Source organism: Equus quagga, chromosome 5 (genome assembly GCF_021613505.1).
Source record: "Equus quagga isolate Etosha38 chromosome 5, UCLA_HA_Equagga_1.0, whole genome shotgun sequence".
NCBI lineage: Eukaryota > Metazoa > Chordata > Mammalia > Perissodactyla > Equidae > Equus > Equus quagga.
The window spans coordinates 29814128-29883228 of NC_060271.1; the positions used below are offsets into that span (position 1 = coordinate 29814128).

General features: G+C 55.3%; 3 protein-coding genes across 10 annotated transcripts in view; 1 reads left to right on the plus strand and 2 right to left on the minus strand.

Moving 5' to 3' along the window:
• Positions 1–8705: 8705 nt before the first annotated feature.
• On the minus strand, positions 8706–32885 carry LDLRAP1 (low density lipoprotein receptor adaptor protein 1). 5 transcript variants are annotated; one of them, XM_046661515.1, is made up of 9 exons: positions 32707–32885; positions 23455–23597; positions 22526–22638; positions 20362–20476; positions 15115–15187; positions 14641–14727; positions 13969–14099; positions 12239–12273; positions 8706–10709 (listed from the first exon to the last, which is right to left on the minus strand). In XM_046661515.1, exons 1-9 carry the CDS (start codon positions 32792–32794, stop codon positions 10565–10567), a joined length of 930 nt encoding a protein of 309 aa, XP_046517471.1. In that variant the 5' UTR covers positions 32795–32885; the 3' UTR covers positions 8706–10564. The 5 variants fall into 5 exon arrangements, with proteins under 5 accessions (XP_046517471.1, XP_046517475.1, XP_046517472.1 ...); XM_046661519.1 differs by lacking the exon at positions 32707–32885 and adding an exon at positions 27882–28083; XM_046661516.1 differs by lacking the exon at positions 32707–32885 and adding an exon at positions 26395–26538.
• On the plus strand, positions 29752–38874 carry LOC124239486 (uncharacterized). Of its 4 annotated transcripts, XM_046661520.1 has the most exons (4): positions 29752–32168; positions 33121–33196; positions 37000–37359; positions 38680–38874. In XM_046661520.1, the coding sequence occupies exons 1-4, from the start codon at positions 32068–32070 to the stop codon at positions 38788–38790; spliced, it is 648 nt and encodes a 215-aa protein (XP_046517476.1). In that variant the 5' UTR covers positions 29752–32067; the 3' UTR covers positions 38791–38874. The 4 variants fall into 4 exon arrangements, 2 of the variants coding, with proteins under 2 accessions (XP_046517476.1, XP_046517477.1); XR_006888641.1 differs by lacking the exon at positions 38680–38874 and having other exon boundaries at positions 29752–32211; positions 37000–37887; XR_006888642.1 differs by lacking the exons at positions 37000–37359; positions 38680–38874 and adding an exon at positions 34953–35099 and having other exon boundaries at positions 29752–32211.
• A 27375-nt stretch (positions 38875–66249) lies between these two features.
• Positions 66250–69101, minus strand: part of MACO1 (macoilin 1) — a gene marked incomplete at its 5' end in the record, with an annotated part of 53739 nt that continues 50887 nt past the window's right edge. The window contains one exon of the mRNA XM_046661766.1: positions 66250–66711. Within this exon, the coding sequence (XP_046517722.1) occupies positions 66509–66711 (203 nt within the window). The remainder of the gene's footprint in view (positions 66712–69101) is intronic.

Sequence of the window (69101 nt, forward strand, 5' to 3'; positions counted from 1 at the left end):
TGAAATTGGCCATGGACGGGATATTTACACCATGGAAATCAGCATCCGCTACAAATCAGTGCTCTTTTTTTTTTTTGGAGAAGTATACTACCAGCACACTATTGGCTTCATCCTAGGTCTGGTTCCCTGAGGGGTGGCAATGGGGCTACCTGCTTCTTTGTGTGTGTGCCCAGGAGGGAGAGGGGAGCGAGAGAAGGAGGCGGAAGAGAGTCTCTCTCCCCTGACCGTGGAACCAGGTTGGCTCTCCAGCCTCACTGAGAACGAGCACCAGGGGAATGCCAGGACCCCACGGGCCAAGTCTCACCAGATCCCTCTCTGGAGCTGCACTGTGGGGTCAGCTGCCCTGGAGAGTGAGGGCTCTGTTGGGGGCAGATCTCAGAAAAAAACAGATCCTTCAGGGAAGGAGGAAAGAGGAAATGGAGGTGCTGGGGGCAGCAGTGTCCGTCATTCTCTCTTGTGGTGCCCACCCACACCCGCGGCTCCACTGATGACTACCAGAGCTATGTCCCCACCCAGATTTGTGTAACGCACCACTCAGTGGACATCCGCACTCGGATGATAAGAACAACCATCCTAGGAGTAATGCACACGGCATTGACCAAGAACTGGCTGCTGTTCCAAGCACTTTACATGTATGGGGTCATCTAACCACACAGAAGCCCTGTGAGGTGGGTCCATTGCTGGCCCCATGCTCAGGTGAGTAAATGAGGCTCAGAGGGGGCATAACTTGCCAGGGTCCACCGTGGTGGCACCGGGACTGGGAACCCACCTCCTGGCTCCAGGGCCTTGCTCTGAACCTCCCCTCCACCCTACCCCCCAAAAGGTGCCTCAGACTCATCGCCTTCCCTCCAAACTGCTTGAAGCCCTTCCTCTCCTCAGCCAACTCCAACTCAAGGCTCAGATGTAACCGAAGGCATCCGTGTTCTAGAGAGCCTTTCTAACCCTGAGGCGGCCCCGTCGATGGCGGGCATGGTGACCTCTGCCTCCACCATCAGAGCCCTGCCACCGGGTGTTGTGGCTATCTGGCTTCTTGTCTGCTTCCCTTGAGGGCAGGAAGTGGGTTCTGCTCACCTCCACATGCCCAGTGTCCTCAGCGCAGGACCCAGCACGCAGGCGCCACTCAGTAAAGTGGTAAGAGCCCAGCATGCTCCCCTCTCCCCACTGCCAGGTCCCTGGGCCCTGGTGGTCCGGAAGGTGCAGACCCCTTTCCCCAACCTTCCAGGCAAGCATCCTGGCAGCCCCTCCCGACTCCACGCCCAGCTGGGTCTACTTCTTACGCTCAGCACAATTTCCTTCCCTCCGCTTCTCAGCCTCCTTCCTGCCTTACTCTTTTATTAAGATTCTAATTAAATAATTCTAATTAAATGTAATGAGCTGAATCGACAAACTTATTGCAATAAAGCAGCATTCAAGACGTTCTCTCTCCTGATCTTTCTTGGGCAGTGGAAGCGAGATGGCACAGGGCCTTTGCCGCCCGGGGTGACTCAGCAGGGCTGGGACTGAACGCCATGCTTGCGGGACGTCACCACGGGCCAGAACCACTGGCAGGGCATCCACAGCCCAGCTGAGGACTCCCCTGCCCGAGCTGCCCTGTGGCTCCTTGCTTTAGGCAGAGGTCTGTCTGTTCTTAGAGACCGAGCACCAGCCTGGACCACACTGTCTGGCCCTCTTTGGTCCGTGCCGCAGGCCAGTCCCATTTCCTCCTCCTGACAGCACCACACTGCCTCCTCCACACCAGGAAGGGCTGGCGAAAGCTCCAGACCTATAACTGGGGTTCGCTAACCGCGTGGGCGTCTGCCCTTGAGCCCCACTTTCTGAAGACGAAGAAAGGCGTGGACCTGAGGTCTGGTCCCTGCCCTTCTGCGTGGTCTCAGTCAAGTTCCATCCCCTCTCTGGGCCCCACCTGGCTTTCCACCAAATGTCAGGCTCAATACGACATGAAGGAGCCTCTGTGAAAGGGAAAAGGCACTGGTGTGTGGAGTTAGGCCTGGCCTCAAATCCTGGCCCTGTCCCTTCCTGGCTGTGTGATCTGAGGCAAATTACTTTGTCTCTCTGAGCCTCACTTTCCTCATCTATAAAATGGGCCCAACATCACCCACTTTGCAGAGCTGTTATGAAAATTACATTAAAACAAAAATGCATGGGCTAAGTGCTTGATCTGTTTCTACCATGAATTATCCTACTCCATCTTCCCTTGCCCGCAGCAACCCTGGGGGCCGAGAGATGGCTGGGTGGGGGGCGCTAGGGAGGGGAGTTGGAGCTTTCAGAATCTTCCCAAACCTGACCCCTCTTCCTTCCCACTCTGGGTTAGACCCGACCAATCAGCCAGTGCTGGGGACACGGTGTCCTGGTGGCCCCAGGCAGGACTTTATATCCTCTACCCACAGGCCCCCAGTTATACCACCCTCTGAGCTTCATCCCTTACCTGACCTCACTGGACCCTCACAGCCGCCCTGCAGGGAAGGCAGAGCTCCGTTCATAGTCCCATTTCACAGACAAAGAAACTGAGGCTCCGAGAGGCAGGTGGTGACTTGCTCAAGTCATACAACCAGGCAGCAGTGAACCTGAACCCAAACCTCTGGCTCTGAGACCAGTGAGCCACTAACCGCCACCTCCCCCTGCCATGTGGGAAATGCCATGTAGTTGGGGATACTCTGTGGGTCCCAATGACCCAGGCTGTGACGCCCAACAGCCCTGGAGGCCAGCAGGGCAGGGCGACTGCCTGGCTTACAGAGGAGGACGGGGAGAGGCCAAGAGCAAGTTGAAGAGGTGGGCCCTGGTTCCTGGGCTGCTCCAGGCTCACTGGCCACCTGGCCACCTGGCCTCCAGCCGCACGCCCTGCTCCTGGGCAGAGCAGCGTTGACCTTGGAGTCGGGCAGACCCGGTTTGAGTCCTGGCACTGTGCTCACTTGATGTGTGATGGGGTTAGTGACCGCACCTCTCTGAGCCTCCGTCTCTTCACAGGGTCAATGGGGGCATGAGTTTGTCTCTGCCACCCCAGAAGGAAGGTGGGCATATGGCTATCACGTCACGGGCTGTGGATGAGGCTCCTGGAGCTGCCGCAACAAGCAGGGCACAAGCTGGGTTTATTGTCTCACAGCTCTGGGGGCCAGAAGACCAAAAAGTCAAGTGTCAGCAGCCTGCTCCCTCTGTCACCTGGGGGGAGGGTCCTACTGTGCCTCTCCTAGCTTGCGAGGGCCCCAGGTGTCCCAGGCTGGTGGCAGCATACCTCCAGCCTTCGCCCAGCGTTCTCTGTGTCTCTTCACAGTGTCTTCCTGCTGTGCATGTCTGTCCCATGTCCAAATTCCCCTTTTATAAGGACACTAGTTACACTGGATCAGGGCCCACCCTGATGACCTCGTTTTAACTTGATTACCTCTGTAGAGACCCTGTTTCCAAATTAGGTCACAGGCTGAGGTACTGAGGTGAGGACGTCAACGCATCTCCCTTGCCATGCGGCCTCTGCGTAATCGGGTCTCTTCCCGCCCAGAACCTTACCAAGACTCCATTGTACTCAAGAAGCAAGTCGAGGGTCCTTGCCTGGCCCCAAGGTCCCCCACGGCCCCGACCTCTCTCTGACCTCATTTCCCAGCTCTCTCCTCTCCAGCCACACGATCTCCTTGCTCCGCTGGTCTTTGCACATTCCACGCTTCCGTCTGCCTCTGGCGGTTTGGCTTGCTGTCTCTGTCTCCACTGCCTCCGCTGCCCTTTCCTCGAATAACCACGTGTTTGCCTCCTCCTTCCGTTAGGTCCCTGGCCCGCCTGCATGGAGCAGCACTGCCCCACCGTGTCGCCCTCTAACCCCTCCCTCTGCTTTGTTCCTTCACAGCGCTGAGCGCCACACAGATTGTTTATACATATTTGTGGGGGGGAGGGGGTCAGTACCCACCCCCTCAGTGGAATGTCAGCTCCGTGAGGACTTTTGTTGTTTGGTTTGCTGCCATGTCCCAAACACCTAGGACCCAGACTGGCATGTGGTGGGGGCTCCATCAATGGGTGTGGAATGAGTGGCTCGACCCCTGGCCTGGCTCAGAGAGCATCCGGGGCAGGGCCCAAGCGCATGTGCACACAGACCTGGGGTTCTGTCCTGGTTCTGTCACTGCTTTATCAGGTCACCTCACCTCTCAGAGTCTCGGCTCTCACATGGCTGTCGTGAGGACTAAAGAAAACATGTGTGAGGCTCAGGCCAGCACGGCGCACAGTCGGTACTGCAGGGAGGTTTTCTCTGGACTAACCACCCGGTTTCTCCCCCAGGAGTGTGAGGGTGGGAGGGGTTGACAGGTTGTCGGACGGCATCTCAGCACACCTCCCTTTTCCTATGTGCCCTCCCACAGCTCAGGGGCCGGACGCCTGCACACCACCTTTCTCCCTCCCCGTGCCAGCTGCTGCCCCTGTGACCCGTCACAGAGAGCCGCAGGGCAGCAGGCCGCCGCCGGGACCACCAGCATCAAGTCCCCCAATCCCACCCTTCCTGACCTGCTGCAGGGGCCTCCTTCGCACCCCTAGCCTTTCCAGCGGTTTTGTGAACTGAACCTTGTTATTAAGAGATTTATTTCCTTCTTGAAACAGCTAGGGTGGAATGTTTTCTTGACTGAATCCTGACTGGACAAGGAAGTTTCTAGAGTTTCCTGAGGGCACACTTTGAGGGTGGGGAGCGTGCCCTTGGGTGGCATCAGCGTGGAAGCTGGTGGGACACGACTTGTCTCCTTCCCAACTTGGCCACCTTGGAGGGGCCTTACCCCTGGGTGTGACTGGTCTTCCCCAGCCCCTGTCCTGCCCCACCCATAGCGCGGCCCTCACAGCCACAGTGGACGGTGTTCTCAGCACCATGCAAGGACTAACGCATTCATTAACTCATTTACTCCTCACGACATCCCAGTTCGGACAAGACTGTTATCCTCTTTCACACACGAGTAAACTGAGGCCCAGGCCATGAAGCCATTTGCTGTAAGTCATTTACACGGCTGGTAAGTGGCAAATCTGACATTCCAAGCCAGTCTGGCTCTGGAGGCCGAGCTCATAATCACAGCTCCCTGGTCTTTCTTCCAGGCGCCTGCCAGCAGCTGAGCCTCAGAAGAGACCTCGGGACCTCGAGGACAATGGAGATGGATGACGAGCTGATGCTCATTACGCGCTTGAGAATTCACCAAGGTCCTTTCTCCGGCCTCTGCTTATCACAACCATTTCCGCTTGCCCACAAGCGCTGCTGACCTCGGGCACCAGCACCCTTCCAGCCAGCGTGGGGAACGGAGCTCTCTCTCCTGTTGGGATGGAAGGAGGCCTGGGCGTGGGGTCCGTGGAAAAGAACATGGCTCAGATCTCAGCTCTGCCTAACCACCCCCGGCCTGGGGAAGTCCAGTCCCTCTGTGGCCTCAGTTCCCCAACTATAAACAAAGTGGGTGGGCTGGAGGACCATTAGGGGCTCTTCCAGCAATAACATTCTAGAATCCTGCTTTAAAGACATTTTGAAAACCAAGATCCTTGGCCAGGGCAGAGGAGGGGACCACACAACATTTTACCAGACCAGGCTGGGCTGGGTGCACCAGGCCACTGGCTGTGTGTGACAGACGCAGCACACCGAGGCCCAGGGTGCGTAAGGGAGTTCGCCGCAGGATGAGTTTGCCTCCAGACCGGATAACCTGCAGAGGGGCCACTGGGCTGCAGAGGCTCCAGTCTGCCTACGGACCCAGGGCTGTCTCTTCTCTCAGCAGGTTTCTACAGGAAGCCGGGCTGGTTGTCCCCCTTTTGAGGAGCTCACTGGAGTCACTGACAGCCATTCTGTGCCAGATGCTATGGTGGGCACTGGGGCCACAGGCCCTGACCTCGCGGAGCTCCTAGGCTAGCGAAGGCAGGCTCCAACCTTTCTACCGTCTTTCAAGGCCTGGCTGGAACACTCCCCTCTCCCAGGAGCCCCCCTTGGCTTCCTCAGCTCTGACTTCCAATGTCTCACCCAGCTTTCCAGGGCACCACGACCCACAACCCGTGGACTGTGAAGAGGCCAGGACAGACCCTGGCAGCCCTGCTGCATGCTGGGGCTCAGCAGGTGGTCAGAATTGTTGCTTGGCAACAAGGACTTATGACACAACTCACATCTGTCCTGGCAGGACGCAAGGGCACCAACCTGACCCAGCATCCGTGTGCCAGGCACTTAACTGAGGTTACTCTCTGTGGGGCTCAGAAGCTCCTGAACAAGGTCATCATGTTGTTCAAATGTTCCAAGGGATTTGCAGAGAGGCGGGGCCACCACAGGACAGTGAACATGTGGGCTTTGAACCCCAGGCCTGCCCCTCGCCAGCTGTGTGAGGCTGGCAGGTCACATAAGCTCCGTGGGCCTCAGTTTTGCTGTCTCGAAAATAGGCTAATAATGCTTATAGCATCGTCACTGTGCAGCAGCTTAGACTAGCTGACCTGTGTAGACGCTGCCTGTTTCAGAGACGTGTGCCTTCCTTCCCGGCCCCTCCGAGGCTGGCATTCACTGCCAGCAACGCACTGAGTCTGCTCCAGAGGAAGCCCTCCTCCCTGCAGGGACCCCACGCTCATTCTACACCCTCACCCCTCACAGACAGGGCAATGCCTGCTGGGGGCAAGAAGGGTCCTGATGTGAAGAGACACGGCCTGCCGAGTCCCAAACTGGGCAAATGCAGAGAAGTGCCCCAAAGGGCTGCCCCCCGGGAAGAGGTGGGAAGGGTCTGTTCTGACCTGTCTGTGAAGGAGGCCCCGCCTTAGGGACCCAGCCCAGCCTGGGCCTTGCCACTCTGCCTGTGGAGACAACCGCTGGCCGTGGAGAAGCTCCCCATTGCTGGGCTGCTGGCAGGCAGAGCAGGGCCTGGGCAGCTTGGCTTGGATTGGCCCTCCACTCCCCGGGGTGGGTGGTGCCGTGGGAATAAACAAGCTCTGGAGTCAGACAGACGGGGTTCGAATCCCAGGCCCACTGCTTACTCGCTGTTGAGACGTTGGCCAACTCACTTGTCCTCCCTGGCCCTCAGTTGTCCTATCTTGAAAATGGGACTAGGACCACCCACCTCATAGGTTGTTAGGACTGGCGTCACTGACCTTAGGTGTAAAGGACCTAACAGGGCCTGGCACGTAGCAGGCACTGGAGAAAGGTTTGCTTCCTAATAAATAAATGGGCCCCCTGCCGCGGTCCATACGCATGGAGTGGCCGGAGGAAGACCAGACCCCACGCCAGCACCAAGGGCATGAATCCGCCGATCCCCCATCCCGGTTTGTTGAGAAGGCCTTGCAAAGATTTAATTGGGATGGTGGCTCCTGGGAGAGAAGATGCCAACATCTTCCAGTGCAGGTGAAGGTCACACCACATCTGCAAGGCGACTCTGTTCTTCCTGGCTTCATCCGTTATGCATGAAAGGGGAGATGGTGGGTGCTCAGGATTCATAATCTGAGACATCCGGAGACTAAAGATATTGGCCAAATTTAAACCGAAAGATGAACTTGTTGGGTGTCTTTTCAGATTATGGGAGAAGAAAGGAGAGAATTTCTTAGTCATCTACGATGCTCTCAGAATTCACAGCGCGTCTGCCTGACGGCTGACATCAGACGCATCTGCCTCTGGGTTCCAGACATTTTAAATATCACTGTTTGAAAGGGACAAAGAGATAGATGTCTGAGGAGACCCCCACTGGAGCCTGAAGAGAGCAGCCTTTCTGTGGTGCGCACTGTGCGGCTCGACAGGCCACGGGCAGCATGACTGCAGATGTGGCTGGTGGGAGGCCAGGATGTGGGAGGGTCAAGGGTCACACAGATCTGAGTCTGGGCTGTGGCTCCACCAAGTGCCAGAGGCATGTCGGCCTTCCTCCCCGCAGCAGGAAGGGAGCTAACACCCTCTGGGCTCAACAGGACCCTTGTGATGAGAAGGGAGCTGAGCTCCGGGCACAGAGCTGTCTAAGAGCTCGGTCAACAGCAGCAGCGTTATTATCAATTTTCTTTCAACTTCCTTGTTTTTGACCCAAATTGCCTTTTGCTCTGAGATAAACTTTGAACCGTCTAGGGACACCACCAGCAATATAACGGTTACCTCTGGGTGCCACAAAACCCAGGGAGGTAGGAAGGGTAGAGCTTGTTGTGCCCTTGTCCCAGATGGGGAAACTGAGGCTCAAGGAAAGAAGTGACTGATGCAATGTCACAGCCCCCAAGTGGAGGAGCCAGAGCTAGACCCTGGGTCTCCCAAGTCACTGAAACACACTTTCTGCCATCTCCCATGCCAGTCCCCAGTCACAGCCAAGCCTTACATCCTGAGTCCATATGGACCCTGTCTGGACTGCCATCCCCTGTAGAGCCCAGGCGCAGTTTGTGTTGGGCACAAAGTCTGTCAAATAAATAAATGTTGTTGATCCCCTTGAAAACGTGATGGAAATGATGGACACCCTCTCCAAGAAAAATTTACATGTGGAGACAAACACATAATCACAAGCACATAATCATAACCAGCCCCCTGGCCAGGAAGCCCTGACTGAGGTTTTCAGAGACTTCTTCAGCGCCAACACACTGGCTCACTGGGGTGGCCTCGCTGGGCTACCCAGAGACAACCTCATCAACTGCTGGGCTTCAACCAGGGGACCACAGACCACTATCCCCCACGTCCGGGCCTGTCATCACTGCTGCTCCAACCATCAAAGGGCAGGAGCTGCTGGATGCCGGCACTGCCCCCATGGCTGCCAGGCCGCTCCACGCACGTGCTCCTCGTATTTCAAAAAGAGAATGTTTATTACTTATTTTCCTCATTAGAAACTCCTTTACAGCAACAGAAAGGAAAGCACAAGACTTCTCAGCAGACATGCAGCCAGCACACCCACCGCCACTGGCCAGAGGCTGAGATGAAGGCCACGGTCCGACCCACACAAACACAGCACAGACTTTCACAGGAGCTCCTGGATCCTCGTGCCAAGGACAGCTCGTGTCAGGCCCACAACAAACACAGGGGCCGATACCAAGGAGGTCTGGGGGCCAGGCCACGGTGTGCAGGAGCTGGGCAGGGAAAGGAAGCCCTCCCCACATTCTGGTGGAGACCCTACACATCCACCCCACCCCTCACCCAGGCACTTGTGTCTTTGTGTTTGATTCAAACGCTCGGTTAGGTAAGTAGATCTGAAACAATGGGGTGTGTTTCCTGGGCTGGTGAAACCTGCTCCATCCATCACCAGTGAGTGACAAGCTCAGCAAAGCCAGGCCTGGGAGGCACCTCAGGCTGGCAGAGGTGCCGGCAGCTCTGCTGGGTTCAGGAGGCTGGGGGTCCCGGGTGGAAGGGAGACTCTGAAGACAGGCCACCGCTGGCCTGTCCCGACCGGGATCGGGGTGTCAGGGAAGGGCAGCGGGGCGCTGCGGACTTTGGTTTTGTTTCACCCCATGAACCAGCAGACTTCGAGAACTTGTACTTCCACGGAACTCGGCAGCGAGATGGCTCGCAGGGCATGGAGGCGCATGCCAGCTCCGCGTGGAAAGCCACCAGATGGCTTGTTATGAAACACATTTTGGTCAGAAAATAGCTGGGGTTTTTGGTTCCTGGGAAGACAATAAAGCTAGAAAAAAAGGTGTGAGTTCTGAGGGGCCCAGGGAGAAGGCAGCTTTGGCATCAGATCTGGGCTCCACCCCTTCCAGCTTACCCCTCAGGTCCTCATCTGTAAAATGGCAACAAAATATCCTTAGACGAGTCGATGGGTTAGGTTTCACACATTATCCCAGGAGGTACGGGAGCCGGGGCTCAGGGACACTCACACACAGACACACAGACGGATGAATGGGCACAACCTCGTCCGTATAGGGGAGGAAGGGAGTGGTAGGGGATCTGAAGGAGGGCAGTCACACAGAGATGATCCCCACCATCCCAGGGAGACTCTGGGAGTCTGTGGGCAGCCAGTTTCATGGCTCTGAGCACTGACGGGGACCATCTAGTGGGACTCTGGGCCCCTTCCCGCAGAGGAAGGGCAGAAAGAAAGCTCTGAGCAGGGCAGTGCCGTCGCGGGCCCGGGGGCCACAATGCTGTGAGTGTGTTAAAGTGCCAGCTACGTGTTGTCTTTGGTCAGGGGCTGCTCCTCTATTGCTGACAGCCCCCAGGTCCAGGGGCTCCAGCCTGGGCCTGCGGGGTCCCTGCCCGAGGACGTGGTCCTCTCCTGAGGCTGCGGTGCCCTCCCACACTCAAAGATGACAGAAGAGAATGGTCTGACTATGTTCAGTCAGCAGCAGGGGCACCTCCAGGGAAATCCAGGTCCTTGGAGAGAGAAGGAACAAGGAATGCTTTGGTCACTGTCCTGACACCCATAGCAGAGCGCAGCCTGCTCAAGAGATGGGAGGAAGCTGGTTATGACACTGTGCTCGTGCCTGACACAAAACCAGCTTCCAAGTTGAACCAGGAGTCACTGAATAAATACTCAAGGCATCTTTCAGTCCTTAGAGAAAGAGTGGGCTTGAAACAAATGTCTCCTTCCCCTGCTGGATCGGCCTCAGCTTTGGTCTACAGGCTGACGCTGCAGCTGACGGACTGAAGACGGTGCCTGGGGGGCCTGGAGCGGCCCCCCACCACAGGTGGCTTTGGTCTGTCACCGGGCCCTCAGAAGCTGAAGAGGTCGTCCTGTTCAGCGCCGCTGCTGTCAGGCTTGTCCCAGTCGACAGGTGAGAGGCACTGTGTGTAATGGATGTCCTGTGCTGTCAGTCCAGTGTCCAGGACCTGAGGGTTCGTCCGAGACTGGGCAAGCCTGGAAAGCAGAGTTGTGTGAGCCAAGGCCCCAAGCCAGGAGCTGGCAGGGGCCTGAGGACACAGGCCAGCCTGGCCAGCCCCAGGGTCAGAAGCAAGAGGGCACGGGTGGGGAAATGCCAGGACACAGGGCCAGAGAAGAAGGTCCCGGATGTCAGGAGACGCAGAGCCTCTGACCAGGGAGCCCACCCTGGAGGGTCAACCAGCTCAGAAAACTGTGGCGCAGACAGTGGCACTCCCACCACAGAGAGAGGCCAGGGCACCACCCCGTCCACGGCCCCACCAGGAACGAGGAGGAAAGGCAGCGCTGGCCAGGGCAGGGAGGGGGCAGTGAGGGAGGGAGACAGCGCAGCCACGGGGAGGCTGCCGGCTGCAACCAGGTTCACCGCAGTACTGCTCAAAAAATAAACTCACTGAGCGAGGCAACCTAAATGCCCCAAGACGAGGGGAAGAGTGAAGGAAGTCACAGCCCACGCCCTTAGGAGAAAGTGAGGCAGTCGATGCACGAGCTGCTCACATGGGGATTTTCAGAGAGAGACACTCCTGCTAAGTCAGTGTTAAGTGAAAATCAGGAGCCCAGGTGCAAATACGACGAGCTGATCAACCCACAACAACGTACATGCATAGGATCAGCCTGAGTGAAGCCCCAGAGTCTGGGCCGGGGGACTGTGGGGAGGTGTTATTTCCTGTTTAACGCTTTGCTGATTTTCGAAGTTGTTAAAACCAAGCGCACTCGCTCCTTGAGTCTCTGCAGACAGGAGCTTGTCTTCAAACACGGGAGCTGGAGGCCGCCGGGGAAGCAGGGAAGATGGTACAAAGCATGTCTCTGCTGCCGTGAAGGGGCCACGCGTGCGGCCCCCACCTCCCGGGGCTGACCGATGGGCTTCTACCAGGACCCGGCGGGAAGGGGTCGGGGAGACGAGAGGGGGCTGTAGGGGGCTGCTGAGGGTCCCAGGGAGAAAGGAGGCCTGACTGACCGGGGCCCAGCACTCGGACCCCTGAGCTGCCCAGGCCTCCACTCAGCTGCAGCCTTCTTGGTGGCACGTCCCCAAGGTGGAGGTGGCCATGGTTACAGGGAAAATAGGGAAATGCCACCACCCTCAGACTAGATCAAGAGCTCTCCTCACTGTGGCCTGACATTCCTCCCCCGTGGGCTTAATTAAGCACTGCCTTCTCCCTGCCCCTTTCCAGAAATGCAAAACCTCTGGAGGGAACAAAGCCTGTGAAAAAGCCAGTTTGTGAAGACTCCACTAAGTGTAGGCAGAGGAAACCAACCTGAGCTGCCGTGTGTTTAGTTTGGCTCAGGCTGCTCCGGCAGCCAGAAGAACTGTTTCTGATTCCACAGCAAGAAATTTTCAGCAGACCCGGCCAACCCCAGATAGTGAGCTCCCCATCCCTGGAAGTATTCGAGTTGAGATTTTTGCTCTGGAGAAGGTCAGAGTTCATGTTCTCAGGCATGGCAAAGGGCCCGGGAGACCAGCCCACGAAGGCCAGGCCTCCTTCCCCAGCACAAGGAGCTCGGCTCATTACCTTGAAAATGCTTCGTCCAGGCCATCATCCAGCTCCTTGGGAAAAAGAAAGCGGGAGATGTGAACCCTCGGGGGCCCGTGCTCACAGCCGGCCTGTCCCAGCTCCGGGGAAGCTACAAGGACTCAGGTGACAAGCGTAGGAGTCTGGCGGGTGCCTGGAGGAATGGGCACAGGTAGGCCTCCCGCCTGGCCACTGCCACCAGCATATCACCACCCACGGACCCAAACCTGGGATGTGGGGCGGGAGAGAGGGCACTTCACAGGGAGTCTGGAGACTGGGGTGGGTTCAGTCCCCAGCTCTGCCACCACTCAAGTGACATCTCGGGCAAGTCACTGCTCCTCTTTAAGACTCAGCTTTTCCTTTTGTAAAATGAGGGGGTTGGACCTGGATGATTTCTATAGCTTTCAAATTCCAAGAGGAAGAGGGCGAGGAAGGAAGTGTCTCGCTTTCAGACGCTTCCAAAATCCTAGCCAAAATTCTAAGCTCAAGAGGGATAACCGATGGCAGGGACCCACAGCCTAGGTGGGGGAAAAAATTGGCAAGACTCTAACAGGCCAGCCCGGTGGCATGATGGTTAGGTTCACAGGCTCTGCTTTGGTGGTCTGAGGTTTGTGGGTTCGGATCCCGGGTGTAGACCTACACACCGCTCATCAAACCATGCTGTGGCAGCGCCCAACATACAAAGCGGAGGAAGACTGGAACAGATGTTAGCTCAGGGACAATCTTCCTCACCAGAAAAAAAAAAAAAAAAGGGGGCAAGACTCTTTCCACAGCCTTCCTGGGAGGATGGACAGGGGGCAAGAGTGCTTCCTAGACAGCAGAGAACAGGCTCTTGGCCCCTGCTCGGCGGACACTGGCTGGCCCCTAACAGGCAGCAGGATCTGACAGTTTTTCAAGTCCCTCGACATTCCAGATTTTTTAAAATTAAAGAGACATGACAAGGAAAGTAATGTGTGATTCTGTAATGGATCCTGGACCAGAAAAAGGACATTGGAGGGACAAGTGGAGAAATGAGAATAAGGTCTGGAGATTACATAATAGTGTCATATCAATGTTAACGATTTTAATCATTGTAATGTGGTTATGTAAGACGTAAACATTTGGGGAATCTGGATGAAAGGCGAACAGGAAATTTTTGCACTGTTTTTGTAACTTTTTTATAAGTCTGAAATTATTTCCAAGTGAAAAATTAAAAGAAATTTTTAATAGAAAAAAATCAGGTTCCTCTGGGAGATTCTGCAGGTAAGGGTCCTCCTCCTCCCTGAGAAGATGAAAAAGCTGAGACACAGAGAGGTCAGGGGGCTTGCCCTGAGTCACAGAGCGAGTCAGGGGCCTATGGCCGAGCCGACTGCTTGAGTCTCAGGCTCCAAATTCAGAGGGTGGAGGGGGGAGGGCCAGCAGGAGCAAACTGCCTGCCCCGAGAACAAAGGAGCCTTTGGCTGGTCCTGCGCTGGGCAGAGCTGCGGATGCTCAGGCAAGAGGCCGGGCATTGTGAGGAGACAGCTGTGCTGGGAGCCAAGCCTGCTGGGGACACAGACCTGGGTTCAAAGGGGACATTGTTCATCCCTCTACCATGGGCCTGAGCGCTGCTGGACGGGGTCTGGCCTTCCCAGAGGCCTGCGAGTCACGGGCCCCAGGGCTTGAATGCCGAGCAGCCTCAGGCCTCATCCAGGGATCAGGCGGAGGCTCGCTGGATCCCCGTGGGGTCCCCAGGCCACATGACCACTCACCCAGACCACACTGCTGCTGTTCAAGGCCTGAGGTCGAGGTGTCTCGTCCATGTTAGTGGTGTTAGCGCTGACTGTGGACAGCGGGGCCTTGGCTGTCTCTTCCAAGTCCAGCAGGTTCCCAGTGGCAACCACTGTGAGGGGTTGGGTCAGGTGTGTCAGGGGGAGAGGAGCCCACTGGCTCCCGGTCTCACCTCCCAGCCCCACCCTGGAGCCTTCTGGGCTGTCGGGGTCCTGACTCCCTCCTGGGGCGTGGCCTTTTCCAGGCCCATCAGCCAGCCCATCCAGATCCCCACTCGGGCCCCTCCCAAAGCAGCTGGACAGCTGCCCACAGGGTGAGACTCTCTTCCCCACTAAGGGTTTGGGTGGGAACTCTCAAATTCACAACAGGTGTTAAGTTTTTTAAGCGCTCACAAGAGCGGATGTAAAGTGTACAGAGAGATGTATACACATAGGGACATATCCGGAAGAACACGCACCAAAATGAGTAATCTTTTCCCTTTATCTACATTTTCTAATTTATCTATGACCAACATGTATCATTCATTTAGCAACAAAACAAACACAAAAAACCAAGAGGTTGCCCCAGCCGAGGAGGGAGTGGGGCCCTCTGGAGGAAAGGCAGACCCCACACCACGCAGCTGAATCCAGCCCCGCCCCCTGCCCAAGACTCACGGCTCTTCAACGACGGGGTGCTGTCGCAGCGGCCCCCACCCAGGACGTCCCCGCCCTCTTGGCTGGCTTTCTCCCTCTTCTCCTTCTCTGTGGGACCAAGCACAGCACATTGGAGCCCCCGACCCCAGCGCTCGGTCCACAGCAATCACTGGGCAGGGGGAGGCTGTGGCCAAGCGCAGGGGGCAGGTGCTAGGCCGCCAGCGGGGGGAGGAACTCTGAGATTCATTTAATCCTCACAAGCACCCTGCAGGGCAAAGCTGTTCCCATTTCTTCAGAGGGGGCAACTGAGAGTCAGAGGGGTGAGGGGACCTGCCCAAAGTCATAAACCAAGCAGGTGATGGAGCTGGGGGTCAGTCCAGCCTGACTCCAGGGCCTTCACCATCCACTCCCCACCCCGCCCCACCCTGCTCTGCCAGCCTTCCGCGGCCCCCTCTACACCTCCACCCGCCCACAGTGTCCGGGAACAAGACTCGCCTTCCTTGGACACCTGCCAAAACTCGAAGGCGACTTTGAAGGCTTGGGCTACGGTGAGGGTGACAGCCTGGGCCTGAAAAACAGGAAACGGAGTTGGGGGGGTGTGTACAGTGCCAGGCAGGTAACAGCAAGTCTCAACTGGAGGCCGGGGCTCCAGGCCAGGCCCGCCCCGGCGCAGCCCAAGGCTGTGGAATGCCTGATGCACGCAGGCAGAGGCCTGGTCCCTCCCAGGTCCCCGAAGCAGCCTGGGGTGTAATGAGGCCGCACCCTCCTCAGGCAGCTGGGGCTCCATCTTTACTACCTGTAGCCCAGCCAGGGTTCCCCACCCTCATTCCAGCCCCCACCTTCGCAATGACTGTTCACCTCCACTGTTTTTCCTTCCCTTTGGGCCTCCCTAAATTCAATAACTGTGAGGCTTACTTCCTCCAAGAAGCCCTCCCTGATTACCTGAGGACTCCACACAGTAATTTAGCCCTTGGAATTAGAGATCGGAAAAGCCTGCCCACTGCCTGAATGAGCCCCAGGCAGAGGCAAAGGTTAGACTCTTAGTACTATGCAGGGTTGGAGGGCTTATAACTGGGTCCCAAAAGGGAGTAGGAGGCATACACCTTTCCTGGCAGGAGCAAGACGTCAACGAGTACCCATGGCAGAGGACCAAAACCACTTAGTGCCGTAACCCACCTGTAAGGAGGGGCCACCCCTTGGCCCTTCATCCCCGGGGAACTCCCATCCACCCCTTCAAACCCAATTCCAATGTCACGACCTCTCATGTCACCAGCTCTGGGCTCCTACAGCCACACCTCCCTCTCTCTGGCATCATGCATATGAAAGTGTCATCAGCTCACATGCCCATGGCACCCCATCTGGGTGCTCCCTGAAGGCAGGAATCGAGTCTAAACACCCCTGATTCGCAGAGCAGGCCGAAGCCCGCCACAGGGGCAACCGCCAGGCTGAACTGCATCTGCCCAAGGTGGTCCTCACGCTCCAGCCAGGACCTACCCCAGCCCGCACTCAACCCACCCCTTCCTCTCTCGGACTCCAGCTCAGGGTTCATCGGCCAGGAACTGGAGTGGAAGTCCCAGAGCTCAGGGCTGTAGCCCGAAGCGACGTCTAGTTTCCTCCTGACAGTCCAGCCAGGGAGAAAGCACCAGACTCTCTCAAGAGCCCAAGTTCAGGCCTAACCAGCCTCCGCCGCACCCACTTCCACTCCACCAGACAACTTGACTTAATTGAGAAATGAATTCGTGGCTACTGCCTTTAAAACTCTTTTTATTTTTTAAATGTAAAAATCCCTAAACAAGCTGACTGATCTGTGCCAATTAAACTTCACAAAGTATAAAATCTCATTTGAATGTCTCCATCATTTACATTTTTGATGGAAGTACGGGCGCTTTATGGCAAAACTTAAATATGGTAATTAAGTATGAAACTCTTCACAGCTGTTTACAATTTCAGCTGTCACGTCTGAATCAGGTTTAATAGACCCAGTTACCATTGAGAATTGTCCATGAACTAAAAATACGGGCTAATTACCAGCTGGAGTCAGATCACTATACACCCAAGCAAGGGCTGGTCACCCAACGTGGCAGGGAGATGGAAACACCATTATTTTTGCCTCCAGAAAATCGGGGGGGGGGGGGGGGGCCCAAGCCTGATACCGTTTTTGCATAAATCTGCTTGTTCATTTGCATACATTCCCATCGTCTCGCCCTGAAGTCCCGAGCCGCAAGTTAAACCAAATAACCAAATATAACCCAAGATGTGGATGTGCAGGTGGCTGCAAGCCCGGGCTGGGCAGGGCCTGGGGGGGCGGGCCGCTCTCTGGGACGGCTGCAGGAATCCGGGCAGCCCTAGACGGAAGGGCTGCTTGGGCCTGCTCCCCGGGAAGTCTTCCTTCCTTCAGTCCACAGGCCGGATGCCTCCCTCTCCTCTGACCGCCTCTGGCCTCTGGATCTGTCTTATTACCAGGACCAGGTTCGACGTCGCTCAGTTTTTTGTGTCCCTGTCTTGTTCCCAGTAACCAGGCCATTAGCTCCTCAAAGGGAGCAGGTCTAGCTTAGGGCTCCAGACCTGGACGAGGACTCCCAGACCCCAGATCGCAGCTCGGTACTCAGACCAAGTCGGGCCACATGTCTCCTACGGCCCCACTGCCTGAGAAGCATAAATCCTTGCCCAGGAGGATTACCCGAGGAATGCCAATGGCCGCGTGAGGGAGAACAGCTCGGCCCCACCCTGCAGTTCACCTGCACGGCAACCCCAGCTCCCTGTCAACGCAGCCACAGCACCTTCACTTCAGAGCCCAGAGGCAGGAGGCGCTGAGGCCTCCCAGGAGCGCAGGCGGAAACGGTTCTTTGTAGAGAAGCTTCTCCTGGCTGTGCCAGCGGGAGCCACTGGGGAGCGGAGGCCTGGTGGATGTGCTGCCCGAGCTGAGCAGAACTGGTGGGTGACCCAGAAAGGGCCCCCTTCACCCCCCACCCTGGGTGGCTCACAGGCTTCTTGCTCATTCAGGCAGCCAGGCAAGGATGGGTGAAGACATGGAGACGTGGGTCCCTGGCTGAAAGGAGGGAGGGCTCTGCCAACACCCAGATGCAGGCTCTCCTGCAGGCCGACTGCGCCACCCAGGCTCCAGTGACATCCGCGTCCTCCACCACCATCATACCATTTAATCTGGCACCTCTGCGTCCTCGCACGCGCTAACTCCTGGGCAGCACTGCTCTCACCACCCACCCCCTTTCTCTCAGCCTGGCAAACTCCTCCTACTCATCCCGCAAAGCAGTTCACAACGGCTCCTTCTCTGGGAAGTCTTGCTGACCTCCAGCGAGACTTAATAACCTCCACCCTAGAACCGAGCCCCTTGCATTCCAGCTGTTGAATCCCGACCGCCACCGTCTCTGTGTCTCCACGGCTGATCCCAGGGGCCCAGTGTCCAACACAGGGCCCAGCCCAGGACAGGCAGCAGCAAACACCTGTGGCAGGACCGGCCAGCAGGTGAGCTGCAGGACCAGGGGCGTTCCGCCTTCTGCCTCCTCCTCAGGAATGTCCACCAAGCCTGAGAATCTTGGGTCTCTACCATGGCCAGGCCACAAGGCCATCAACACACTGCCAGCCTGGGCTTGCCTGAGGCCTCAGGGGACACAAGAACAGGACCCTCGCATCGGCTGGTCTATTTACACGGCCCTGGGCCGGGCTCTCTCCAAGGGGCTTCGCCAGGGCTCCCTGAAGTGGGGAGGCCAGGTGGGAAAGGGTGGAGAAGGATAGGCCGCGATCCGGCCAGCCAGCCCCTGACCGCAGAAGAGAATGTGACAAGAAAAGTGGCCCACGAGTGAGCCTACGTGTCCAGCAGGAGCCCTGCCCTCTGCCCGATCGGGGCTCAGCTGGCAGTGACAGGGCTGGCTTCCTCAGCAACCGACCTCTTGTTCAAGCCTGTCTGAAGTCTGCTGGCCCCGGGCCAGGCCTCCCTTAGGCGCGGGGTCAGCATCTGCTCTCTCTTACCCCAACCTCCCCACCCCAGAGGAAGCCTCTGTGCCTTGGGAGCCCTCCCAGCCGGGGCCCCCTCGGCAGCAATGGCCCTGGGCCAGCTGCCCTGCCAGCGCCTGCTCTGGCCAGTGGGTAGGAAGAGACCAACAATAGGGACACAATGAACTTGTATTTTTAAGTCTGTGTGGCCTCATATGAGACAAAGCCAACAGTCACCATCTGTGGGAACAAGGCTGTTACGGGAGAGAAGCCACCACAGCTCAGAGACCTAGGGCATCATGAAGCCCTGAGTGAGTGGCCAGTGACACTGCCTCTGCAGGAAAGAAGCAAGGTGCACAGAAGCAACCAGGGCTTTTCAGAACAGTCCTGGAGGTCACTGAGCTGACCTCCTCACTCTGCTGATGGGCACGCAGCCCAGAGAAGGAGAGGGTCTTATCCACAGTCACACAGCTTCTAGAGCCCGAGACGGTCTCCTCCTCTAAGACTTGTGGTAGGCTGAACCGTGGCTAAGATGCCCACAACCTAACCCCTGGAACCTATGAGCACTACCTTACGTGGCAAAAGGGACTTTGCAGACGTGATTAAGTCAAGGACTATGAGATGGGGGATTATCCTGGCTTACCCAGGGACCCAGTCACAAGGGGCCTTATGAGAGGGAGGCCGGAGGGGGAGAGTCAGAAATAGCAACGTGACGAAGCAGAGAAGGGGATGGGAAGAGGCTGGCTCTGAAGTTGGAGAGGGGGCCCTGAGGGGTAGCAGGAAGCCTGGGGGCCACGTACAGACTGTGAGGTCCCTGATGTGTCCTTGTGATGGGGGAAGGGAGAGGATCCTGTCTCCTTGGCCCCAAGGACCACAGGGCACGGGGACTGGGGCTCTGAGCTCCACATACAGAGGTTAACGGAGGCCAATACCAAATCAATAAACGTCAGGAAGCTCCTCGCAGCAGGATGCTCAGACCGCGGGGGCCTCACAAACGAAAGCTCCCACACCAAAGGTGGACTCACTCCACCGCCCGCCCCAGAGGCCACTGAGGTGCCCGCTTGTCAGCCAGATGTGGTCGGGGGTGGCCTGGAAACGGGGCAAGGAGCTTCTGGCCCCTCACAGTCACGCAGGGAGGGGAGGCAACCTGCATGTAAACCCTCACCCTGCCTGGCTGGCTGTGCCATCTTCAGGAGACAGCTGAGCTCCGTGAGGCTGGTTCCTCATTAAACATAAGAATAAAAACAACGAAGAGAGTACCAGCCCCGCCTTGGCAGAGCTGTTGTGAGGGTTAAAGGAAAAGCTACCTTATAAGCCTACCACTGAAACCGGCACATAGTAGGGACCCAAAAATGGCCACTCCTCTCCTGCCTGGCCACAGCAAGCCAGGGCCTCGGAGGGCTCTCACCCTTGTCTTCCACCTGGGACCCCCAAACACCAGTCCCAAAGACTAGTCCCTACAAGGCCCTGCACCCCCAGATCATACTATTGACAGGAGACTCCCCAAAATCACAAATACAACTAATCACTTTACAGAAAGGAAGGCGCCCAAGGCACTGACTGGGGACATGGGCTCTTCACTGCCCACAGGCCAGGCAGACAGCCCACTCTGACTGTGGCCCTACTTGGAGCCCTCAGTTCCCAGCACCCACTTCGGGTTCCCAGGGATTTCACACTTTTCTTTAAGTGACTGTCACCTTTGGGTCCTGCCTCCCCGATGAGAGAGGGCCCCCAAAGGCAGGGCTGCCAAGGCAGGGCTCAAGCCACTCCAGCCCCAGCCTCCCCACTGACCATTTTCCGTTTGGTGCAGAGGAAGGCGTGGCACTCAAGGTTCTCGCTGTGCTGGCTCTGGGCGATGTATGCAAACACTTTATCATGCATCTTGTCCGCTGTGCAGTAGGAGATCCTGCAGGCAAGTGGGAAGTGTCACCAGACCCAGGCACAGGGGCCTGATTATATCCAGGATGGCCCATAGGGCATCTCCCCTGAGATCTAGAGAGCCTGCTATCGCCCCCACCAGGGCGAGACTCGGCAGAGACAGCCTTGGCCTCTGGGCTGGTGTCCCGGGCGCTCTACGGGGGCGCCCAGGTGAGACTGGAAGGAGTGGAGGTAAAGGCTGGAGGAAGGACACCGTCCCCCTCTACTGAGCCACCCCAAAATAGTAATATAGCTGAGTCCTGACTGTATACCGGGTGATGCGCCAAGAGCTTTCTAGACATCACCTCATTTAATTCTCCAAGCTGCCCTCTGAGAGAGGTCCGATTGTTATCCCCACTTTTCTGATGAGAAAACTGAGGTTAACTATCTCAGACCACCAAGTGAGCAGCAGAGCTGAGACCTGAACTCACCTGCAGACTCCAGGGGCTGTAACCACCGCCGCACTGCCTCTTAAAGGACCAGCTGGAAGGGGACACAGGACACTGCCCCCACTGCTGCCCTTCCCCCGGCCTCCCTCTCCCCTACCTGCCATCTGATCAGGCCTCTTTCCAGAAGTCAGAGAAGTGCCAGTCCCATCTCTCCCAGGGTGACTGGGAGAGACAAGTTCTCCTGGGGCTGCCGCCAGCGGTGGCGGAGCTGGGAGGAGGGTGGGGGGTATGTGAAGATGGCCAGACCGGGAACCCCAGTGGATGCAGGAGGGAGACACAGCGGCTCCCTCCTCTTGGAATGCCTGCCTCCGCTTGTCTGATCCCTCCCCACTACCTCCAGTCATCCTGAGAACCTCAATCAGGAGAGGGGCTGGCAGCCTGGAGGTGGGACAGGAGCTCAGCAGCCTCCCTTACCCTGCGTGGGCCCACCATCAATCACAGGCATTGACATAGGGATCGGCACCACTTAAGACCCCCAGGTGGGCAGAGGGCGGGAGTGCTGGCTCCCCAGCTGCCTCTTCTCCACCTCAGGGGATCCAGCCTCCTGCCACCTCCCCTGGGAGGCCTTCCCAGGTTTCCCCAGGCAGGCCCCTCCTTCTCTGCCCTCTTGGGAAATGCTTGAACTTGATCTCCTATTTCTCTCCTCCACTCCATCCTAGACAGGAAGCTCCTTAAGGGCAGGGGCTGGGTCTGATCCCTCACCTAACACAGACCCCAGCAGAGTAGGTACTCAGAAAACGCTGGTTAAAGGAGGCAGGTGGAATCACAAGGTGACAGGAAGACACCAGCCAGAAACTCTAAAACCATCCCCAACACACATCCACCCAGCCCCAGTACTGGCCAGTGCTCCAGACGGCTGAGCCCCCCTGCCTGTAGACAAAGTAAGTGGGTGAAGGGATGCTTGACAGCCTGGGGCCCACTGCACAGAACTCCGGCCTCAGTGTCCTGGTCCCAGCTACTACTTTACCATAAGGCCTTACACAATTCCCTCTCTAGGCCTCAGCTTCTCCATCTGTGAAACGGACCTGGGCCGTCCCCTCCAGCTCTGAAATCCTACAACGGACCAGCCAAGTGAGAGGTGGGGATAGCCTGACACTCCAGGGTTGGCCCCTGCCTCCCTGTGGAAGGGTCCCCCAACCCCTGCTACAGAGCATAGATACTATAGATACCGTCTGGCCGCAGACTTTGCCTGAGGCCTCCCTGGACGCCTGGCCAGATGTCCAGGGCTGAGCTGCTGCATTGACAGCGGAAGGAAAAGGCAGTGACTCTGCAGCTCTCTGCTCCAAGTCTGACTCAGCAGCAGGCTGGGGGGCAGGGGGTTCCCCAGTTGATCAGGCCTCAGCTGCCAGCTGCAATTAGTGATGAGGACAGTGGCAACTGCCACCTAACCAAGTGTTCCCTGTGAGCCAGGCACCGTGCACCCAATGCTTCGTAACAGCACACCAAGGCAGGATCTGCTCCCATCCCATTTACAGATGAGGACAGAGGTTCCCAGGGTGCCCCGACAGGAAGTGGTGGAACCTAGATTCAGACAGGGCATGCCCCCACTGCCCCAGTGGCAGAGTGGATGTGGGCGATGCTGGGCCTACCTGTAGATGGACACGTTCTCAATGAGCTGTTTGGTGGTGTTGTCAGTCAGGATAATCCCCCGTGGAGACACCTTGAGAGTCACCTTCTGCAGCTTCTTTCCGCTGGCCTTGGCCTTGGGGCAGACATGGGTCAGAGGGGCCTGCCTGCCTCACCTGGGACCCACCTGCGTGGGCTACACCTAACTGTCTACGCCCAATGGGAGGCCCACGTGAGGTCTCAGCGCAGGTTCCTGGCAGGCGCAGTGGGAAGACAATTCGGCCAGCGGCCTCCGCTAATAAAGGCACAGACAGCTGCTGCTCCCAGAGCACCTGCTCTCCGCCAAGCACTGGACCTCGAGCCATCCTCACAGCAGAACGGCTTCTCCCCAGGAGGAGACGGACTCAGAGAGGTTGAGGGACTTGCCCAAGGACACACAGCTAGGAGGGACCTCAGACTCTGAGCACAAGCCAGCAGGATGGGGACTCTCTGCTCCACCCACTGCCCCTGCCAGGGCCTGAGCTGAGGGGTCTAAGGCCACCACAGGAGATGGATTTATAGGGCCCATGCTCCCTCGCAGCAGGGGAGGGGGAACAGTCTCTGGTGGGCTACCTTGTCCCTCAAGCCACAGGGCGAGTGGTTGGGTAACAGCAACCTCCCATTACCCCTCCCTGGCACCGATAAGTGACCCACACTTAGGCAGGGGCCTGAGTTAGAAGAGGAGAGGCTGGGAGAGGCCATGGATACAACAGCTGGAGAGGACAGTGACCCTGAGCCTGCAAGCCCAACGGCCCCCTCTCCCAGAATCCCTAAGCTGGATGCAAGGGATCCCAAGCAGAGGCGGCTCAGACACACCCAATAGGGGCAATAAGCAGGGGACAAGAGGCACCCTGGGAAGAAGCCGGTCTTGTCACACGCTCCCCACCCCCGCCCCATCCTGACTGGGGCTCACCGTGGCCACGATCCTCTTGACAGCGGCAGCCGACAGCTCCTCGCCCTTGGGCTGCTCCACCAGCGTCATGCCCAGGTACTTGAGGGTGAATAGCATCCCCTCGAGCAGTGTCTCCCGGGTGTCCGTCCAGTTCTCAGGCAGCTCTGGGCAGGACGACAGGCCCTCAGACCCTGCTGGGCAGGCCCGCCACAGCAACAGCTCTCACCAGCCCCCTGCCTAGGAAGACCCAGCAAGGGGCACTGGGGTCCCACCCATCTACTGTTATTATTTTTTTTTCCTGAAGAAGATTCGCCCTGAGCTAACATCTGTGCCAATCTTCCTCTATTTTGTATGTGGGTCACGGCCACGGCATGGCCACCAACAAGTCATATAGGTCTGTGCCCGGGAACCAAACCCAGGCCACTGAAGCGGAGCACACTGAACTTAACCACTAGGCCACGGGGCCAGCCACCATTATTTTTATTTTTAATAAGAGGCTAACATTTTCCAGTACACGCCAAGCACTGTGCTAAGAAGCTTTACATAAAACATTCTCATTAATCCTCACGAGAACCTATGAGGCAGACACTTCTACTATACCCACTTACAAAGACACTCAGGTACATAGAGGCACAATGACATAATCAAGTCCTCAGGGCCAGCAAGTTCAAGAGCCAAGATCGAACTCATATTTTCAAATCCAAAGCCCAAACTTTTCACTTCAATGCTAACACTTGCTGGGGGAGAACCATGCCATTTTCGTACTGAATCTTCAGTGCAATCCTGTGAGGTGGATATTATCCCCACTTTACAGATTAGGAAACTGAGGCTCAGAGAGGTGAAGTCATCAGACAAAGGCCACATACAATGAGTGAAGGGTTGGAGTCAGAATTCAAACCCGGGTGGTTCGCACAGCCCCAGCCTGCTCTGCTTTCCTCCATCTGTATAGTGACAGAGGCCAAGAGGTAAGGAGGAGGGCGACCCAGAAACAGCCAGCAGCCTAAGGAGAGTCGGGGTGGGGTAAAGGCCAGTGGCGAAGGGGGGAGTTGATTTCTCAAATAGTATCACACAAAGGCAATCTGAATCCAGCAGACCCAGGTTTGAATCCTAGCTCTGCCTCCCACCACCTGCACGGTCTCAGGGAAGTCCCCTCCCCACTTTGAGACTAATAGTGCCTGGGCTGCAGCAATGACACAGAGCAGGGCCCATGGGAAGGGTCCTCTGGAAACTCTGACCACAACTGAGGTCAGGAAGGTTGGGAAAGGAGGGGATGAGCCAGCTCTATGGTGGGGAAACAGATCAGGAGGGAGAGTTGGAATGAGGCCCCCACTCACCCCAACCACGTGAGAGGGCCCCGAGCAGGCAGAGGGACGGGAGGGGAAGCGTGGTTTTCACCAGTGGCGGTGGTTTTAACCATCCCCAGGGCTCCTCCCCAGGAGCAGAGGCCCAGGGGCACCAGATCACTCAGCTGGGAAGCAGTGAGGCCAGAGCGAGAAGGAAGGTCTCCAGAGATCCCTCCAAGGCCCATCACCAGGACGAATAAGCTCCCCACACTCGTGTGTTAGGAGCCTCTGCCCGTCCCTCATGATCCTCTCTCAGATGTTATGGACTTATCTGTCCAATGGAAACTGCTCTTCAGCCTCACATACAATCTTGGATACAGCAGGATCCAGACAAGCCAGGGCCAGCCTCCCTAGACCATTTCCTGGGAGCGGAGATGGGAGAAGTCTGGTGCCTGCCCTGCCTCCTTCACTGGCTCTGAGGGAAGAGCCACAGGAGGACAGTCTAGGACCGGGCATCGCTGGTCCCAGGGCAGGAGAGGCCCTGGCAGGGCTATGGGCTCCCCCTCCCAGGCACGGCCTGACTCAGGGGCTCCTGCGCTGTGGGGAGCGGGAACCAGGGCCCAGGGGACAGCACCACGTCCTCTACCCACTCGGGGCCTGTGCTGCTCCCTCCCAGATTCTGTCCTACAGCCCTCGGCCTCCAGTGGCTCTGCCGCCTCCTCCACGAGCCAGGAGGAGTCTCAGACACCGACTTCTCTCTCTCTGGATTGGACTCGAGCAAGTCACTGTCCCTCTCCGAGCCGTTTCCTCTTCTGAAAAAGAATGGGGTGTGTGTTTGAGAGGGATGAGTCATACAAGAACTTACAGGTGTACCCGGTCCCCCTGGACTGAGATCCAGGTGAGCAGGGACTCATTGCTTGGTCATCCCGAGCCCGGCATGCAGCTGGCACTCAATATTTGCTGAGTGAAGGAGTGATCTTGACAACCCCAAGGCTTCTTTCGGGCCTACAACGCCTCCAACCCGATCCTCAGCTCTGGCCCCTGGCCCTCCAACCCTCGCCCTCGGGCCTCCACCTAACAGGAGGCCCAGCTCCTGCTGAGAGAATCCCAAAGTGACCCCATTCGCTGCCTCACCAACCACGAGCCTGTTTCATTTGATCCTCCGGAAAGAATCAGGAAGTCCCTGAGTTGTCCTAGTCCCAGGCTGGGTGACGGGGGCCCCAAAGCAACTCAGACACAGGCCTTGCTCTCAGGGAAACCGAGAATACCACCACCGCCATCAGGGCACAAACAGAGCTACCACGGAACGAGGGCGCAATCGTAACAAAGCATCAGCTCTCAGCTTTGCCACGCAGCTGCCTTGCAAGCAGGCATTCCTTCACTCTCATTTCACATATGAGTAAACAGGCTCAAAGGACAAGCAATTTGTCAGATTAGTTGTCTGTCTGACGCTGAAGCCCAAGCTCCTGACCATTAGGCAACACTACCTTCCCATGAGGCAACCTACCTTAACTCTAGCAAAGGGTCGGGGAAAAGTTCTTGGAGCCAGAGGTATTTCCCCCGACAATTCCCAATTCCTGAGGCTCCCCTTCCATAGGTCAAGTCACCCAGACCACCACTTTCAACCCAAGACCCATCTAAGCAAGGACGGCCACCTACGTGCTGCCCAGCTACTTGCCTGTGTCCTTGGCAGCCATCGCTAATCAATTGTGGCTTGATTCCCTCTGATTGACAGGCTTTGGACCGTTTCTCAACACAAGGCTCTGGGCAGGCAATACCAATCAATCCCGGGGCAGCCTGTTCATCTCATTATCCATCGCTGCCCTAGGCGGACAGCCTTCCTCCCCCCATTTTCGTGTCCCCACTCTCCCATTGTCTCCGGCTCAGCCCTTTCCTGGCCCCTTTCCAAAGCCACTTCCGCTCCCTCCGTTCCAAACACCCTCTGCTTACCAGGGTCACGGATGACCTCTTTGCTGTCAAAACATTCCCCAGTCCTCCAGACCTCTGAAATGCTCGGCATTTTTCTGCATTCCTCCTTCCCTGGCTGACCTTTCTCCTATCCTGTAGCCTCCTGGAAGAGGGCCCTGATAGACTGGTTGCTACTCATCAGCCTCGGAGACCCTCTGCCCAAGCCCCTCACTTGACAGATGATGAAATTGAGACCCAGAGAAGGATGGGACTTGTGTAAAGTCACACAGCCAGTCAGAGCCCCCCCAGATCCTCTACAGGCAATTCCCACAATGACTGTTGGGGAGTTACAAGTTCCCCTGTCTCCTCTCCCACAACACCCCTGCACACACACACATGCACACACATGCATGCACACACACACACAACAGGAGCTCCAACCACGCAGACCTTCTTCCTCATGATGCAATTTTTACTCTCCCACTTCTGTGCCTTTGCTCAAGTAGTTCCTTTCCGCCCAGTGCCCTTCCCTTCATTTGATTAAACACCCTCCCATCCAGCGTCCTCCAGGAAGCCTTCTTTGAGGCAGTATAGCCTAGTGGTTAAGAACAAGGGCCTTAATCCTAGAAGCCCAGTTCTGACACTGAGCGATCTTGATCTTCCCTGAGCCTCAGTTTTCTCATCGATGTAAAAGGGGAAACAAAAGTCGCTGGCTCACAGGGCTGTTCTGACTCGGATGAGATAATAAAATGAGATAATGAGATGATAAAATGTAACTCACTGAGCAGAGGGGCCCGCCCAGCAGGTGCTCAGTGAACGGGCCCCATGCCTCCTGTCAGCGGGTTGCCTGCGCCTCTCTTGAACACGGATTCCCTTCTCTTCCTCCCGCAGCCACATCCCCCATCAGCAAGCAGCTGCCTACTGTGTGTCTTCCCCTCGAAGGACGCCCAGTCCTGTCTGCCTCCCCCAGGAACTGTATCGAGAGGGTGCCCTCCTGCCAATGCTGCTGTCCTGCCTCGTCCTACTTCTCCCTGGTCCCTGAATCCCCACCACCCCGTCCTCCCAGGCCCGGCCGAGATCCTCCTCTCCCTCCAGGGAACCCTGCCTGCCTCGCTCTGTTCCTGTACGTCTGCGCGTGACTCATCTCTTCAGTGAGGTGTAAGGTCTCTCGGGTCCCATGGCCTCCCCGCAGCAACCAGCACCGGGGAGCACGTGGCACAGACACGGCGGGTTTTCTACCGCGCCCACCCTGCTCACCATCTCGTCATCACAGATAAGCTGGAAGCCACATACTCCTCCTCAGGAAGAGCCGGCACTCCAGGAAGAGCTCCCAGAGGCCACCAGGCAAATACAGGCCTGAGTCCACAGCCCTGTTCCGGTCCTGCTTATTTTTGGCCTTGTGGTGGGTAATGACTGTGCTATTTTAACTTCGCAGTTTTATAGATGACCTGCTGTCAGAGTTAGCTGGGGACAGACCATACGCCCCATGTAACTTGCAGCCACGAACACGTGCTCTTTCCTTGTTAAGGCCCCTGCCCGGGATTCAGAGCTGGGCGGGGGGCCAGTGCCTTCTGCTGCCTGGGAGACCCGGCCTGGCTGGTGTCTGGAACCTCAGAGCCGCAGCCAAAACCACGGGCTGGCGGGGACCTCTGCCCAGGGCCCTGGCCTCCAGCCTCCTCCAGCGTGGCGGGGAGATGGCCTCAGAAGACAGAGGGATAACATCTCAGAAGGGGACTCAAGCCCTGCAGGGACCTGGGTGGCTGCTTCTCTGGGCCACAGTCTTTGTATCTAACAAATGAGTTCAGTCCCTCAGCAGCATCGTCGGAAAAAGGTTCAGCATGTGAAAAGTGCTGGGCAAATTTCAGAAGTTGTTAAGATTATCAAAAGAAAATAATTTAAAAGATGACAACAGCAGCAGCTACTATTTCCTAAGCACCTATTTACACTGCAAGAGAAAAATACGCTGTCGAGGTTAAAGCGATGGGGCCTGGAGACGGGCTGAGGAGTTCACCGTCACTCCCCCTCCCTGGTCCTCGCTTTCCTCACTTTAAAATGGGGGCAGTAACAGTAGCCCCCCATGGGGTTGTTGTGAGGATGAAATGAGTTCACACATGAGGCGGGCTCAGACCCGCGCCTGGGGCACACCAAGTGCCACTGACGTGTGAGTGAGGGTCACCACCAAGGGTCAGGTGCAAAGAGCTTTCACGCGTGCACGGCTGTTTGCAGTATTTTATGAGAAGAGTCAAGGATATGTTAGCATCCCCACGACGCAGCTAAAGGAGCTCAGAGGAGTCTGGCCACGGCTCGGAAGTGACAGTGCTGGGCCTCGAATCAGTGTCCTGTACCCACTCCCACAGCCCACGTCCCTCCCCATGCAAGGCAGGGTGCCGGCTCGGGATCTCCAGAAGGGGCGGGTGTCCTGCCCTCCGGGGATGCCTGAAAGGAGAGTCTGGCTCACCCTCAGTGGGCAGTGGGTGACCTGACTCCTTCAAAGCCACATGCCCCCCTCAGCCGCCAGACTGTGCGAAGCAGAGTCCCAACCTCCAGTTAAACACTGTCTGCACTTGCTGTTCCCTCTGGCTGGAGCGCTGTTCCCAGATTCCTCCCTCCTTGTATTCATAAGCCTTCCAAGTCACCTTCTCTGAATCCCTGCGCAGACGCTATCAGTGGCTCACCATCAGTCCCTCGGTGGGTACCATTTGCACACGCCACTCTCTGCCGGCAGCTGGCGATGCTGATGCCCTGCAGACTGGGGCGTGGACAGCTCCCATCCCAGCAGCCCTGCACCCACCACTGATGGGAACTGCTCCTCGAACAGAGTAACTGAAGACCATGTCTACACCACCTCCCAGAGTCCCCTGCGAGGGCACACCCATTGCCCACAGTGATAACCGGCTTCATACTGTCCACTTTCTAGACTTCCTTCTTCTCCCTTCTCCTGATGATATTTCCTGGGATCTCTTCCCAAATACATGACTTGTACTCAGATCCTTGTCTCAGCATCTGCTTCTAGAAGAACCCAAACGAAGATGCCACCCTAAGAAGCTGTCCCATCATTTCCTCAGCCAGCTCTCTCTCTCTTCATAGCGTCACCAGCACCACACTCATGCCCCCCACGGGCACCCTGGTCATTTGGTCCCTCTTCCACCAGCCTGACCGTTCTCTGGACTCCCCCACGCCTCCATCACGGCCTGACACTTAGTCAGTCCAATAAGGATGACGGTTATTATAATATCTTTATTATAAGTATCATAAATAAGGAGGACGAGGTCCTCTGTCCCCCGCCCACCACCATGAACCAGCTTGACTGGAACCTGCACCTCCTATTTCTTTAGCCATCCTCAGTGGGTTCTCTGACAGACTGGCAGAGGCCTCGAGGGAGCCCGAGGGTCAGAGGACTCCAGTACCTCTGGAAAGAAGGGTGCTGAGGGACCAGGGTGAGCCACCCTTCCAAGCAGCTGGAAGAAAGGAAAATCCCTGGCCAGGAACGAGATAAAATATTGATGGTTCCTTTCAAGAGATGGGAAAAAGGCCACATGTGGGAGAGAGAGAGCCCTCTTTCGAGGTCAGGACTAAGTAAGAGAGGGGGCCATGAGGTTCAGTGCAAAGATGCCTGGGGTGCTGGCTTTGCTGGGTGACCTCGAGCAAGTGACCTCCCTTCTCTGGGCTTCAGTTTCTCCACAAATAAAACGATTATACTAATCCCAGCCAAGGACCCTGAAAGGCGAGGAGCAGGTCACAGCCAAAGCAGGTGTCAACTCTAACCTTAACTCCACTGGTTTCAATCTGGCACCAAAACTCAACCACAGAGTTCAGACCTTGAGCCCAAGGTCTGGCTGGGACACCACCCAGGGCCAGGCTGCTCCTGCACCCCCAACCTGGACACACCTCAGAGCTTCCCGCTGTGCCCTGTGGCCACCACTGTCCTCAGGGGCTGCCAGTCCAGCCTGGGGTGGGGCCTACCCCCAGCTCCTCCTCCTCCCAGGGCCAGAGTCCGTGAGGCACCCCGACAAGGCCCCTGGGCTGGGGATTTGGAGCCTCTCAGAGGCTCTGTGCCGGGGCCAGTGACTCCACTTCCCTGAGCCCTGCTTCCTTTATCGCTCAAATGGGTCTGACAAGAATCCCTGCGCTGTCACCTCACCTCACAGGAGCAAAGGAGACAACAGAAGCAAAAGCACTGTGGAAAACGTAAAGTGACAAAAGCAGCACTGAACTCTTTCTCTGGGCCAGGAAAACACTATTTCATTCACACACAAAAATCAGAGACGGAAACTACTGTTATTTACAATTTACACATGAGGAAACCGAGACAATGACAAGGGACAGAAGGACAGGCGGGGACCAGACCCAGATCATGCTGGGTCCTGAAGGCTCAGGACAGCTCTCTGGGGGCCCGCAGGGGCAGGGGGCTCTCTTCTCCTTTCCTCTGCAGGTGGAGACAGGCTCTGAGCCTCCAAACTTGTTCCACCACTAACTGTCATGTCGAAGGTCCACATGACAGAAATGGGCGCGGGGGACAAGGAAACCACCAATCAGGTGACAGGAGGAAGCATTATTACCAATAACCTTCTCAAGACCCCTGCCAGGTTAGAATTTCTCTCCCCATTTTGCAGATGAGGAAACTGAGGATCAGAAAGGGTAAGTGACTTGTCCAAGATCAAAGCAGGCGGGAGAAACTCCTCTCCAACATCCAAGCGGGCTGCCTCTCCCCCTTCCCCAGCTTCACAGGAGCTTCCAAGCTTCCCTCCCTTGCCCAGGGCCCCCTCCCTCCCTCATCCCAGGAGAAAACTGCAGGGTTCCCCCCCTGGAACAGACCATCATTCTCCGAAGTCCTGGGCAAATCCCACAAATATTTAAAAGGGCTATTTTGGAAGCCAACAAGGGAGGGAAATGGTGCATCCCTGGCCTGGCCCAGGCCTAATGGGTCTCTGACCCCACCCCCACCCGCAGGCACCAGCCCAAGCTCCCAGTGCCAGCCGTGGTTCAGGAGGCGGCCACAGCTGGAACAGCAGAGCCAGGCAAGAGGAGGGGCAGGGCGGGCTCTCTGGCCCAGACACGCTGGCACTCCCGGCCGAGGGAACTCGGGCTCCCCTGGCGGAGCCCTGGAAGGCGAAGAAGGAAGGGGGGGTGGGGTGCTTTTCTGGTGGGTGAGAGGCCAGGTCAGAGGTGGTGGGCAGGGGGTGGGGACGGTGCAGGAGCTCTGACTCCACGTCCCCCAGGAAGGTGTGTGTGACCCCAGGCAAGCCACTTGGTTTCCCCTCGTGAAAAAGGAGGGACTCGGGCTGGGTTTCTCAGGCCTCAGGGGAAGGTGCCAGGTGACTGATTCCCTGAGAGTAACTCGAGAAGGGGAGAGGAGGGGGGCCGGGTGAGGCTCCTCCCAGCCTCCCAGACGCCCCTGCCACTCGCCTGGGCGCCCGGGGACTTCGGAAGCCCAAGAGGAAAAATGCGAGAGAAAACAGGTTTCAAAAACAGCCGAGACGCCAGCCTCGCCACCTGGACCCGGCCAGAGTTAGAGACGCAGGGATCTAGATGGCCCGATGTGCGGTACTTCCTGAGACCCCAGGCTCAGCCTCGCCCCCAACTTCAAGTAGACACCTACGAACCCAGGCTCACACCTGAGTCGGTTTCCGGGCGCCTGAGAGGCTTAGACCGACCTCGTGGGTTGACTGCGGGGACGGGGCAAGTGGGCTCCCGCCGGCCGCTGACCTAGCGGCTGGGGCGCAGGGGTGCGGGGATGGGGGCATCTTCCCAAGCCCCTGCGCCCCCCGCCGCCGGCACAGACGCGGAGCTCCTGCCTCCCCCGGCTGCCCAGGGCGGCGAGGTGGGGAGGTGCTGAGGTCGCACAGGTCCCTTCTCCTTACCTGCAACCCCTCCGCCTGCCACCTGCCCCTGGAGACCCCCAGCTTTCGGCCCCCTCCCCAGCTGCACAGAGCAGGGGCGGGACGAGGAGCAAGACCTGACCCCCGGTGCCCGCCGCCGCGCGCCCGTCAGGCCCCGCCTCTCCCCGGGCGCCCGCGGGAGGCCCGCCGCGCGGTCCGACCCCCGTCCGGCCCCGGCCCGCGGAGGGCGCGCGCACACTCACTCCGGTGCCGGCCGCCTCCCCCCCAGCTCGGCTTGGCGAGGCTGGGGCTCCGGATCAGCGCCCGCCCCGCGGACTTGAGCGCGTCCATGGCCGCTCCGGCCGCCGCAGCCAAAACTCCAGCAGGAAAACTTTCCGCCGGGCCGGCGGCGCGGTCTGCTCCGCGCTCCTCCCTCCTCCCTCCCCGCCGAGCTCCGCGCCGACGCCGACGGGAGGGGCGAGGGCCGCCCGGCCACGCCCACGGCCACGCCCACGGCCACGCCCCCTCCGCCCCGCCCCGCCCTGGCTCCCGGGACCTGCGCGCCGCGCTCCCCAAGGCTGTCTAAACAAAGGGCGCCCCTAAGATAGTCAGCGGAAAGCCTCACACGCCCCCGCTTTTCCTCCCTGTCTCCAATCCTCTTATTCCTCACCCCATAGGAGCGTGAGGGTCCGAGAGCCCCCGCCCCCCGCCGCGAAGACCTGTTCTAGGATTTGTAGACAGCCCTGCTGGAAGGTACTGGAAACCCTTTTACAGATGGGGAGACTGAGGGCCGGAGAGAAGCGTCTTGTCTAAGCAGAAAGAGATGCCCAGGGCAGTAGGAGGCTTAGAAGGAGAGATTGAGGTTTTAGAACTTTTCTGGGAAAGGGACAGGAGTCTAAAAGTTTGCAAGACCAGTGGGCACTTTACACAGCCAGTGGCACCCAGGCTGCTCCCTGCCCACCCCACTCTTAAGTAGCCTCAGAGGTGGTGTGGCCACCCCTATGCACTGAAGGGTGGGGAAAGAAGCCTTGCCTCTGACACTGACTTGCTGTGTGACCTCAGGCAATTCCTTCCCCTCTCTGGGTCTTGATCCTATCTCTAGTGATCTTTTCAACCAGGCAGGGCCAGGTGCTGCATCATGACCTTGACCCGGACCCTGCCCTGCTTGCTAGGAGGTGCTTAGAGGAAGTCTGGATTTTAGAATTCCTCAAGCACAGATGTTCTAACTCCAGGATTTAGGATTCTCTCTAGGATCCTGCCCGTCAGGCTTTGTCAAAGAGAGTCAAAGGGAGAGCACAGCCTGTCTTCCAGATGGGGGTGCCTCAGCAAGGTGACTTCAGCCTCTGGGATTGCTCCCGGCTCAGCAGGCAGGAGTCCTGCTCCTGGTTGGGGGAGGACAAGGTGTGCTGTCCCCAGCTCGACAGGGAGGCCTCGCTGACATTCCTCTCGGGGGTTATGAACTTAGTGCTTTTTCAGCCGTTCTGTCCTTTGCTCCGCCAACAGCACTTGCAGCCAGCAACAGACCCACTTTATGGATGACAGCCCGAGCCTGGGAGAGAGGCACTCCCTGAGGGTCTCTGCAAGGCAGAGGCTGAGACCAAACTCAAACCCGGGTCGCCAGGCCAGAAGAGAAGGCCAGGAGTTTTAACCCAACTTTCCTTCTTTTGGTGGTTGTGAGCTTACCTTGCTGAGCCTCTTTTGGGAAAGGCACCACAGGACCTATTGCACAGGGCTGTCTGTAAGGATTAAATATCATGAGGTGGAAAGGCTGAGTCCTGTATTTGAGATTTCCCCTGTAAAGTTGCCTCCTCCGGGAAGCCTTCCCCAGCTACCACCCATCGGTACGCTTCTCCCTGTGGGGTCCCACAGGCCTGAGCTTTCAGCATTGCAAGCGTGGCTGCTGCCTGCTTCTACTCTTCTAGCCCCCACTAGACTTGGTGTCCTTCAAGGGCAGTAAGTTTTTCTGATTCATTTCTGAATCCCAAATGCCTAGTGAGGGGTCCAAATGGAGTTGGAATACAGTCAATGTTCCTTTCCTTCCTTCCTTCTTCGCCCCCGCCTCCCTCCAGCTTTTGACCACACCAGGCTGTCTTCTCCTGCAAAGGGCTATGGCAATGGGTAGTCAGTCCTCAGGGCTGAGCCGGCCGCTCTCTTACCCCATGCCAGCTGCGTCGTGGGGCAGTCAAGAAAGCATTCTGGAACTTGAAGGAAAAGCAATCACCCAGGACTGGCTGGTGAAGGGCAGTGGTGGTGTCCGGCTGGCGGGGGCCACCATATGGGGCTGGTAAGCAGGCAGCCTGGGAATGCTGTGCCTGCAACCAAGCCTGTTTACAGGGCCACTGCATCCTCCCGGAGGTGACTTGCTGGGAGCTGTCAGCCATGCGTCCCCCACAGAGGGGCAGCCTGCTTGTGTCCCTTCTGCCAGTCCCAGAAACAGAAACAGAAACAGAAGGTCAGAGCTGTAAGGGGCCTCCTCTGAGGTCACTATATCCAAACCCTCATTTCACAGGTGAGGGGCCTGAGGCCCAGAAAGGGCAGGGACTTGCCCAAGGTCACACAGCAAGCCAGGACCAGAATCCAAGTCTTGCTTCCTATCTTGAGTGCTTATAAAATCAGAGGGAACAAAGAAATCGTGAAAATACACCAGTATTCAAGGAGTTTTAAGGTGATTTTTTCCCTCTCTTTTTTTTTTGCTTCTCTGATCTAACTTTGTAAAAATTTCTACAATGATCATGTATCCTTTAGTAATCAGAAAGAAAAAAATAGAATCAAAGGGAGGGAAAAGCTACCTATGGGAGTAACTAGCTTTTGTCTTTAGGAAAATGGTGTCAGAATTGTAATCTTACTGTCTTCTCTCCCACTGGACCCTCGGGGGACCCCAGTGGATAGTGGGTGCCAGGGCTGCGAGGGCTCTCAGCCTCTCTCCAGCTATACTCGGGCTCGCAGGGGACCACAACGGAAGCCCAGGCTGATTTCCTCAGGTGATCTGTCCTCCCCACTTCCCTGAGCCAGTCCCCTCACCTCCGTTTCTCCATCTGTCAAATGGGAGTTTCTCCTGCAGCGTGTGTATTCTTGCCCTCACTAACAGGGCATGGGGGCTGAACACGGGGATGCTGGAGCCCGGCAGAGCGCGGGGGCCGAACACGGGGATGCTGGAGCCTGGGACGCCGTCTCCGCCACTTCTTTACTTCACGACCTCAGGCAAATCATTTAAATCCCACAGGCCTCAGTGTCTTCGTCTATAAAATGATGTGCCTCATAGGTGGTTGTGAGGATTAAAAGAGTGAATGTTTGGGACGTCTTTAGAATTACGCCTGGCATATTATAAGTGCTAGATATGTCGTATATTATAATCAAGCTAATATATGCACTCTCCTAGCTGGACGGACAGTGAGGACAGAGTGGTTAGTATTATCATGGTTCTTGACTGGCCCCCAGGGAAGGGAGCTCTCGGGATGGGAGCCAGCCTGGCCCGATCTGGCCTCATCTCACCCCCCTTGGGCCCAGGTCTGAGACAGCCCTCTCCCGGAGCCACAGGGACCCTGGTGAGTCAGAAGCCCCAGGGATTCCTGCTCAGATGTGGCTCTGACCTTTCACCCAACCCGCAGGGCCTCTCCTGTCTGCTGGGTCCCACTGACTCAGCAGCCGCAACCCTTCCCTCCTCAGATCCTTTCCATGCTGCTTCCTCTTCCAGAAACATCCAGCCAGATGGCCTCCTCAACTCCCCAGCCTCCCCACCTTTGCCCAGAACATCTAATTGGCTTCCACCCCAGAACCCACAGTCACAGCCACCCACACACCTGCCTTCCCTCCCCGACACACACACACACACACACTCCTACACAACAAGGGTTTGACCTTGGAGTTGAACATACCTGGGCTCTAAAACCAGATCCTCCACCTATGCTAACTGGGCCTCAGTTTCCTCATCTGTACAATGGGGACAGACCCTGCCTTAGAAGGCTTTGTAAGGCTTCTGTGGGGTGATAGATGGGAAAGGCTTTGCCCTGTGCCTGGCATGTGGCAAGTGCTCAGAAAACGGTAACCCTGGTTATCATTCATTTTTTATGGTTGTTGGTGAACCTGTCTGCCTCCCAGCCAGCCCTGGTGGTTTAGTGGTTAAGATTCAGCACTCTTATCACTGGGACCCAGCTTCGTTTCCTGGTCAGGGAACCACGCCACCCATCTGCTGGTTGTCATACTGTGGCAGCTGCATACCCACCTGCTGGTTGTCATACCGTGGCAGCTGCATGTCGCTGAGATGCTGAAAGCTATGCCACTGGTATTTCAGGTACCAGCAGGGTCCCCCGTGGTGGACAGGTTTCAGCAGAGCTCCCAGACTAAGACAGACCAGGAAGAACGACCTGGCCACCCTCTTCTGAAAAATTTGGCCATGAAAACCCTATGCATAGCAGCAGAGCGCTGTCTGATACAGCGCCAGAAGGTGAGAAGATGGCGCAAAAAGACCAGGCAGGGTTCTGCTCTGCTGAACACAGGGGCGCTAGGAGTCGGAATCCACTTGGCGACACTAACAACAATAAATTTGCCTCCCCCAGCAGCTGAGCATGCCTCAAGGATCAAGGCTGGAAGCATCATTCACCCCAGGCTTCCCTGGAGCCGTTGACCAGTGCCTGGCACAGAGGAGGTGCCCAGTACGCATCAGGGACTTAAGTTCTGTCCGCCAGTTCTCTGAGTGTGCCCAGCAAGCGGGTGACCCTCTGCAGTTGGAGAAGCAACAGCAACTGTGGAGGCTGGAGGAGGTGGCCCTGAGGGCCCCCACCAGCCCAGACTGCCCTCCTGGAGAGGACCAGCAGCTGTCTCCTCCTCAGTCTGGGCATCCACAGAGGGAGGTCTCTGGCTATGGAGCTGCTGAGCTAATTAAGAATGACAAAGCACCATGTAATTGCCAGCACTTGGTGAGTCCCCTGCCTCTTCCTGCCCCTCCTTCCCTTGCCCTGCTTGGCACTGCCTGGCCTGGAAGTCCTCCGCACAAACAGAGCCCGGTGGAGTGGCAACACTGAGCACAGGCTGGTGTCAAGCAGACCTGGAGACTGGCTGCCTCTGCCGCCCCCTTGCAGCGAGACCCTGAGCAAGGAAGTTCCCCTCTTACGTCAGCTCCATTTCCTCGTCTGCAGGGCTCTTGACCTTGTGTTAAGAGGAGGGACAAGGCTAAGGGGCCGACGGGGCTGCACTTGCCGGATGGTTGAATGCAACAAGGCACACAGCCCCAGGTCTGAACCCCAGCCCTGCCACTCACCAGCTGTGTGATCTTGGGCAGGCCACTTACCTTCTCTGAGCAACAGAGTCCTCATCTCCAAAATGGGATTTGTCTAAGAGCACTTAGCTCTTACGAGGAGAATATGCGTTTGTCCTAGATCTGTGCCTGCGACAGAGAACCCTGGACAAGTTCCTCTCTATCAAAGTGGATGCAGAAATTAAGGGTTGAGAACTTATGAGCAATTTGGTAGAGTAATTTTATGTCTTGAGTCTCATAATAAAGAAATAGGCTTGTAATTTTTTTCATTTTATTTTCCTAGTAACTCATTTTTCTTGTATTTTATAAAAGTTTTGGTCTGTGACAGATTAGAAATTTTTAAAAACCAGTCCTTCTCCACAGATGGTTCTAGAAGTGCTGCTTTGGGGGTCATTGTAAAACAGAAATGGTAGCAATTTCATCATAATATTTACATAGTTCTAGGGTGTGATTTCCGGGAACTTTTAACTTCTGTGACTCCCAAAGCCTGCAAGATAAAGACCATATCTCTTAGCCTGGCTTTTGAGGGTCTTCTCGCTATAACCCCAAGCTACCTTCCCATCTTGCCTCCTCCCCACCCCAACCCCCATCATACCATCCTGTTCTCCCTTCCCCCAAACTTTCTATGCGCTCTTACTCCTCCATGCCTTTTCCTCTGCTTTTCCTTCCACCTGGAATGTCTTTCTCACTTTGCCCGAAAACTGCCGGACTCCTATTCATCCTTTAAAGCCCAGACCAAATGTCACCACTCCTGGGAAGTCTTTCCCAGTGCCACCCCTGCCCCTGCCCTTGGCAGGGTTGGTTGTTCCCTGCTCTGCCTGCACAGTGCAGCATATTATGTGGAGGCAGGACACTGCAGTGGTTAAGGCTACACACAGGCTCAGGAGTCAGAGCAGTGTGGTTTGGGACCTGCCTTGGGCAGCTGTATGGTCCTAGGCAGGTGACTTCATACCGTTGAGCTTCATTTGTCCCATCTGTGCAGGGGACTCCACTGCGAGGAGTAGAGATGATGCGCGAGAGGCTCCAGCACAGGACACACGGGAGGGACTCAGGACGTGGCAGGTGCTGTGAGCATCATCCCTCTGGTGTGTAACCTCCCGCAGTGTTTCTCGGTCTCCCTCCTGGGCTGGTTCTTCCTTGTGAGCAGGGACACTCGAGAGCGTCTGCTGTACCTGGATGTCTCCTGTGCCCAGGTGCTGGTGGCCGTGGCGCCCTTGTCTGTGGAGTGCTGATTAACGATCTCTGTGGAAGAAGGAAAAAAAAGCCCTGATTTTTTCATATGTGCCAATTTCCATGGTGTAAATCCATCCACGATGGCCAATTTCAAGTCACCAGAAGTTCAACAGCCAGCTTGCAAATTTCCTGAGTATTGAACAGTCTGCTCTGGGAGACTCCAGCTCCAATGCCCTCTGGGTGTGCCAGCTCTGAGCAGAGAGCAGGCAGAGCGGGCTCAGGCCCCCGTTTAAGAGACAGGCTGCCTCCCAGGCCCTGTGCCCAAGCCAGCACTGGAAGGCACCCAGGGACGGGCACCAGGTCAGCCATGCCCTACAGAGGTCCTCACTCATCCCCTCCACCAAGCGTGCAGCCCCTTTGTTCTCTGCCTAAAAGCCTGTGAAGTCGGTCTGCTCTCTCCTCCTCAGAAGGAAGAACAGAAGCCGGGCCAGCGGGCCCAGCTGATCCATCCGTCAGTGACTCTTGGGGGCCTAGGCAAACGGGGGCTACCGGAGCGGCCACCAGGGGCCAACTTGCAATAGTCCTGTCCCCACAGCGGTTGCAGGCTGGTGAAGCTAACCCTGGTCGCAGCGTCCCCTGGTCACAGTGTCCCCTGGTCGCAGTGGGGATTGGCGAAGGCTTGTTTGCAATCTCCTCTCCCCTCTCCTCCTTTAGTCATGCCCAGCCTCCGAGTCTTTGCCTATGCAGTTCCCTCTGCTTGGAATGCCCTCTCCCTCCCCATTCTCCACCCCTGGCAATCCTTCCACCTTCAATGCCCAGCTGAAACACGCTTCCTTCCAGAAGTCATTCCGTTATACTCTCAGGCCAGCAGAAGCTGCTCCAGGCCCCTCCGCAGGGCTGGGAACGGAGGCGTGTCTCCCTTGGTGCCCCTTTGCAGCTGCCGGCTCAGCTGCCTTGGCCCCTCCCCCCACAGCAGTGGGTTCCCTTGGGACGCTAGTTAAAAATGCACATTTCTAGGCAACACCCTCAGATCATCTGTGTCCACAGGTGGGGCCTGGGAATCTGTGCCCTATGGGATTTGGATATAGAGGACCTGAGAACCTGACCTTGAAAAACCCTGTCCCAACTCGCCAGGCCTGTGCCTGATCCCCCTGAGGCCTCGGAAGCCCTCAGCAGGACCAGGTGCTAGATCCACTTCTAATCCCTTATCTGCTCCCGGGGCATCTCCGTCTGGGGGGTCAGCCTCCCGCTCAGCTCAGGGCTGCTCCCGGGCTCAGCAGAAAGATGGGTGAGGGCCGGGTGGCTCTCTTCTGCCAGCACTGTGCTCGGGCTCCGGTCTCCTCCCCTGTGAGATTGGCAGAGATAGGATGTCCCTTGCAGAGTCATGGGGACTATGAAATGAGATCGTGGCCGAAGGGCCTGTGGTGTGTGCCTGACACGTAGGAGGCGAAATCCAAGATGCCCAGCCTGGCTCGTGAAGGCCGTGTGAGCCGATCGCTGCCTGCCTCTGCCGCCTCGTCTGAAGCGCTCTCACCGCGCCCCTGGCCTTCTCTGTGTCTTGCCTTGGATTAGCCAAGCTTGGCTCCCAACTCGGGGTGCTATGGACTGAATAGCTTCCCCCCCAATTCGTATGTTGAAGCCCTAACCCCCAATATGATTGTGTTAAATGAGGCCGTAAGTGTGGCGTCCTAATCTGATAGGATTGGTGGTCTTAGAAGAAGAGGAAGAGAGAGATTTCTCTCTTCACACGCACGCACCGAGGAAAGGCTACGTGAAGGCATAGCAAGAGGTGGCAGTCTGCGAGCCGGGAAGAAAGCTCTCAGCAGGACCAGAGTGGGTGGGCACCTTGACCTTGGACTTTCCAGCCTCCAAATCTGTGAGACAAAGAAATGTCTGTTTTTCAAGCCACCCAGGCTACAGTCTTTTGTTATGGCAGCCTGAGTTGACTTGTGCACAGGGCCTTTGCACATGCTGTGCCCTGTGCTTAGAATGATTTTCCCCTGATCTCATGGTGCCTCCATCTTGTCACTCAGATTTCAGCTTAAATGTCATCTCAGAGAGGCCCTCCTTGGCCTTTCTAAAGAAATATTCCAGTCACCTGATTTTAATTCTGTGTAGAGCGCTTGTCATTGTCCAATATTTTTCTTTTCTCCCTTTCTTTGCTTATCATCTGCCTCTTCTTCACCAGAATGTCAGCTCCAGAACCGCAGGAACCTTGTCTTGTCTGCTTAACACTCTGAGCCTTGAACCATGGGCGCACACTGGGCCCCAATAAATATTCATTAGATTGTTATGGTTGAATATGCAGATCTGACCACCCATCCTTCCAGGCTAGCCCCAGCCTCCATCATCCCTCTCCTGGATTATTGCAATAGCCCTCTGCTTCTCCTCCTGCCTCCTATAGTCTATTCTCAACCCAGGAGGAATCCTTTGAAAACCCAAGTCTGATCATGTCACTCCTCTACTGGAAGCCTTCCTTGGCTCCCCCTTTCTCTCAGACTAAAAGTCCAAATCCTTAAACTGTCCCCCAGGGCCTGGCACAACTGGTTCCTCATCCTCAGCTCCAGCCACAAGGGTCCCCTTGCTGTCCTTGGACATACCAGCACATGCCCAACCCAGGGCCTTTGCACCTGCTGTTCCCTCTGCCTGGAACACCCTTCCTTCCGAAATCTGAGTGGCTCATTCCTTCTCATTCTTAAGTCTTTGCTCAAACATCACCTTCTTATCCAAGCCTTCTCCGAACACTGGTTTTAAATGACAACCTCTCCTTCCTCCAGGGCTGGCTTCTGGGAGTGTCACCAGTGTACTTGCAAGGGGTCCTGTGCTCAGAAGGGCCCCACGCTTGGCATTTTATTCTCTGCCATCACTGTCTTGAAATTCTTAATAATTTTATCTTCGAATTTGTGTTTTGTAAGTGAAATGCCATGGGACAGGCAGCGTGAGCCAGGGGCGTAGCCTCAGTCGCCTGCTGCCCCACCATTAGCACCTCCTGCCCTGCTCCAGGACTGCGGCTGTCTCTGGTGCCTGGCAGGCCCCTGGTCACAGGCACAGGACAGGGAGGGGCAGTCAGGTGCACGGGCCCCACAGCATTTTGGGGCAGGGTACAGCAGCAACCATCCCCACCCTGGGCTGGCAGCAGCATGGCGCATCCAGGTGTGGGTGGGTGACTGGCCAGAGGCCAAATCTCAGTGAGGATAAGACCCTGATCCAGGCATTGAGCATATCCTGGAATGGAAGTTTAAAGATCCTTGGGGGTCACGCATCTGCCAAGGGTTGGAGTGGGGTACCTGTGGGACCTAGAGGCCTGGCTTGCCTTCCCCAGGCCCTGCCCCCATCTGGGGTGCTATGCATCAGTCCAGCATCTGGCAGGTGGGGGAACTTGGCAGTTTTCAGGGTCCTGAGAGGGGGCGAGTCCCCCCTAGTAGGCTGTGGGCCCCCCCACCCCGTGCCTGTGAGGCTCTTTACCCTGAGACACCCCAGAGCCAGGAGCGCTCCCTCACTCTGGGGCTGTGCCCATCCTCTCCTCCTCCTTCCAGTCTTCCTGTTTGCCTCCCTGGTGGGCTTGGGGCACCCTTGGGGACGAGCCATGAACTACAAATTGTGTAATTTCCGTGATTCCACATGCGAGTTAAATGCTCTGATATTTGCATTTAAAACTGGCATTGCACAATATAAAGATGAATGGCAAGACTCATGCTACTAATTTAAATGTTGGATTTTTCTTTACTGAGAACCTCATTAAGCAGCAGATAAAAAACACAGTGACAAGTCGAGAGAGAGAGAGAGATTGCAGTAGGACGGAAAAGCTTTCCTGTGTACCTTCGGTGGCACCTTTTCTCTGCCTTTGGAACAAGGGCCCCACGTCCTCATTTTGCACTGGGCTCTGTAAGTTACGTAGTCAGCCTTGTCTCCATCACTCCTGGTCCCGTTGTTGTTGTGGTTTTAAATAGCACTTATCGCATCTTGACACTCTGTAATTGACTGACTCCTTACGGTGGTTGTTTATGGCCTGCTCCCCGCACTGGAAGGTGGGCTCCCAGAAGACGGAGTTCTGTCTGCTTGGTTCATGGCCATGTCCCCAGGGCACAGAGGTGCCAGGTACTTTGTTGGTGCCGGGTGACTGTTCGGGGCCCGTGGAGTGAATGGATGTTCCGCGGGGGGCCGGGCCGGCAGTCTCCCCACCCCTGGCCACTGGGCTCCAGGCCCTCCCTCGTCACCTCGCGCACAGTTCCCACTGGAACTCTGTGGTCCTGGCATGTCCCTTTGAGACCTCTGTGCTGCGGCCGAGTCTCCTGCCAGCCCGGCGCTGTCGCTGTGGACGGGGCTGTGGGAGCCTGCGAGGAGCTCCCAGGTGCTTGGATGACAGGCTGCTCTCCTTCCTGGAGCCCCTTAGGCCACTTCCCTCCATTGTCTCTGGCTGCAGCTCCTTGAGTTAATCCTTCCGCCTCGGGAAGGTGCCCCTGCTGCCTTCCCCGTCTGCTTCCACCCTCAGATCCTTTTTGGCTCCAAGTCCTCTCTTGGGATTTCTTTGGCCCCTTCCCCTTCTAACGGCCAGAGTGACCTTGGGCAAGCCGGCCACTCTCCTCCGGGGAGGCCCTTGAGAAATGAGCGGGGGCCTGCCCTTGCCTTCCTCCCGGGGAGCGTGGCAGGGCCTGAGCCCTTTAGGGGAACAGTGGTGGATGAGAGGAAGGTTGCTTCTGTTGCACTGGCGTCGCTGTCGGCCCTGCACCCCTGAGGTCGTGTGACCCCATTCTTTCCCCTTCCCCTTAGTTACACAAGAAGCAGTCGTCTTTCATTGCAACTACAACCACTCCCTGGCTGTACAGTCATTTCGCAAGCATGCATTGGGACAAGGTCTGTGATGTGGGAGTAGTCCCGGACTGCTGCCCCTTTCTCCTAAAGAGAATTCTGGTTTGACTCCCCAGCTGCCTTCTCCCTCTTCCCTGCTCTAATTTTTAGGGGCAAGGCTAAACTGCTGAGGCAAAGAAACTCCCAAACACAGCAGCTTAAAGAATGCAGAAGTGGGCCAGCCCTGGTGGCCTAGCAGTTAAGTTCAGCGTGCTCCACTTTGGGGGCCCAGGTTTGGTTCCCAGGTGCAGACCTACATTAGTCATCAGCAGCCGTGCTGTGGTGGCGACACACATACAAAATAGAGGAAGATTGGTCACAGACATTAGCTCAGGGCAAGTCTTCCTCAGCAAAAAAAAAAAATATATATATATATATATATATAAATAAAAAGAATGCAGAAGTGTATTTCTCTCTCACAAAACAGTCCTGGGGGAGTGTTCCAGGTCTAGAGGGCACTTCTGCTCCACAGTCATTTGGAGATCTAGGTTCCTTCCACGATATGACTCTTCCATCCCATGAGGCTTTGCTGTCATCTTTATGGGTTGTCACTGTGTCTGGTTTCAGCCAGCAGGGAGGAAAAAGAGGCACCCAGTGACTTAGGGCCTGGGCCTGGAAGTGGTTTCCATCACTTCCATTCACATTACACTGGCCAAGACTTAGTCCTGTGGCCACTCCTGCAAGGGAGGCTGGGAAATGCCGTCTGGCAGAGCAGCCAAGGGCCGATGAGGAAGAGGAGCACGGGTTCTGGAGGAAAACCCGCTGGTCTGCAACCCTCTCTCTGTGAGGTGAATCTGAGTTTTGGACAACCTGGTTTCCAGGTAAATGGATGGAGAGGGCCTAGCGGAGAAAAGTGGGAGGAAAAGGGACAAGGACACAGAGGGAAGAGGACTTTAAGAATATTAGATGCAAGTCACAGTTGGAATTATTTTTAAATTACTTTTGGCTAATGGTCTGTGTCTTATTAAGTGCTCTGCCCTCCTGGTGCTGAGATTGGGCCCCCTGGGGCCCAGGATACGTGGGTTACACACGCACTGTGCTCTTATAATTTACCAGACCCTGTGCCGAGACTGAGGCCACAGACACGGTCCCTGCACTCCAGGAATTCACAGTCGGGCTGGGAAGACAGACACAGAGTTAGAGGCAAGTCCAGCTGCTGAAAAGACGTCGATCCAGGAGGGAATGAACGCGGGCGGGGGGAGCAGGCAAGAAAGGGCATGAAGGAGACGTCATATCCTGCATTCACTCTGCCTGTGGGAAATACTCAGTTCTCCAACATATTTTACTAGAGTGATAAAAAGTAAAGAATCAAGAAACCTGAGTCCTGGCCCTGCTGCTCTGTGTCCTATGGCGAGTCCCTGCCCCTCTCTAATCACATTCCCTTCACGCTGTCCGCAAGGCCACTGCTGGCACATCTGATATCCTTGTAGGAATTACTGAAGGCCCCCTCACTGGTGGATGAAATACAGAGAGTGGCCCCTTCCTTCAGGTTGGTGCAGCCTCCATGCTCAGACACAGAGTGGGGACAGGCTACATTTCAGCCATACAGCCCACACCCTTGTGCAGTGCACACCACACACTACTGTGTTTAGGCAGCAGCCTTGCCGGTCAGCCTCTCTGGGATGTTGTCTGGTCCCAAGGGGGTAACTGCTGTGAGAATGACTCAGAACCCCAATGACCCCCAGCACATTCTTCTAACCAGCAGGTTTTCTTTCTCTTGTGTTCTGCAATAGGGCTGGGGCTAGTGTGGGGCCAGTGAGGTGGCTAGAAAACATAAGTTAAGGAGGTACCCACTTTCAGGGTGCTCATTGAGAATGGGTGCCTCCATAAATCTTGTTCACTAGGCGCCTCACCAGCTTCACCCTAGAGCCAGACCTGGTCTACAGGATTCCTATAGATGTAGGTGGTGATGGGGGTGTTTTAAAGGAAAGTTCCAGAAAACCACCTTAGTCTCACTGAAGGCGACTTCTCTCAGCAGCGGGAGCCTGGCACCCGGGACTCTTGGAAGGCGCAGAACCTGGAAGGGGAGGCACAGGGCAGGAGAATCATGGCACAGGGAAGGGGGTGCCAGGAGAGGCTCTGTGCCAGGGAACCTCGGCTTTACCCAGAACCGTAGGGTGGCCTGCAGCCCACAGGAGGGGAGGGGCGGAGGCCAGGTAATCAGGTCCTTTGTTTGTGATCTGAGGGCTTTACAGGAAAAGCTACAGGGAAAGAGTGGAGAGGAAGATGCTGGCCCTGAGGCAGGGGGATACAGCGGCGCTGGGCCGGGCTGGCCGAGCTCACACATGGAGGAGGATGCGGGGTCCTGAAGTAGGCCGGGCCTCCACCAGGGAGCGGCCTTCAGAACCACCAGCGTCCACCCCAGGATTGCTCTGGAGACAGGAAGCCTGACCCCCAGCTGCTTTGAGAGACAAGGACTCGGCTGCCGTGAGTCAGTCATGACGCATCCAGGCCAGGGTCCTTCCAGCAGGAGAAAACTGGAGTTAAGTCAGCCTGCCTCGCAGAGCCTGGAAACTTCAGACTGTGTTTCCCAAACTTCCCAAACGTTCAAAACCACCTTCACTTGCCTGTCCTGATTGCTATTTGGTGTTTTTTGAAAAATCAACTCATCTTTACTTAAATGATTTATTTTCAAAAGAAACTCTGTAAATGGAAAACGGCATGATGGCCAGAAATAGAAGCCAAGCAGTTGCATGAGAACGATGTTAACCAAGTGGTGTTCTTAAATTCTACCGGATTCTGGTGCCCACCGGGTTTGGAATCTAGGGCCCGTCTCTGTGTCCCAGGGAGGTGAGCAGAGGTCAGAAGGGTGCTGGGGACGGCTAGCACCCACCCGAGACTCTCCTTTCACATCAGAAATGAATCATTTTCTCCCTCTTGAGTCCACGTGCTTGAATGTGGCACCTGTGCCCACCTGCCCCATCTCGTGAATGTGTCCCCTCCTTGTGGAAAACTGCTCCTGGGGAGTCCTGAACCTAGGACAGCGAGAGCTACCTTTTATAGTTGGGGTGGGGTGGGGTGGGGGGCTGGGCCTCTGGCTCTGGGAACGGGCTGGGCCCTGAGCTGCACCCCCAGCCTCAACCTGGTTATTCCTGTCTCAAGTGAATCTTCAGCGGGCAAGTTTTGTTGCCCTTTAACCTCAGCACGTGGTATAGGGGCTGGCACATAGCAGGTGCTCAACAAGCACATGAATGCAGAGCCCTTGGAAGACGGCATGGGTCTGACCTCAGTGAGGCTGTGGGCCTGGCTATGGCGACGGCTCCCAGAGGGGCTGGCTCATCTCAGGGTCCAGCCTCATCCCTGACCTGGGGGCCCAGCCCTGTGGGCCTGGACGGGGAGGGCAGGGGAAGATGATCCCAGAGAGAGGCCATTGGGAGGGAGGGGCGTGTGCACAGGGAAGCGAGTCGGTTTGGTGCTGTGGTTTTGTGGTGACAGCTGTCTTCCACCACTAAGCAATGATAAAAACAGGGAGTATTAGGTGGCTGGGACCTTCCCTACATGACTTCAGCTCCTCTGACCCCACCAGCCCTCCGTCCCCTCCACGGCCTCACACACCAGGCTGCACATGTGAGGGGCTCCGAGAAGGCCCAAGGGGCTCTCAGCACCTGCCCAGCCCACTGCCTGCCCCCTGACACGCCTCCAGCACAGGAGGTATGGGGTGCCAGCTCTGCCACCCCCTCACTGTGGGACGCTGGACAAGCCCCTGCCCTGGACCCAGCTTTCCTTATCACCGAATGGAAGGGGCTGGATAGCTGATGGCCGAGGGCTCTTCCCTCCCCAGGCTTCTCACAGGCTCCTGGGCCCGGAGAAGGGCCCGCAGAGAACAGAGAGGGGAGGCAGCCCTGGCCACAGGAGCGGACGGGAGGCCTGGTCCTCACAGGCTCCAGGCCCAGACTACACCCCCGCACACATCCCTGCACGCACACCCCCGCACACGCATGTGCACACACACACACATGCATGCACACGCACACATAGCATGGGCACAGCTTTGTGAGTGAGAGTGAGAGAGCGCACAGGTCAGACACCAGACACTGCCTGCAAGGAGCGGGCTGCAGAGAGGAAGAAAACTAGCCAGGCTCCACCACGGCCTCGAAGGGCCCCTGGGCCAGGGGGGACAGGCCAGGCACAGAAAGGACAGCACAAAGATAAGGAATATAACGGGGGGGTGGGCAGGTTTTCGGGGTGGGGAGCGGACAACTCTGTAGGGGGGAGGGGAGTATTTCTTACCCATTGTTTATTTGTTATTATGTTTTTTCTTCTTGTTCTCCCTAAAGCCCCCCAGCACATAGTTGTATGTTCTAGTTGTGGGTCCTTCTAGTTGTGGCATGTGGGACGCCGCCTCAGCATGGCCTCATGAGCGGTGCCATGTCCGCACCCAGGATCCGAACCAGCAAAACCCTGGGCCGCCGCAGTGGAGTGCGCTTAACCACTCGGCCACGGGGCTGGCCCCCGGTTATTGTTAATTATTTATTTTCACATTTTTATATTATTGAGCTGTAATTCATTAACATAGATGTCATCATTTTAAAGTGGACGATTTAGTGGGTTCTAGTACAGTCACAGTTGTGCAACCATCCCCCGATCTGATTCCTGAACATTTCCATCACCCCGAAATGATGCCTTGTACCCATGAACGGTCACTCCTAATTCCTCCCTGCCCCCAGCCCCAAGCAGCCACTAGTCTACTGTCTGTCTCTATGATTTGCCTATTCTGGACATTTCGTGTAAACAGAATCACATACTATGAAGACTTTTGTGACTGGCTTTTTCACTTAGTGTTTTTCTGAAGTTCGTCCGTGTTGTAACACGGGTCAGAACTCCATTCCTTTTTATGACTGATAGTGTTCCACTGTGTGGACAGACCACATTTTGTTTACCCATTCGTCCGTTGATGGACATTTGGCTTGTTTCCCTTTGTGGCTGTCGTAACCCATCATTTATCAAGTTCCTCCTCCATCCCGGGCACCATTCTGAGATCCACAGCATCGTATCAGGTCGCCCCGTGGTCCATCCTATGAGGTAGCTACTGTGCTGACCTCCTTTCTGCAGACAGAGAAGGAGATGGGCTCAAGGACCTGCCTCAGTGACATGGGGTCCGCATCAGACTCGAGCAGTGAGGTGGATCCCTCCAGGGGCAGAGCGCTTTACTGCCGGTGGAGACCCTCCCGAGCCCTCTCTCCCTTGGCCACAGGGGACAGCGACAATTGCGTGGGTGGCTGCTCCTTCAGCCCGCACACCTGAGTGCCTACCATGTGCAGAGCCCCAGCTGAGCCACGACGGACTGGGCGAGTGACTAGAAAGCTTCCTTTTTTGTTCAAAGCCGCTGAGACATGGGTGGGGGTCATTTGTCACCGCAGCAGAGAGTCGCCTCACCTGACCTCCCATGGGCTGGGACCCATCCAGGCTCTGTGCAGAGAAGCAGTGCCCAGGCTTGTACATGCGCACTCACAGCTCGGGGGTATTTTTGAAACAATTAGTTAAGCGCCAGATTGGATACAAATCAAGACCAGTCTGTGCAGCTTGAGTTTCCGAGGGCTGTGCCTGTACATTTTGGGAGTTGACTTTCACAAAAAATGGGTCTGCACAGTGGCTGAAACTTTACCCAGATGAGACTCTCTCCTGGGCTAGCCTCATCCTTGAGGTCATTTCCAGATGCCACTTGTGCTCCTTGAGAACAATCACCTACCTCGGCAGATAGTCAGAGCCAACGATACATATTTACTGAGAATTTACCCGATGCTGCACTGAGCAGTTTGCATATATTTCATCCTCCTAACCACCCTGTGGGAAGGGTATATCATCATCCCATTTTCCAGATGAAGCAACCGAGGCTCAAAGAGGTAAAGGACTTGCCCAAGATCCCAAGACAAGTAGGTGGAAGAGGCAGAGTTCAAACTCAGGTCTGCCCACCTCGAGGATTCACATCTGACTCACTGTCTTCTGACCCCGAGGTCATCTTGATAACCCATGACTGGCTCAGCATCTCCCAGTGTCTCGTGCAGGAGGTTACGGTCAGGTCTCCTAGGGGAGACGCGCCATGGGGTATAGACAGAGTGGAGAGTTAGAAGTCGGGAGCCCTGGGTTCAAGTTTCAGACCCAGCTTTAACTTACTCCACGGCTTAGGGCAAGTTCCTCCCCCTCTCTGGGCCTCAGTGTCCACATCCACGAAATGGGACGTTGGGTCTAGATAAGTAATTCTGGTGTTAACTATACATCTGAACTACCTACCCAGCTGGTTAAAAATACTGATTGCTGGGCCCTTCCCCAGCCCTGCACTACCGGGCCTCGGGACTCTGAATCCACAGGCGATTCCCGCCCAAAGTGAGCACTGGGAACGCCGCTCTAAGGCTCTTTCACAACTCAGCCTCTGTGAGTCCGAGGAGGCAGAAAGGACCAACCTAATTACCATGCTGGGCAGTCTGACTCAAAGACCAAAGAAAACAGTTTCTGGACAGTATGTTCTGGAAGAATCTAGAAAAGAAAGAAGTTGGTTGGACTGTGGAAGTTGCAGAAGTAGAAGCAGAGAAGCTGGCTTTTCATGGTTTCATTTTCTCCTTGGAAGAAAATCACAATTCTAGCTAAACCGCCCTTCCTGGGCCCCTTGCCGTTGGGAGGGGCGGTTCTGGCCTAAGAAGTAGGTAGAAGTGATGAGCATGAGTTCCAGGGCTGGATAAAACTCTTGTGGGATCCTCCACACTCTGTCCCCTGGTGGTGGTGGTCTTGGACACAAAGTGTTGATGGTGGTAGCATTTACAGATGGAAAGAATCTGCATTCCAGGGGGGAGACGAACCCCCCCCCACACACACCACTTGCAGTGGACTGCAGGAGGAGGGCACAATAAACAGATTGTATTAAATTACTGAGATTATGGAGATGTTTGTTATAGCGGCTTGTGGTACTCATCCTGACTGATACAGCCTGGAGGGCGTGGGACCAGAGCAGGTGGTGAGAGTTGAACACATGGAGAGGCGGAAAGGGCATTCCAGAGGGATGGAATAGTAGGAGCAAAGGGCCGGGAGCTGGAACAGGTGCAATGTGTTTGCGCCCTAGAGAGGAATTCATTCTAATTCCTACTGAGGGCCATGCTGGGTCGGAGGCGAGACCAAAAATGTTCCGACCAGTGGTTTCCTGGAGCCAGCTGTTCACATCCTTTCCCAACTCTGTGTTCTGTGACAGACGTCACTTTGGTAGCTTGAAATTGGCCATGGTGGGAGTGTTTAAAACACGGCAACCGGCAAACACTAGAAGCCTGAGCTTTTTCTCCCATTGTTACGCATTTTTATCAGCTCGCTGCTGGTTGCAACCCACATGCAAATGGGTCCTGCCTGTCTGGGAGGCAGTGGAAAGCCCAAAGACCCTGCAGCCACTTCCAATCCTTATCCTACTGCTTCTGAGCTGTGTGGCCTTGGGCAAGTGAACGCCACCTCCTGGAGCCTCAGATTCCTCATCTGCCGAATGGGGCTAATAACAGTCCCTCCCTCATAAGGTGGATGTGAGGAGAACAGTCAATGAGGCAGTGTATGTGCGGCCCTGCCTACATCCCCTCAGGACCGCCATGCCTGTGCCCGGACGGCCTTTCACGTGAGCACCTGCGACTCCGAGGGCTTTCTCTGGCCAGAGGGCATGCTCAGCTGTCGTGCACCAGAAGGATGCTGATGTTTTCCGGGGCAGTCCTCAGCCACAGGTGGATGGGAGCTGGCAGACAAACAGCTCAACCTTCTGACCTCTTGATTAGGACAAATCTGAGGCCCATTCTACCCCGTCTCCCAGAAGTCTCCAGAAGGGCTGAGCCTTGGTTGTCCCCACTGCAGCCTGCAAATTCATGTATCTTGAATTGAACTTTTCCTTCCCTGCCTCGCTTCCCCACCAGTGCTTCTGGGGATCACTGCCTCAGGCGACTTCTCTCATCCTTGTCCCAGGGTCTGCTTCGGGGGGAACCCAACCCAGAGAGCAGCCAGGATTATCAACAACCAGAACATGTCTTCTATGTGCACGGGGATTTACAAAGTGGGATCCGCCTTCTACCGGCTCTGTCCCTACAGTGACCCCAGAGGCACGTAGTGGGGGCTGTCTACTCCATTTCACAGATGGAGAAACTGAGGCTCAGAGAAGAGCAGTGATTTGCTCAAGGCCAGACCACATGGAGGAGAAGGGCCCAAACTGGGGTGTCCAGATCACAAGTTCTCAGCGCTGGGTGGCTCTGGGCTCCCAGGGGGCCCTGCGCTGGCTGGGAGGGTGGTCTCCACCCCCACAACTGCCCTTCCCTGACTGATCTGGCCGACCCCAGACCCTCTATGGGCCTGGGACAGTGAAGGGCAGATGGGCTTGTGGTAGGAATGGCTGGTTATTAAATCCATGTGCACTCGGCAGGCCTGACCTCATTCTGTCCTGGGAAAGCCAGTTCTGCCTGGGGGTGGCTGGGAGGGGAGGGTGGGGTGGGATGCTGACCCAGCAGGAAGGGTAGGTGGGGCCATGCAAGGCCACATCGCAGCTAGGCTGGATGAGGTCAGAGGCAGCTCCTGGCCGTCTGTGTCCCCACAGAGTGAGGGCAGCCAGGGCCCCAGGGACAGGCTAGAGGATGAGGCAGGGCCACTGTGATGCCGATAGCCATGGGCACCCCTTGGGTAGTGGCCTGAAGAGGGGCCTGCTCGGGGGTCTCTGCTCTAATTCTCCCATCAGCGCCTGAACCATGGAAGTTCTGAACCCACCAAATGCAGATTCCCAAGCCCCCAAGACAGGGGTCAGGGGCAATTCAGTGGCTATGGCATGAAACCTGGATGTGCCACTATTTAATGAGCACCCGCCGTGTGCCATGCACTAGTGCTGGGCACTCAACTCATGTCTCACTTCATCCTCAGGCCGTGCAGTGAACGGTTGGGGCTCGAGTTCTGGAAGCAGACAGACCCGGGTCGGAATCCAGGCCCCACCCCTTGGGTGTCTGTGCACCTCCGTGAGTCGCCTCACCTTGCCAACCTTAGTCTCCACGTCTGCTAAATGGGGTTAATAACGGCACCCACCTCCTGGGGGGAACGTGGTGAGGATTCCACAAGAGATCACGTGTAACTCGCTCAACTCAGAGCCTGGCACTGGGGATGCTTATTAAGTGACCACAACAATGATGACATTAGCACCTACTGTGTGCAGGGTGCGTGCTGAGCGCTTTTCATGGATGATTTTATTAAACTTAACAACCACCCCAAGGAGGAGGAATTACTATTAGCTGCCCTCTCACAGGTAAGGAAACCAAAGCTCAGAGGGGTGAAGTCACTGGCCCAAGGTCACACAGCTGTTGAGTGGCAGAGGTAGGATTTGAATCCAGGTCTCTCTGCCTTGGAGGCCTGATTAGCAAACCCCTGGCTTTCTGGGTATAACAGTCCACTGGCTCATCTCCTTGGTCCTTGAAGACAAACGGTTGCATGAAGCTTAATTGGAGGCCCAGAGAGGGCAAGGCATCGGCCTGGGCTGCAGACAAGAGGTGTGGAGCTGGGAGTAGAACCTGGAGCCTCTGGCCCTCTGGTCAGGCCGCATTCAGGGCCCTGGAGGTCATTTCCAGCTCTGCTCTGGCCTGCTGAGGCAGGAGCGCTTGTCTCCCCGCCCTGCATCTGCCTCACCCTCTCTTGTGGAACGTTCTAGGACCCACAGGAGCTCCTGGGCTTTTCTTCCCCGGGCCACTGAGGTGTGCGACTGAGGCCCCATTCTCTTCTCTTCCACTGAGAGGTAATTTGCCTGGAACACGCGAGCACTTTAAAAATGTGGTCACATTGCAACCGCCTGGGTTACCATGGTGACCTCACTTTGAATTTGTTCCCTGGGGGAGCTGGTAATAATGAACGCAGCACTTAGCGCTGGCTGCCCACAGCGAGTGCGAGTGCGGGGGAGCATCCCAGAGCCCCTCCACCCTGCTCCGAGACCCAGTTCCCCAGGAGAAGCGGTGCCTCTTCCTCCAAGCAGGATCCTGGGGCTCCCCAAGCAGGCAGGGAGGGGTGAGGAGAGGGGACACGCCAACCCTGCCCACCCCTCCAGCAGCCCCAGCAGCCACGTCACTGGAGTTGGACTAGGTTGGAGAGCTCCCTTTTACAGACGGGGAATTCAAGGCTCAGGAGAGTCAGCGACTTGTCCGAGGCCACACAGCAAGGTCCAGGTAGCATCAGCCTCGGGCCAGAAGTCTGGTTTCCCAAGCTTCCGGACTGGGCTCTAGGGGCCGCCAAGGGTGGGGACGCCCAGCTCCGAAACTTCTCCTCGTCCCCAGTGCCTGGAACACTACCTTTCGTGAGCCATTTGAGGGGGGTGAGCATTGCCCTCTCTGGGCCCCATGGAGGGGCAGTGGACCTTTGCTCAGTCCTGCCCCTTCAGCACAAAATGGATTAGAAGACGGTGCAGGGTGTCGGGGACCGGGTTCCGAGGTTGGGGAGGGGAGCCTGGGAGGGCACTCAGACAGGGCTAGGCCTTCGCTGCTTCTGGAGACGGGCGCCAAGAGGAGAAGTGCAATAGAGGGGGCCTCCAGCCCACTCCTCCCCATCATTTCTTGGTCTCTATCCTCTCCGGCTCTTGTAGAAAAAGAAGTAGAAAGACATGTGGTAAAAAGCGCAGGAAGTCTCTTGTTGAATTCAGACTCCATCTGATTTTTCAGATGGGGAAACTGAGGCTCAGAGAGGCCTTGGAGGGGTCCAGAGACCCACAGCAGCAAGTGGTCAGCAGGGATTTGAACCCCCATCAGCCCAAGTGCAGCATCTGTAGTCCTAACCAGTACGCTTGGGCTGGTTTGTCTCCGTACTCCACAGTCCCCTTGGGGGCTGGGCTGAGGGCAGGGAGGTGTTAGCACCCATGCAGAGCTGATGGGAAAATGGGCCTGAGGCTCTCCAGCGCCAGCGAAGCCAGGAGGCAGGGAGGAGGAGCCGGTGTGACTCAGGCAAAAGCTGGGAACTCGGGAGCTTCAGCTATGGAAGCTGGGTTTTAGCAAAGGCGTGGGGAGAAGGGGAAGGCGGGGGATGGTTTTGGTATTTCTGTTCACGTCCAAAGATTGAGCTTGCCGTGTGTTGTCATCTCAAACAAAATGAAACAAACCTGTGACTTTGGTATGCTGCCACCAGGTGGCGGTGTAATTTGCTGCTCATATTCCATATTAACCTCCATCAAAATGAAAATTTCACTCATTTTGCAAAACAGATAAAAGTCTAAAGAATTAGATTTATGCATTATTTTCACATAATTTAAGAAAATTAAGATAACATCTTAGGGGAAAAAAATGTCTGAGATACGAGTTGCTTTGTCCTTCCCTGACTCTTACCTCTTATCTTTCTGCCTACTCTGACCTTGAGCACTGTCCTCCCTTTTCTGTCTGGCTCAGGCCAACAACAACCGGAGCCCATCCCAAACGTTTTCATGCCAACTCGACACACTGGACGGAGCAGGAGACAAGGGGTCAGCTGCCATTCCTCACCTCAATTAGTCTAGCTCTGGAGGGAGCTGCTCAGCACCCAGGTCACCCCGTGTCTGTACAATAGACTTTCCATCTAGCTGGCTCTCCTCCCACTGGGTTTTAACTCGTGACTGCCTGCCACGCCAGAAGGTTAATTCCTCCAGGCACAGACCATGGCCCTTTCATCTCTGGAACTGCCCCAGATCTTAACCACAATGCCTGGCACATGGATGATGATCAGCAGTTTGTTGAGTGAATAAATGAATTCCCATTTCACAGATGAGGAGACAGGCTCCCAGAGGGAAATAATGACGATGATGATGATGATAATAATGGGTGTTTGCTACGTACCTACTATATTCCAGACATACATTAACTCGTTTAGTTCCCACAATAATTCTAGGAGGTAGACACTATTATTAAGCTCATTACACAGATTCAGGAACTGAGGCTTAGAGACATTTGGGACGTGGAGCTGAGGGCAGGCACCATCCATCCATCCTTTCATTTATTCAGGAAAAGGCAGCTAGATGTCCAGTACCCGTGGGATCCCCATTCCGTGCTAGGCCCGGTGGTCAGTGAGCACCAGGGGGCGAGTGTGGCCGTGTCTCCCCTCTTCGCCTTGGCCAGCCTCTGAAGGAGGTTCTCTACCCAGGGCCTCGTGTGCAACCCGAGACAGCCGGCCAAGAATGGCCTCAGCCGCCTTGAACTTCAGGTCTCTGCACCACGTGGCAGTTAGGGCGGGCGAGAAGGGAAGCGTTCTCTCCCTCAAAGCTGGTAATGTCTCCTCGGTCTCATTGGTCCTCACTGGGTGTGTTTCCACCCCTGAGCCAAGCAGGGTGGCCTGCAGGGTGCCACTGGTGGATTGACTCCGCCCCTGGAAGTGAGGCCCAAGCAGGTCAAGGTGAGAGGCGAATCCCCTAAGGAAGGGCAGGGTCGGGGGAGGAAGGTGCACGAAGGCTGTGGATGCTCGGAGGCGGCGCCTTTGCCCACTCACCCCAGTTGCCTGAAGCTGAGGAGTTGCAGACCAATCCCTGCCTCCCTCAAGGGAGCTGCTGGCAACTGCACGTCAGGAAACCTGCCTCCTGGCCAGCTCCTCCCCTCGGCTGTGTGAGCGAGGCCGGGCCTCAGTGAGCCCACCTGCACAGAGCCATGGCCAGGGCCCAACCGAGGCCGAGGCCCAAGGGCGCCTTGCTCGCTGGCCCGCTCCTTGAACCTTGAACGTGTGCGATGTCCTGCTGGGGCTGGATGCTCTCCCGCTGCCGGCCTGTGCCCGCAGCCCCTCCCTCCAACCATGGAGCAGATTCCCAGGTTGGAGGGTGTGGGTCTCCGGGAGGCTGGCGGGTTCAAGGAGGCCGGAGGCTTCTCCACTCCCTGCCTGTGGGACTCTGCCTCCCCGAGCCTCAGTTTCCTCACCCATGAGGGCAAGATAACTCTACTAGTCCCTGGGACCCATGTGGGAGTAAATGAGCACAGGTCGTCGCTGGGCCTGGCTCCGGGGAGCGCTCAGGGGGATTTTCTCTTTTATTGGGAGGGAGTGGAGGGGATGGATGGAAAGAGGGTGAGGCTTCTAGTCAGATTCCAGTGTGCGCTCTTTCATCCAGCGAACATTCATTGGGTACCTACTACCCTACCAGGCACGATACTAGGTGCCGGGGGTACAGCAGCGAACAGGACAGCCCCAAATCCCTGCCATCATGGAACTGCCACCCCTGTCAGGGCAGATGGACAAAGCACAAAATAAGTAAAAATTAAAAATATGATCAGTAGTAATGAACACCAGAAGGATGAAGCAGAGAAGAGGGATGGAGACTGTTCGGTTAGCTCGTCGGGGCAGGGCTCGCTGGGAAGGAACATCTGAGCAAAGGTCAGAAGGAGGTAAGGAAATGAGTCAGACCCTCTAAACACAAAGAAAAGAACTGTCGCAGCCAAGAGGAGCCTAAAGAGACAGGACAATGAAATGTCATGTGGTTTCCTGGATGGGATCCTGGGACAGAAAGAAGGACATTAGGAAAACACTGAGGACATCTGAATTAAGTATGGACTTTAGTTAATAATGTATCAATGTCGATTCATTAATTGTAACAAATATACCATATTAATGTAAGATGTTAACAACAGGGGAAACTAGGTTTGGGGTATACAGGAACTTCTGTATTATCTTATCAATTTTTCCGTAGATCTGAAACTATTCTAAAATAGAATGTTTATTCAAAAAAAGGTGGGAGTGGCTAGTGCAAAGGCCCTGAGGCAGAAGTGCGCCTGGTGGGAATAGCTCAGAGGCACTGGTTGAGGGAATGTCGGGGGAGAGGAGGTCAGAGGGAGGCGTGGGATGTGTTGTGTACAGCCTGGTGGGACACGCTAAGGACTCTCTCCTTGGCTCTGAGGTGGATATAGGACCACTGGAGGCCTTTGACACCATCTGACCTGTGTTCTGACAGCATCTCTCTAGCTGCTTTGTTGAAACTGGGCCGTGTGGGGCAAGGGCTAGAGCAGGAAGAGCGGTGAGGAGGTTCTTGCAGAAGCCCGGGTGAGAGAGGATGGTGGTCAGACCAGGCTGGTAGCAGTGGAGGAGGTGAGAGCAGGTCAAATTCTGGAAATATTTTGCAGGTAGAGCTGACCGGATCTGCTGACAGGTTAGATGTGGGGTGTGAGAGAAAGACAGGAATCAAGGAGGATCCAGGGACAGCCCGGGCGACCGGAAGGATGGGGAGGACAGGTTTGGGCGAGATGAGGAACTCAGTTGAAACATATGGAGTCCGAGGCACCTGTGAGACATCCAGAGGAGATGCCGGGAGGACCTGGAAATACGAGTCTGGAGTTGAGGAACCAGGTCTGAGCTGGAGATTATGGGCGTGGGAGTCACCAGCAAAGAAACAGAATTTGGAACTCTGAACCCCGGGCAGGCGAGATCACCTGGAGGGGAGGGAGGATGAAGAAGACACACACACGCACACGCACACACGCACGCGCACACACGCGCACGCACGCACGCACACACACGCGCGCGCGCGCACGCACACGCACGCACACGCACGCACGCACACGCACGCACACGCACGGCCAAAGGAGTTGAGAGACGTAGATGCATTAGCTCATGTCATCTTTGCAACAAACTCCCCAGCCCACTTCTTGTATGTTCCTCCTAAAACAGCCGCGAGGGCCAGTGCAGCGAGGGGTGAGGTCAAGTGTTAACCAGTCCAGTGCCTGGCAGGTCCCTGTTCACCAAATTGTCATGGCAACCCTGCGACCGGGGGGACTATTTTCATCATCCCCATTTGACAGAAGAGGAAAGGAAGGCAGGTACAGAGACTGTAGGAGACTGGCCCAGGCTTGTCCAGCAGAAAGCTTCCTGGAGGAGGGGCCACACCAAAGCCTCTGCTCTCACAAGGAATTGGGATTATTCAGAGTGGGGGCCGTGCATGGGTGGAGCAGCCTTGCCCACCGGGGCCTCCCTCAGGAAGGCCCCCCCATGCCCACCGCACCAGCCTGCCGCTGCGCCTGCAATGCTCCTTTGGTTCTTGGGGACATTTTTGCTCCAGTGCCGGCTGCTGGAATGACACAGTCGCAGGAGAGGGAGCGTATTAAACTGGCAGTTCCCACCCGGGGGCCCAGATATACAGAGGCCCGGGAAGGTGTGACACGCACTCCCAGGCTATTTTTGATGTTTCAAAAAGGCTGCACAGGTGACTTGAAAGGTTGAATTCTCTTGCTTTTTGGCTCCACTGGCCACGGTGGTCGGTCAGAAGTTCTCTGAGTAGTTACGTCCTGGACTGAGAAGATGTTGGTAGTGATGAATTAATACATGTAATTACTTTTGTTTGTTACAAAATCCTTAAACCGTGCAGCTCATGGGAGAGGAAGATAACGACAGCGGCCTGGGTGGCAGGAAGGCCAGCACTCATTGCCTGGGCCTTTGGCTGCTGGAACCACTGGGGTGGTGGCCATTTGTGGGCTTCTTGGCCCCCAGCCCAGCAGCACCCTGGTTTCTCTTTTGTAAGCATCTCCCTGGGGGGACACCAGCTCTGTCTCCCACCAGGAAGCGGAGCGGGCCCAGCATCTCCTCCGCAGGCTCCGGCTGTCCATCCCAGGGTGCCGCCAAGGGGACGGCATAGGACTCAAGCTGGGACTCCTTCTCTGTGCTAGTCAGCCGCGGCCTGCTAATGAACAGCCCCCAGGTCTCAGTGGCTTACACCAGTAACATGGATCTTTGCTCACGGGTCTGAGGCTTGGCTCTGACTCGGCTCAGCTCTCAGCCAGGTGTGGCCGCTGTCTGGGAAGTACTGTTCCTGGCAGAAAGAGCAGGAGGCTGACGTGGACACCAGGTGCAGTTAAAGCTTCTGCTCAGATCCGGCACATGTGATGTCCCCTCCCACTCCGTAAGCCAGTTCGGACACCCAAGAGGGGAGATGTACAATGCTCTCGGTGGGGATGGATGGGATAATTGGGAACAATAATACACGTCTGCCGCAGTCTCCCAAGACTCCTGCTGGAGAGAAGCTGGGTCATGGACTCATTCATCTTGGTGGCAGGATGCGGCCCCGCGGAGCTGCTCCTGCCTCCGGGAGCCCCAGCTGGCTGACTCCTGTCTTTCCCAGCTGGCTTCTCCAGCTTCCAGATAACCCTGTAGGGCTCACCCCATTCCTTTCCACTCATTCTCTTTTGGGTTTATACTGGCCACAGTCCATTTCTATGGCTTGCAATATTAAACAACCTCAGATAAGAAGGGAACATGTAATAACAACAAATTTGAGATGATGTTAACAGAATTTCTTTTTGGAAACCGAAGGGCTAACAATTTAAATTGGTAAAAACCAGTGTGATAAATGTGGTTGGCAAGGGGAATCTAGGAGAAGGGCCTGGAGGAGGCGCAGGGCCAGAAGGAAGAAGAGAGCCGACCAGAGTCTGCATAGGGAAGGTGGGCAGACAGACCAGCTTCCTTCACATCCCAGTTTGGCCCTGACACATCCTCTGAGGCCCTGGGCTCAGCCAGGATGGACACTTCCTCCTACTATTCACTAATTCCCAGTTTCTCAACCCGGGCTGTACATTAGCACCCCCTGGGGAGTTTAAAAACAAGGCCCGGTTCCTCCCCAGCCGGGTTCAATCACGCTCTCTGGGCATGGGCCCCGGGCATGGGCAATCCTGAGAGCTCCCCAGGTGATGCTAATGAGAAACCAGGGCCGAGACCTGAGGCCTATTTCTCGCGTGCTCCAGGGTGCCTGGAGAGGGACGCCAGCAGCGAGTGGGATGCCAGGTCTGCAGAAAACCCAAAAATCCAGATAATGTGAAATCTCTCAATCTGTAAATGTTAGGCTAAACTTATTCAATTCTGTGCAGGTCAAACAAAACACATCTGCAGGCCACTAAGTAGGAACCTCTCTGAGGTCTCTAAGTTTTAGTATCTTTGCCCTGCTCCCACCCGCGTGGCCCCTGGGAAGCCCTGGTGCATGACAACAGCAGCACTGAGTGTGACAGTACTGCGCTTGGGTTGGGGCATCAGCCACGAGCTCCAGCGACAGGTGAACTACAGAGGTGACAGACAGGCAACCGTCTGTCCTCGGTCCCAGCCTTGCTGAGCACATGACCTACTGTGGTCCTACGCCCCACCTCAGGCAGAGAGCTGGGCAGAACGGACAAGCAGGAGAGTGGGGGCGAGCTCCAGCTGGGGGTTCTCTTTACCCCAAGCTGCTCACCCCGAGTCCTCTCCTCGGGTTGTTGTTGGCTTATTTTTGAGTTGTTGTTTTGGCTTTTAATTACATTTAAAATGTGTTTTAAAAACCATTATTGTTTTTTATTATAAAAGTAATATTAAGTTTATTGTGGATAATTTGGAATATACAAGAAAGTATGAAGAGGAAAATGAAAATCACCTATAATCTCAACTGCCCCTTGGGTTCTGAATACAGAATGAGTCCAGGCCGTTCTGAAAGAGGGGCCCTACTTCAGTGTGCCGCAGGAGGGGCCCCGGAGGTCTCCTCCCATGGGAACAGAGTTCCATTTCCTGAAAGCAGGGACATTCAACACCTTCAAAAGGCTGGTCCATCAGACCTTTGATACTTGTCAGAGACAGACTGTGAGAACCCACCTTCTTTTTCAGATCAACACTTCTTCCTCATACATAATAACAAAAATTCCAATTACAAAGAGATCCTTAGGGAAGGACCTGTTGGCTGTCGGAGGCAGCAGCTGGAGGTGAGAAAAGACCTCTCACCAAGGCCGCATGTGCCCTCTGGTGGCGGCTGGAGGGGATGGCTCCAGGCAGGGCTTGGCCCCGGCCAGCCCTCGCTCTCATCAGCGGTTCTCAAAGGGGGGTTGCAGGACCCACCTCACTTGGGAACTTGTTAGAAACACAATTTTTCAGGCTCTACCCTAGACCTCTTGAATCAGAAGCTCTGGGGATGGGACCCAGCACTTTGTGTTTTAACAAGCCCTTCCAGCGGCTGTGATGAACCTAAAGTTTGAGAACCATTGTTCTAGGTAAGTGCGGGCCTGGTACTGGATACTGCGCCAGAAGAACTGAGGACAAAAGGAAAGAGAACGGTGAGGAGCTGACGATGCAGGTGCAAGGACCGGGCCAGGTCCCCCTCAGAGGTCCTGCCCACACTCAGTGCGCCTCTCTCTCCACCCTAAGGTGTCTGGAGGCTGTAGAGCTGGAGAACAGGGGCAGAATGGACCGTCTCCCAGGGCAACCAGTCCAGGCTTCTTGGATGGGGCTTAAAAGGCCACAGCACGTTGTGAGCTAAGCCTGGGACTCTCAGGACAGAGATCAGAGGTGTAATGGCAGGGTGAGTCCAGAGCCCTGGGAAGGCCATCTGAGGGGATGTAAGACTTGCACTTCAGGCCAAGGCAGAGGAAAAAGACGCAAACACTGAAGTGGGAAGAGACCAGGATCCCAGCCAGTCCAAGGAGGGAGGGAGGCAAGAAAGGAAGCGTGGCCGCCTTGGTCAGACCGAAGGAGATCCTTGAGAGCTTCATTTAACCAGATACCTTCCTGGAGGAAATGCTTTCTAATTCGGTTACTGTAAAATGAAGAGTCCCCACATTGACTCAAGATGCAGCGGTTCTGGGGAAACGGGGCCTAAGATGGATGGGCCCCCAGCAGGGTCCCTGCAGCCAGGTTCCCCTGGCAGAGCAGTTGACTGTTCTCACTGCAGCCAGCTGTCAGGGGATCTTCACACCCGGCTAAGTCAAGCAGGCGTTTGTAGAGAAAATCTGACAAGGAAAACAAGGTTTTGCCAGAAACCAGAGACAGGCAGATAGAAGATGTCACGGTAAACTTGCCACTTCAAATCTTCCCCTCTCCTTCTAGACGCAGTTCTGTTTATACTAATAGTCACAATAGCCACTGACAGTCATTCTAATTGTACTGTTCAGAGCTGCGCTGACTCACTGAAGACAGGCTACTTCAGATTACATGAAATCTATTTCTGCTTCATCTAATCTATTTATTAACCTATTCATTCAATAAATACTTATTGAGCACCTCCTACGTGGCAGTCATTGTTCTGGGTTCTGGGGTTACAGCTGTAAATAGACAAAAAGCCCTTTCCTCACAGAGCTTACATTCTAATGGGGGGATGATAAAATCAGCAAAATGCAGAAAGCTTAGAGTGCTTCACCGCCAGCTTGCCCCTCATCAATTAAGCTCTTAATTCTCAATTTTCAAAGCCAGATTGTTGGCTTTTTCTGAACTAGAAGAGAGCGCGCCAGTGTTGAGAGTCTTCAGGGTAGGAAGTCGGCTCAGGACTCGGCTTCTAAACAACTAATACACAACCGGATCACCCGGAGATCTTGTTAAAATGCAGATTCAGATGGGGGTGCTGGGGAATACCTCCCAGGGATGCTGATGCTGCTGGCCTGCAGTTTGGGACCACACTTGTGAGGAGACTGGCTGCGGGGGATGGAGCGAGCCCCAGGAACAGGAATGGCTAGCCAGGTCCCCGCCTCACCATGCCTCCTGGCCACAGTTCTGGACTTCCATCTGGCAGGCTCTGGACGGTTCACAGAGCACTCTGTGTCAGCTCACCTAGTTCCCATTGCAACTCCCTGAGCAGGCAGGGCAGCAAGGAACAATACTCCTTAAAGGTGAGCAAACAGCACCCAGCCCAGAGAGGTTAAGGGAGATCACAGAGTGGGTGGTGGCAAAGCTGGGAGTGGGCTCCCATCTCCGTGCAGGAGACTTGCCTGTGCCACACGGCCTTGCCCTTGCGTGGCCTGCAGCAGAGGAGGGCCTTGAGAGAGGCGCACGCCCTTGGGCAAGTGCTGCAGGCCTGTGAAGCCAGCTCAGCAGTGAATGTCATCGTGCATCCCAGGAAACCAGGCATTCACAGGTCTCAGGGCCCCTTTGAGCTCACCGGGTCTGGCTGGCACAGCCCACCTGAAAACAGTTTCCTAGCTGGCCGGCACTGAACTGCCCTTGGGGACGCTTCCAGGCCACCTCTTCACCTCCCTTCGGTGTGATGTGAATTTCGCAAGCAGCAATCCGGTAGTAGCCGTTAACGTTCAGCCCTCCCAGGCGGCTTGCCAGGGCCCCATCAATACAGACAGGTGAGTGTGGGGGACCGGGAGGGTAGGACTCTTCCTTTCCTTCTGGCTGGAAGCCATGAGGAATTGTTCATTCTCATTTTATAGGTTCTCCTAGAAAGATTAACACCGAGAGAATGGACACACGACAGGTGCTTCCTTATGTCACACTGGGAGAGGTCAATAAAGAGAGGTTATTCAGCCACTCAAAACACACTCAGCCTCTCTTTCTGTAAATATTTAACCATCCAGAAGGGCAAACACTGCTTTATGGCACGTAATAAATTATAATATCCTAAGACGTGGAGCCACTTTATGATGGGTCTAAAATAACAAAGGCAACTGGAGGCTTCCTTAGTAGAAAAGAATGTGCCAATGGGAATGCTGTAGGCAGACAAATTCCTTCAGGGGAGGTGAAGTCAAAAGCCAAGCCAGGCGCCTCCCCTGGGGAACTCTGCTCATAGCACTAAGAGTCAGGTGTCTGCAAGAGCCTGAATGGCCAAGGCTCAGGAAAGCCATCCAGCAAGAGGGACAGAGGGTGAGGTGCCAGAGCAGAATTTTCCAGAACTGGAGCCAAGATCAATGGTAACAATGCCCAAGAGAGAAAAATGGGCCAGGAGAGGCAGCTGGCTTCTCAGAAGATGAAAACAGAGCTTCTAGAAACCAGGGAGGACCATGGAAGTGGTTACCTGGGAGGTCAGTCCAGGATCTGCGGCAGACAGGAAACCCAAAGGGGTGCTGGCCACAAAGTGGCCCAAAAAGATTCTGGAAAACGGGAAGGAAATTCACTCTTAAGATTTTCTCACCAACTGCCTTCCAATCCCAGCCCTAACTTGCTTTTTTAGGAAAGGAGGGTTTTACCGGTAAACAAGTCAGCCTTGGTTCTAATCAGATGCCCAAGAGGAAGAAAGAGGGAGGGAGGCAGGGAGAATGAGAATGGATATATCTTAAGACAGACTAGAACTAAACCAACTTGAAACCCCAGGTGGATTCATCCTGGATCCTGCGTCTGCCCCCGAGGGACGGAACAGCCACCTGACAGGCGCTGAGATGAGGCCCGTTCAGAACAATCTACCTTGTGGGGCCCTCCTGAAAAGTTAAAAAGGCAGAAAACTAGTTTTATCTGTAAGAAAATGTTTATTCTTTTGAACCCCACGGGGGGGAAAAAAAAGAATGCAGCCAAGACCAAATATTTAACGAAAGTAGTGTCCCAAAAGGCAGCAAAACGGGGGGAACCTCAACACAAAGTCAATGACAATTTTCCATGTTTTTGCACAAAGATGAGAAAAACCTACGACAATTCTGAGTAACACTTTCATGGTGACAATTACACAAGATGATTCAAAAAATGCAAAATGGCAGCAACATGCACACCTGGCTAAAGCTAGAAGTTTTTTATCCCAAAATAAGATCTGTGATTAAAAGGATAATTCTTTTTAATACTTGTATTTGGCTGACTTGCTTGTCCTACTTAATTTGCTTTAAATGAGACATACATGCCAATTAACAGGAAATTTTAGAAGAACTATGTCCTTCCAGAATCCATGGCAAGGAAGCAAAACCAATCTATTCGGTTTCTTAATTTTCCTAGTTTCCGAATACAGTTTTGCTTTGCCCCTCCCTGTCCCGGCCCCTCCCCCCACCCCCACCCGGACTCTTAAACACCTCCAAAAGTTGCCAGTGCAAACACTTTTCTACCAATGTATAATACACACTTGAAACTGAAATCTGTGTGCAGAGTTCTGAGTTTAAAACTCTTGAAAAAAAAAAACCCTCCTTGGCAGAAGAGCTGAGGAACAGTCAAGTTTCTTTTAAATTGTCAAACACAAGATGATGAAGAATGGAAAGCACAACCAAATGAAATGAAATTAAGAAGAAAAAGCAACCTAGAATGGCAGCTCTCAGCAGCTGTCACTGCAGTCTCTCGCACACCCGCGCCGCCCAGCTCCCCTTCCCAAGGTGCTCGCCTCAACACGAGTCCGCAACACTGCCGAGCTGCTACAGAAGGAACAGAAGACATGGCCGTGGTGGGAGCGAACAGCCCAGCTACCCGCCAGTTCTCAGCGGGATCGCAGTGAGCTGGATACAGAGAGAAGACGGATGATGGTAAAGGGGGAAAATAGTTTAAAATCATCAAGTTTCCTCTTGAAATGTCTTTTCCCAAGGCACTGTGAACAAGACTGCTGCTGGCAATTTTCTAGGACTAAACACACCGACGGGAACAGAAACATTTCCAAACACAACCCCTGTGACATCCTCACAGCTCGTCTCATCACCTGTCTCTCCCCTCAGCTTAAGTGACACTCCTTGAATGTGTTTGGTCCTGGAGGGGTAATCGATTTTTGTTTTCTGTAATATCAATAATCATCTTCTTTAATGCAGCTATAAAATCAAAGCTAGGTTAGGTTATTTAACCCTTTCACTCTCAAAACTAAAAGCTTCCATTATCATCCCATGTGCAGGTTTTGCTCGCTTATTTGAGAACAAACTAAAACATAGAAAATAAAGGGTTGAGAAGCAAAAACTGTTTTTTTTTCTTCAAGAGGAAACTGTAAGAATACATAAAAGGCAAAATTGGCTACTTGAAATCCAAGAATGGTTTTAATGTGTTGGCCGAGAAAAATAAACTGCAAAGTTCTGTGAGGTCTTCTAAAAATTTACAAGAAAAACTGATGGGCAGTTCTAATCAGACTTGGATGTTATCTTTCCCCCCTTTGTAAAACCAACAACATATACAGTCCCACAAAATACAATATAAACTTTTTTAATCTCGACTGCCAGAGACGCTCCTTTGCGATGCCTTCTGGTAACCAAATGGTTGGGCAAAACCACAGCGGGCCTTCACTTCTTCAGGGGCTGGTAAACAGAGGCATTGGGATCGAGTCCAGAGGGGCTGGTCTCCACAAATTTGGAAGAGTAGTGGGGGGAAACGGGGCTCAGGGGGCTGGCGGCGGCACTGTACGTTATGCTGGGCATGACGGCCATGACTTCCGCTATCTTCTGTTTTAGGTCCTTGATTTCCTGGTCTTTCTGAAGAATTTGTCCTGGAAGATCAAAGACCCACCATTAGTGAGAAGGGAGGGCTCACCCAACACAATGCCCTCTTGGGCCAATCTCAAGTGGATTCAACTCCAGCTTTGACGGTTTGTAAAGGTAGACAAATTTTTCCTGGAAAGGGCCAAAGAATAAATATTTTAGATGTTGTGAGTCACAAACTGTTTTTGTTGTTTTCTCTTTAAACCATGGAAAAATGTAAAAACCATTCTTAGCTCATGGGCTGTACAAGAACGGGCAGCAGGTCAGATCTGGCCTGTGGGCCATGGTTTACAATAAAAAGGGGTTCTGTTTATGTAGGTGTGACTGAGCAAAGAGGTCAATTTCCAGGAGCCACTTTTTTTTTTTAAAGATTGGCACCTGAGCTAACAACTGTTGCCAATCTTTTTTTTTTCCTGCTTTTTCTCCCCAAATGCCCCCAATACATAGTTGTATATTTTAGCTATGGGTCCTTCTTGTTGTGACATGTGGGACACCGCCTCAACACGGCCTGATGAGCGGAGCCATGTCCGTGCCCAGGATCTGAACCTGCGAAACCCCAGACCGCCAAAGCAGAGTGCGAGAACTTAACCACTTGGAGACGGGGCCAGGCCCAGGAGCCAGGTTTTGAGCATGGCAGTCACTTATGGCAGCCTGAGAGGGTGCTGATTTTGAATTATGGCTCTATCTCTTGAGCTGGAATATTTTTCTGGGAGGATGGACTGTCTCTGAGTGTCCGACCAAGGAACACAGAAGAACCGAGGCCTCAGACTCAGTCACGACAACACACTCTGTCCCGTGGTTCTCTTAACAGAAAATAAAATGGAGCTCTGGGGCCGCTGCCCCGGTGGTTCTCAGGTGACTCACATCTCTTGCCTGCCTCTTGGCACAGTGCCCCTCAGACCCACTGCCCAGCTTGCACCTGGCTGGCCGCATTGGTAACACTACCCGACTCAGCCTCACAGCACATCTTCCCCTCAATACTCTCGGTTTCTTGATGCAACCAGCTCTGCCTGCGCAGGGCCGCTTCCCTGTCTGTGCTTCTCCTGCTGTCTGCGTGTTGTTAACTCTTGAGATTTCTGTTTCTACTTCCACACGAAGCTTTCCCTGATCCTCCCATCTAAATCAGACCCTACCCCCAACGTCTAGATTCTCAACACACCATAACTTCCCTTCCTGTCACTTTATTCTTTATAATAATAATAATTACAATAGCTAACACATATGTGCCAGGCACTGTTCTAAGTGCTTACATATATTAATTTACTTATCACCACAACCCTGTGAGGCAGGAATTAGCAACATCATCACCCACTATACAGATGAGGAAACTGAGGCACAGAGAGGTTGAGTGACCCGGCCAGGATTCCAGCATAGGCAGTTGGCTCCAGAGTCTGCACGCCTACCTGCCGCCCTCTTCTGTCTCTGGTGACTCCCCACTGGGGTCACGACTCACGTCCACGCTCTCTCCATGGGGCCGCGAGCTCTAGCAGGGCAGAGGCTGTGTCTACTTTAGCTTCCACTGCTACAGCCCTCGTGCCCAGCCCAGGAGGGCGCGGAGCTCTGCAAGTTGTACAACTTGCCCGAGTCATCCAATTATTGCGAGGGGGAGCAGGACTTAAACACTGTGTTCCAAAGCCCACGCAATTTCCAGCACGCCTTGAAGCTCCCTGGTCCACTGGGGAAGAACACTTAGGAGAAGCCCTTCAGAAATTCAAATGCTTAACAAAGGAGGAGGCTGCATTTGAGTTGCGCTCATTTTAAGTCCTACAGAAGAGGGTAATATATTTGAAATGTAAGAGAGCATGGCGGCATATTTTTAAAAAGGATGGAGTAGAGAGGAAAGTCATTTTGGAACCAGGATGAATCAAGTCATACAGAAAGCAGGAAGGAGAAAAGCAACAAGCGGTTTGATTTGAATTACAAAGTTGGGTTCTTATCAGAATATTCTGAGCACGACAGTGGAGGGAAGCAGCAGCAAAGAGCCGCAGAAGGGACCTGCTTCCTCTGACTTCCCTCACGTCCCCTCAGCCTCAAGTTGGCATCAAATATCCTCCTTCCCTTTAAACAACAGAGCCTTAGATGGAGAAAATACCTAAGGGTATCTGATCTGTGAGCCACTCTATCTTTTCTTTCCATGCAGATTTCAGTTTGATTTCTTTAATCAGTAACAAGCAAACACTCCCAGAGCTTTGGAAGAGACAGTTCCCTTTGCTTCTTCGTTGCTTTATGAGGATTCCTGAGCTGACAGCGAAGCACGGCCCGTGCGGAAGCCGAGCTGCACTGGCCTCCCTGAGCCCAGGTGCTGCCTCACTGCACGGGATCTCTTCCAAGTCTGCAAACCCAAGCGAAGGGGATGAGGCAGAGGGAGGCAGGCAAAAACACCAGTATAGGGTCACAA

Coding starts and splice junctions, on each gene's coding strand:
- LOC124239486 (XM_046661520.1), top strand. CDS start 32,068: ATGCGAGAGAAAACAGGTTTCAAAAACAGCCGAGACGCCAGCCTCGCC. Junction 33,197..36,999: donor GTAGACAGCCCTGCTGGAAG/GTACTGGAAACC, acceptor TGCCTCCCCCAG/CAGCTGAGCATGCCTCAAGG. Junction 37,360..38,679: donor CATGTAATTGCCAGCACTTG/GTGAGTCCCCTG, acceptor CCATCTGTGCAG/GGGACTCCACTGCGAGGAGT.
- LDLRAP1 (XM_046661515.1), bottom strand. CDS start 32,794: ATGGACGCGCTCAAGTCCGCGGGGCGGGCGCTGATCCGGAGCCCCAGC. Junction 23,598..32,706: donor GGGAGGCGGCCGGCACCGGA/GTGAGTGTGCGC, acceptor CGTCCTGCCCAG/AGCTGCCTGAGAACTGGACG. Junction 10,710..12,238: donor CTGGACGAAGCATTTTCAAG/GTAATGAGCCGA, acceptor TCTGCTTTCCAG/GCTTGCCCAGTCTCGGACGA.